The 72,089-nt window shown below is 38.8% G+C and overlaps 2 protein-coding genes across 3 annotated transcripts; one reads left to right on the top strand and one right to left on the bottom strand.

Moving 5' to 3' along the window:
• Positions 1–4,657: 4,657 nt before the first annotated feature.
• Positions 4,658–37,267, bottom strand: LOC135651761 (diphthine--ammonia ligase-like). The gene is made up of 12 exons (XM_065172171.1): positions 37,138–37,267; positions 36,985–37,056; positions 36,196–36,275; positions 22,813–23,038; positions 22,668–22,700; positions 21,319–21,401; positions 20,721–20,793; positions 16,265–16,595; positions 15,862–16,193; positions 13,121–13,446; positions 12,746–13,043; positions 4,658–5,394 (listed from the first exon to the last, which is right to left on the bottom strand). The coding sequence occupies exons 1-12, from the start codon at positions 37,213–37,215 to the stop codon at positions 5,182–5,184; spliced, it is 2,145 nt and encodes a 714-aa protein (XP_065028243.1). The 5' UTR covers positions 37,216–37,267; the 3' UTR covers positions 4,658–5,181.
• On the top strand, positions 26,917–29,331 carry LOC135651189 (uncharacterized). Of its 2 annotated transcripts, XR_010501799.1 has the most exons (4): positions 26,917–27,318; positions 27,398–27,604; positions 27,695–28,906; positions 28,999–29,330. XR_010501799.1 is itself a non-coding variant. In XM_065171081.1 (3 exons), the coding sequence occupies exons 1-3, from the start codon at positions 27,003–27,005 to the stop codon at positions 27,991–27,993; spliced, it is 822 nt and encodes a 273-aa protein (XP_065027153.1). In that variant the 5' UTR covers positions 26,917–27,002; the 3' UTR covers positions 27,994–29,331. The 2 variants fall into 2 exon arrangements, 1 of the variants encoding a protein (XP_065027153.1); XM_065171081.1 differs by having other exon boundaries at positions 27,695–29,331.
• Positions 37,268–72,089: the final 34,822 nt, after the last annotated feature.

Raw genomic sequence — 72,089 nt, forward strand, 5'->3', positions numbered from 1 at the left:
TGACCCTCATGCATGCCGGAGTAAGCCATCTCTCTTAGGTATTAAACCAAATATGAGAGTGAGCCTTGCTCTGATACCAATTGTTAGGATCGGAGCGGCACTAAGAGGGGGGGGTGAATTAGTGCAGCGGATTAAAACTTGTAAGTTCGAAAATGATTCCGTAAAAATGCAAGGAGATTTCGCTTTGATTGTAACTTGAGTAAAGTAAGAAACCGGAAACGATTGCAGAAAGGTAAGTACTCACAGATTCGATGAACACGCCAATTTAAAGTGGTTCGGTCAAATGACCTACATCCACTTACGAAGCCTTCTTCAATGAGGCTTCCATCTTCCACTAGCAAATCACTTGAAGGGGAAGGACTAATACCTCTCTTACAACCTTTGCAAGTGGTTCACACTCTTATAATTTTTCAACAAGAAGAAAGGAGGTGAACACTCAAGCAATTTGAAAATAAGACTTACTAAGACTTTGCTAAGGCTCTTATCTCAAACTAATGCTTTTCAAAAGTTGTATTCTCTGCTGAGAATTGAGGGGTATTTATAGGCCCCAAGAGGATTCAAATTTGGGCTCCAAACTTTGAATTCTCTTGGGTTTTTGAGACTGGCGGTGCCACCGCTTGTCGGTGGCGATGTCACCGCCTGTCAATGTCTGTCAGACGGTGTACTGGCGGTGCCACCGCCTGATCTCAGGTGCTGGGCAGTGCCACCGCCTGATCTCAGGTGCTGGGCAGTGCCACCGCCTAGTCTGGCGGTGCCACCACCTAACACTTCGGGCTCTGGGCGATGCCATTGCCCAGTCCGGCGGTTCCACCACCCGTCCCTAACCAAGATATAGGATTATCCCTTAATCCTAACCCTAATTACATGTGAACTACATACCCAAAAACATAATCCTAAGCAAGTTTTTAACCGGCAAACGTCGAGTTTTGTTTCGACGATCTTTCCTGCAATCTTCCAGCGGACTTCCGATACACCCTCGGGTTTCTTCCGGCGGACTCCCAGCAGGCTCCCGATCTTGTGATGAATTCAACGAGTAGCCGAGCCTTCTCGGTGATCTCTGCGAACCTCTGACGATCTCTTCAGTAGACTTCCGAAAGTTCCAATACGTCTTCGATCTTTCTTGGTTGGTTCCGACAGCATCACCGACGAATCTTCGGACTCTCAATCGTCCATCGAACCTGACTCCGGTATCCTTGCTTTATGTTTTTAAGCTATCGTAGTTAATCCTGCACACTTAACTTCAATAATATAGATTAGATCAATTAACCCATCAATTGATTTCATCATCAAAATCCAAGATTCAACACGAACAACATAATTAATGCTTAGTATTAATTGTCTAGATCAAAGTGTGTTTTTACATGTACAGGATTAACTACGATAGCAAGGCATGAAGCAAAATGAAGTCCCGTAGTCAAGGATGTGATTTCGTTGGGAGTTCGAGAGTTCGTCAGAAGTCCGGACGTTCGTCGAAAGTTCTGCCGAGAAGTCCCGGAGCTTGCCAGAGAAGCTCATCGGAACTCGCTAAGAAGATCATCATGAAGTCCAGGAGCTTGCCGAAAGTCCGTTGGAACATTGTCGGGAGATCATTGGAAGCTCGCCGGAAGAAACCAAGACTTAGGGACTTGTTTATCTTAAGTATGCCTTCGATTTCATAGTTAATATGTAATTTGGATTGGATTTAGGCCAACCCAATTATGGGCCAATTGGGCCCATGTAAGAACTATGTTAGGCCCAATGAAAAGGCCTAAACAGTGCCCCAAGAGATGATACCGTCATGGCACAATCTCCGAGACTGTGTCAGGCGATGGTACCACGAGTTTGGGTGGTGGTACCGCTCAGACACAGCCTCCGAGAGGCTGCAGATGGTGGTACCGCCAATCTGGGCAATGGTACCGCCAACACAGCCTCCTAGGTAGTGGTACCGCCCAGTGTAATGTCAGTATCAGACTGACACAAGCGATGGTGCCGCCCAGCACAAGCAGTGGTACCACCCGGACCAAGGAAACCCGGGATGAAATGTTTTTAGGCTCCAAGTTTGAATCAACTTGAAGCCTATAAATACCCCTCTCATCCCTGGTTAAATACACAAGCACAAAGAGTTTAAAAGTGAAGAAATACTATTACAATCAGTTGAGAAATCCCCTCCTCTAAGTCTAAGTTTAGAATTCTGTTTAAGAGAAGTGAGTGCTCGTAAGGGTTGTCTCCTAAACCCGGTAAAAGAAGAAGAGGGTGTAAGAAGGAGGTTGATCTTCGTCTATTAAAGTGGATGTCAGTGGCCTCAACGGAAGAGGAATCAGCGAAGTGGATATAGGTCACGACGACCGAACCACTCTAAAATATAGTTTACATTTTACTTTGAGCAATTTATCGTAAACCTTTTTAATAGCTTACTGCTTTCAATACATTTACAAATGTGTTTCAAGTTAAGTTTCCAAAATCGATTTTCAACGTACGAAAAAATTTTTATAACCGACGAAATTTTTACCGCTGCACTAATTCAACCCCCCTCTTAGTTTCAACCACGTTCCATAGCCCATAATAGCAACTCCCGTACAATACGTCGCCACCACAGTAGTGCTGCCAACTATAAGGCCAATGACCCATATGCGAGCAACAATAGCAACCCCTAGCAAGGCAACGATCACAACATGTCGTCGCCCCTCCACGTGGGACAACACCTTACCAATGCCCGAACACAATAACTCTGCTTTTTGTTTATTCCTCATGAGTGAGACATCTCCACCGTCCGCAAACAAACAAATAGTTTTGGAGAAAAAGTCTAAACAGATCATGCAAGCATCATATGATCGAAATAGAAATAATAATTTGATATAATCAAAATAGATCTAATGCATAAATAGATTAAAAATAGATCTAATATATAGATAGATCTAGTTTCAATAATAATATATGATAATTTAGATTTTGATGACATGATTCTGATACCAATTGTAAGAAATAAAACTATTATATAAAAATTTAGTGTCAGAATTGAAATGTATCGTAGGTTGAAGATAGAAGTTGCATACCTTTGGATATGATATTCAATAGGATACCTCAAATGTTGTAAAGTAACTTATCATGACAATTTGCATACCTCGTTAATCTACAAAAGAAAGGAGCTAGTCTCTCGTTTTCTTCTCTTTATATTTTCAGAACTAATTAATGGAATAGGAACCTATCAAAAGGTGAAGGAAGAAATCTCTATAATGATATGATCTATAAAAGGTTTTACTTATATATATATATATATATATATATATATATATACACACACAAAAGAAATTAGAGAAATGTGGAGAATTTTTATCATCTCCTAAGATATCCTAACATAAATAAATTTATAATCTATTGATAGATAATCTTAATTAAAATCTTAATATATCTTAACCTAGCAGAACGATGTGAAGATTGCTTCAGCAAGTACAAGCTCAAAATTAAGCAACATGCTTATACTAATGATGTGCTTAGTGCTGATCAAGGATTGAAACTCCTGAAAGTAGAGTTGTGCAGCAAGAAACATCACTGTCAGATTCAAGAATACAGCACCGAAGTCTCGAAGTTATTAGCAGTATGCAGTATCAATGTAGCTAACAGGTTTGGAAGGGTTATTGGGCTAATCACGCCCGTTAATCAATGAAGTCCTCTTATGATATTGTCATGCACCTTTTGCACTGAAAATTATCATATTGAGTACTACCTCAGCCTACAATTATTATAGAGTTGAGCCGTGGAAGGCGCATCGGTTTGTGATATCCTCGTGGATTTGATGCATGATCAACGATTGTCTCATTTTTGCTTCTGTTTCTTATTGCTCTCTGTAGCTGCTTAACAGACTGTTCATCTTTCTTTAACCGTCGGCAAAATGATGGCCGTGGTGAAAGTGTACTGTGATCAAACCCTGATGCTGCATTGAATACATTAACGACTTCCATCCACAGCGTTGGTAGGAAGGTGGAGACCCGAGCCACCCCATGGTCGGGACTCAAGTCACGAATTGGACCGTGATGACGACGTCCTGTGATTCGACTCAACTGAAATAACCGCGCCATAGTGTATCTTCATATTTTATTAAAAATATATATACTGATTTGCCAATGTGACACCTTGTTGCTAATGAACTGACGATTACGCTTTAAAAGACATTTTAATTGGATAAAAATGAATAAAAAAAGTTTATTATACCATATGAAACTTTCTGATTAGATATTAATGAATCAAAAAAAAATTTATTATACCATCAAATCTAGAACCTTATTCTTTCCAAAACTTGTATTATCTTTTCATACATATAAAATTTATATTATCTTTCCAAAATCACTCTTTTATATTTATTATAAAAAATTAACCAAAATAAAAATATCAAAAAATTTATTAAAATAAAATTTAAAAATTCCATCCAAGAAAGAATAAAAGGTTAAAGTAAATCTTATATCAAATCTATGAAAATAAAACCAAAAGAAATATCTTGAATAAGTCTAATGATCACTTACAACTTTTATCAAACAAAAATTAGACTTGAAATGAATTTGATTACATCTTGCCGATTGAAACAAAAAATGTTTGGCTGAACAAAACATTTGTCCGAATTACCCAACAGCAACTCGGCCCATTGACCCGTTACTCATTCTCCAGCTCAATCAATGCTTGGAAGTAGAGATAACAGGAGATTGGATTTATTGGGATGCCCATAATTTACCCACTCCACTTAAATCAAATATAGATATTAATTATGAGATGAATTCAAAAAGAAAAATAGGCAATGGAAGCATAATTCAAGGGTACAGATGATGTCAAGGCAAAAACCACAAAAGTTTCACATGAGAAGCAAAAGCTGCATTGCAAAACTAAGCCTGTGCTGCATTTTGAGAGCCTTGCAATTAGATGCTGATATCCCTCTGATATCTCTTTCCCCTATATGCAGTAACCATTGCTGGTAACATACTGCAGCTTTAAGCTTTAAATGAATTGCTTGTCATGCAGGCTGTTCTCTTATCCTCCAAAGCTGATTCTTTGTTGGAGCAGCAGTTCCAGTAGTCTGAGAAAATAAGTGACGTCGAGTCCCAAGTAGTCCAACTTTTCGATATTACATGCAAGTAATGCACATAACATGCAGCCTGACCCATGACATTCCACAGAAACAGCTTTGGATTTCACAGATTATGCAGTCGCACCAATTCAGAGCTTTGACGCAAACAGCTCACAGGTGATTATGTCCTCCATAGATGCAGATCTACCTGAGCTCAGCACTGGAATGAGACTAAAGATTGGCTCCTTCCCCATCTCAAAACTTTTGCTGTCCTCTGCAAATGCTGCAAAGACCTCATAAAATATGAGATTTAGGGTCTCCGCTGTCATGGAAAGATATGCTGTGTAGTAGAACTTCAAGTGCTGCACATTAAAGAATTCCATTTAGATTTATGAAATAATTCTAAAGGAAAAGAAAAGGGAGCCCAAGAAAAAGAACAATGAATCAAGAAAAAGTTTACACTAGACTAAATTAAAAGCGCACTGAGGTTCATAGTTTAGAACAGAGCCTGCTTCTATGCAATTGGGATGCTATATAAAGCAGAATTTGAACCAAAAAAAAGACAAGATGAGCACATTTTCATTATTATGTGTTTAGATAAATAGCCTTTAGTTATATTTAGGTACTAATGGCTAATCATATGCACACAACATAAATATTTCTGATGTAAAACACAATGACTGGTACAGTTTGTGGCATACCAATTTTTTCAAAAGGCGCTTGGACTCTCACCTAAGCGAGCTTGCCTCGTAAATTAACAATTTATGTTTCATCTCACTATGGCTGGTACAGTTTGTGGCATACCAAGTTTTTCAAAAGGCGCTTGGACTCTCACCTAAGCGAGCTTGCCTCGTAACATTTCCGGGTGAGGCATTTAAAAGAGGTGCCACTCTGGCATGTGCTTGAGCCTAGGCGCTAGGTGACTCAGGCATGCACCTGATTCAATCGAGTCTAGGTTCAATCAATTTCACATAGTTGGCTCAACTTAACCAACTAATCACAGCACAACACTACTCCCCTCGCCCTCCTTGCACCTGACCTAGTGTAAGGAATCAGAAACCCTACCGTGAGCTGCATTCGCCCTATTGTCACGGACAAACTTCTAAACAAGGTGTTTGATGTAATGCTTATGTATGTCCGTGTCTTTTGGCATATTCATGCCTTGTACAGCATGTAAAGGGGGCTGAAGGCTTAATAGTCCCATTTTAGTTGGGTTGGTGGCCTCTTTAGGCTTGTAAATAAAGGTTGTGTCATGTGGACACGTGTGAGAGATTTTCGGTCTGTAATGGATCATTTTACCCATTGTTGTGCCACTGTTCAGAGCTTGTAAAGTCTGTTTGTAATTTGCATTGTCTATGAAGTGTTTTTCGGAGATGTTTGCTTGTGGATCCCGATTGAGGCGTTCTCTCTAACCCGTGCTCTCTTCTGGTGGTCCTAAGGGACAATGGGAGGCTTCAGGGAGGCTGACCTTTGCGGACGAATACACAAGGGTGCCGCACGACTTAGGCAAAACCAGCTAAGTCCGTGACAGATGGTATCAGAGCGGGACAAACACTCATAGAAACACTTAGCATGCAAACGTGGGGGACCTAGCGGGACTGCGTTGAGGGCAGTCAGCACACGCGCGACCGTTTGGGGGAAAACGGGCATGGAGATGTAGGGAAAAGGAGTCACTCAGAGGAGCGGGCATCTGAGATTGGCATTCAGAGGAATGGCCAACCTTTCGCGCAAGAGGCACCACGAGAACAGGCAAGCTTGGAAGAATGTGGAGCGCACAAAGGTTGGGATGGCTGAGTTTGAGCTACGGCTCAACGTTGACAACCATGCTTGATGGTGCTCAAGACAAGCGAGGCGCTTGGTAATGGATGAGACCATCCAAGATGGAATGAGTTGTTCAACGACCAAAAGAGTTATGCAAAGCTCACAGAGGTGAGGGGAATTGCTAACTCGAAGAATTTGGTACTCATGCATGGGCTTGTATGTGGACGATGGAATGTTCGTGGCCATCCCAAGGCGACCGAAACTCGGTGCCATGGAGCATTGAAACTTTCTCTTCGGCATGTGAAGGATACGTCCGTAGGAGGCTGAAGTGTGCAATGAGTTTAGCATGTTGCTAGGCCTTGAGGGGTGCAGCGGAGGCTGTATTGACGGGGAGTCGCAATCTAGCAAGTGCGTTTGCAGGAGGCAGAACAATGCACAATTTGTTCAGGAGATCGGAGTAGTCCAAGGGGATAGTGGTCTCCCAAACGAAGAGAGATGTTGCTCCAACGGGATAGTTATCCAGGAGGGATAAGTTCCGGCTCTCCAGAGGGAGAATCATGTGAGACGGACCTCACATATTGAGGAGGAGTACCTCAACAAACAACAACTCCACGAAGCTCGATGGACTGAGCAAGCGGCGAGGAGTCGTCGCATGATCTCGCTTGAGAGAATGCATTGGTGGATGCATTGCGAGATCAAGTGGGGGAGCGACCCAAAGCAACTTAAATGAAGGCACACTTGGAGTCGATGTGGAGATCGGACTCAAGGGAGGGCTGACCCGTGGAATGGTGGGCGCGAGGGCCACCATCGACTCAATGCAAAAACGAGGAGCCGAGCAAATTGGGTGTAACTTGGCAAAGTACCCAAGCCGCATGAAGGGAGCCAGCATAGAAGTTGGAACATGGAGCAGAGGCACAGTGCTTTTCTTAGACAGAGGTCAAGGACATGAACTCTTGCAAAGGCAAGAGTAGGATCATGTTGTTCCATGGTTCCTTCTTTCTGACGGAGCGGACTCATCTTGCATGGTGCGAAAGACGAAGGGAGCTTCGCGGCACATGCACCTTAACTCGGAGGAGCATTTGATGGAGAAACTAATGCGACTCAATTTGCGAAGGCGAAGTTGGGTTCAAAAGGCCTTAGCACGGGACAAGAGGACACAGAGGCGGGTACTCTTGAAGAATATGCCACAGTGTTGCCATTCAAGTTGCCATGAAGGAAGCAGTGCGCAGCGGAGATTGTGCTGGTAGGGGCAGAGGCCCAGGATCCAGACAATGGTGCACAAATTACAGTGAAGTCGGTGGACTTCGGGAGCTACTAGGCGACGGACTGTCCTAGAGCGGTGCTTCATCTAGGTGTGACCTAAGAGTGGGTGGATGAAGGTCGATTGTCAAAGGAGCGAACAAAATCGAAGGTGGAGGAGACCCTGCGATGTATTGGTAGAGGCCACACATATGGAGTGTTCACAATTCAAGTTTATTCCACAAGAATCAGAATGCAATGGAGATGTCACCAGGAGGCGACATGGTGCAACGGATCGTGGTGGAACAGTTCGTGGCAATGCGATACACACGACTCAGTCCCGGGAGGGACTAGATCATATGGAGGTATGATCGGGAGCTACTGGGAGCTCCACTTCGGTGAATAACACGACGGCAAGAAGGGCTATGGATTCAAGGAGTGAAGGCCATGGTACCGCAGAGGCGAGTCTTCCGTGCGTGCATCGAATTTTGCATCGGATGAAAACCTTGGTCATCAGCATATGGGGGCTGGGTTCCACCAAGGGAAAAGTTCGAATGCAAGTACCAGTGAGTTCCATGGGAGGAACTTGATCATGCAGAGGTATGATCGAAGCAGCTGGAGAGTTGGACTGCTCCAGAGCTCATATTCGCTTAAGGGAGCCCGGCAAGTCAGAGGACAAGGCCGAGTAAGCGAACGTTGCTACCAAGGAAGCTAAGGAGAACAGAATCGGTGCAAACCCTACAACGTGATGGCAGAGGCCATGAATGGGAGTTGCAGTCTGTCTTTCCATCGACCAAACGGACTGCTTGGAGAACACAGAGGTGTTGAAGCAGGGGGTCGAAAGGGGCGAGGAAGCGACGACGAGTCCAGAGGGACTTAGCTACCCAAAAGCAAGCATCAGTTAGAATGGAGGTGGACTCAAAGGAGTGCCACGGAGACATATCTACTGATCGTGAAGAAAAGGGATGCAGATGCGAGGCGACGGATAGTAGGGCCATGGGCATGGCAGCGCCATGGTACCGCAGAGGCGGGACTTCCGTGAAAGTCATTGATCCCTTGCTCTCATGGAGGGAGAGCGCTTGGTCGTGAAAGGGGCCGAGGAGGTGGAGAATGCAGAGGCAATCTCCAAGTACCGAGACAAGGCTGAAGGGCAGAGGCCGAAGAACTTCGTAAGACCGGTGTCAATGTGCTTCTCATCAAGATAGCCGAAAGTGAAGGACTTCGGGTCATGCAAGAGTGCATAACCAAGGAACGAAGCAGGCAGTACGCGGTGCTGTACCTTTGCTACTCAGAGGAGTAGGCGGCAGGGTTGATGGAGAAGACGGTACAATCCCAGAGACGACCAAACCTATGAGAGAATTACTCCAAGTTGGGGTGAAAACTTCCTGCATTCCAGAAGTTCAATGGCATTGAGAAGATGAATCACAGTAACTAACTCAACGCAAGGAGTGCAAACACTTCAAGTGCTTCAGAAGTGTGAGCAAAGAGCAGGCGAAGGCTAGTAACCAGCTCGATGCATGGAGTACAACCTCGAGGAGGCGAGCGAAGTCAAGTAACCTTTGCCTTCTCAACTCTTAAGAGAATGGGCGAAACCGAGTACCCCAATTCTCTTATCTATCCAGCAGAGGAGCTTTGCACAAGTTCAAAGACCCTTCGAAGATAATGGAAGACAATAGTTGTCAAATCCTCACCAATGGTGATCAGTGCTACTGAGAGTAGATTGTCCGCTTCATTTCCCAACGAAATGCCAATCGAAAGCGGAAGTGATGCGAACCTACTTGGATGTGACAACTAAGTGAAAGAAGAGTCAATGAGCAAATTTTGTGGAGGAATGACCCAAAACTTTAGAAGTTTGCGAGATGATGCTCGTTAAAGCTCCAACAAGCATCCACCTAGTTCAAGCAGCATGAGGCATTTGAGAGACTGGCGCAGTAAGGATGGTCTTTTCCTTCATTTGGGGGATCCGCAGGAATCAACAAAGATCAACACAACTCAACCAACCCCACACTAGAGTCAGAGTCATTGGTGAGTTGAAGCAGCATGGCGGATCAAAGGTTCGACTACTCAAAAACAGCAGCGGAGAGTAGCAAAGAGCCAAGAGGCGCATTGTAGCTGGAGCAGAAGATTGAAGACTCAGCAAAGGCGAGGAGTTGCAGTGTCGACAAAGGCTTCAACGAGGACATCGAAGGAATAAGTGGGGGAGAATGTCACGGACAAACTTCTAAACAAGGTGTTTGATGTAATGCTTATGTATGTCCGTGTCTTTTGGCATATTCATGCCTTGTACAGCATGTAAAGGGGGCCGAAGGCTTAATAGTCCCATTTTAGTTGGGTTGGTGGCCTCTTTAGGCTTGTAAATAAAGGTTGTGTCATGTGGACACGTGTGAGAGATTTTCGGTCTGTAATGGACCATTTTACCCTTTGTTGTGCCACTGTTCAGAGCTTGTAAAGTCTGTTTGTAATTTGCATTGTCTATGAAGTATTTTTCGGAGATGTTTGCTTGTGGATCCCGATTAAGGCGTTCTCTCTAACCCGTGCTCTCTTCTGGTGGTCCTAAGGGACAATGGGAGGCTTCGGGGAGGCTGACCTTTGCGGACGGACACGCAAGGGTGCCGCACGACTTAGGCAAAACCAGCTAAGTCCGTGACACTATGGCAAGCCACCTTCGCCCTATGCTACCGGATCACAAGCTTCCTCTGCCCGACATCGTCGGATCGCAAGCTTCAACCCACATCACCGAACCGTGGGCTTCCTCCAATATACGCTGCTTGACCACGAGCCTCTTCCTCCCTATGTCATCGAACTGCAAGCCTCCTTTGCCCTATGCTGTTAGACCACGAGCCACCTCCACCCTATGCCACCATTTGTAGCTTCGTTTATCTGTCGTTTGTGTCGACCAGCTTCGTTTTGCTGTCGGTTGCCACTTTCCTTCGAATTAACCACCACCTTCCTCCATCAATTACTTCTCCATCTCCTCCTCTTTCTCAGTTTATAACTAACAACAGCTTTGTTATATGATCATATTTATCAATCATAATACATTTTTTAAAATTTTAATACTTGGGAGCGCCTCGTTTCGCTTGGGCGAACACGTAGGTGAGCACCTAGTACCTCAAGCGTGGCACCTTAGTGCCTTTGGTGGCTAGCACTTTTGAAAACACTATGGCAAATAAATCAGCACTAAAACAACACAGATCCACTGCACAGTAATTTAATAATATCTATGCAACTAGTCTTATGTTTTATGTGATCATATCATGGGGAGAAGGGAAACAGACACGTATAATGATGGTTTTCTCAGATTTACAACAGAAAATATTATATATTGCAGAAGTTTCAATCTCCTTCCTATATCATCAACAGAAAATTACACAAACATTTCCAAGTCATGAAGAAAATTCAGTTCATTGTATTATAAATTTTCTCAAACTGACTATATCCTCCCTGGTTCACTATGTTAAAAAAATCACATGTAACATAAGAAGGGAAGCATGATAATAAAAAAATAGGCCTAATGGCCTTCTAAGATTCTACGATTATTTACATTTAGTTCAATTAAATGATGGAAGCATGGTAAAGTGCTACCAATTGAAGCCAAGTCCAAAGAGTCAGTTTATGATGTTCTCTACATTTAGTTGCGAAGTCCTAGACAAAATTGGGTTCAATGAGAAACCAATTGTAACTTGTAGTTCAAAAGGCTAGATCAAAACCTAAACAAGGTTACATCTTGAAATGAGAGGACAAATGATAGTCTAAAATCAAAGAAAAAAGAAGAGGTCATAATTATTGTGCAGAACAATCATATGTGTAAACTTCTAATAAGAAAAATAAACACATCAACAAGTTTTCCCAATCAACTGGAAATTGTACCAATGAAAGAAGTTACCAATTTTAAAAAATAAAGTCCATATGAAACTACCAGGCGATGATAGAGTGGTCTGATGGGACTGAAAGTACTCCAAATGATAAAGGAGGGGAGAAGAAATAATTCTCAAGATCACCAAGTGAAAAATGAATATAGGTTTCAACAGCTAGTCAGAAAGCAATGTTCACTGTTATGAAAAACCCTTTCCATAGAGCAATAGAGTCCTAAAGAACTTATCCAATCAAACAAGAAGGTATAGTTATTTTGCGGTGATACCAGTGAAAAAAATAAAGCCTCATAGCATTTCGGAGGTGAGGCAACATTAATTTGAAACTGCCCCTTTTCCATACAGCAATAAAGCCCCATAGAACTTTTCCAATCAAACAAGAAGTTATATCATGGTTACCTATGTTATTGGTGCAAAGAAAGAAAAGGCCTCCTAGCATTTTGAGGTAAGGCTGCATTAGTCTGAAACTGCATATCCAGCGTTTAGAGAAATGTTCAGCAGATTTTATTCTGACATTATTTCTTCAAAAAGTGCACATGACCTAAGACGTCAAAAGCCGCTGGATCGAAAGGAATTCAACAGATTTTGGATTGCTACTCTAAAAATAGGAGTAAACCATAATTAGCAAAAATTCTTGTTCTTCAGCAGAACATTTGCTATCTAAATAATCAAAGTCATCAAATAGAACAAAATATTAATATCAGTCTTATCTAATTAAAAGATATTTTTACTTCAATTAATAACCTAAGTGAGACTACTGATGCTAATTACAGGCTCCAAACTGTAAAACCAAGTACCAGAAGCAAGTCCAAAGGCAATTTCATTTTAGTGAGAATCTTACCATCAAATCTCCCCAAAATAAATAGTTGTCCAAAAGGACCTTATTGACAAGAAAGACACAAAACTTTGCAATCACTCTTATGTGATCGCCAGAGATAAGTTCTGGTTCAGTATTAGGGCAGATCTTTGCTGCCACATCTTTTGTAATAGAAACTAAGGCCGCACAAATCTTTCCACTGATGGTGTAAGTCTGAAAATCCCAAACCATTTCTTTGCTATCTGATCCTAGCAAATTATTTCCAATTCCATAATCTCCGTTTTCTGGAATGTAGAGAACAGGTTTTACTTCAACAAGAGCTCTGCAAAACAGTTCAATGTCATAAACGATGAACACAACATGCAATAAAGAATATACAGTTATGACAAGTAATCACACCCTTTGGGAAGAGCAGGTGCAAGAATATATAAGAAAATTGGGCTGGCCACTCTTTTCACATCGATCGAATCAGAGTCGTCATCAAAGAAAGATTCCATTTTGTGCTGAATTTCAGTTCTCTCACAGAATGTGAGAGAGGCAGCACAATATACTGTCAAAAGAATTGCACAGGAAACAAGGGAGCTGTTGAAGCAATTAGCTATGGCCTCGCTGTTTAGTAGTGCTTGCTCTATTTCAATAGCCGGACCTCCTGAACAAAGTGTCATTGTTGGGGGATCCAGCCCCAACTGCCCAGCCATATGGAGAACTTCTCCATGCAAAGTTGCCTAAATAGTGAGGAATCAAATTCAATTACTCATGCCAGTAAATAACAAGATTATGAACTGTAAGCAGTGATTAGACCCAATATGGTAGCAACTTTATCTTAGAAAACATTAATATTACCTACTCAGGAAACTAAATGTGTTGTGACCCTATCTAGAAACCCTTAGAGATCATAGCTAACAATTTAAAATATCCAAGTGGTATCCTAATTACCAAAATATCCTATAAAACCTCAGAGCAACGTTAGGAGGCATTAACAGAAATCCTATCATGAGAAGAACAGAAGAGAAATGAAAAAGGCAAACAAATAGGAAAAGCAACAAATGATAGAAATCAGTCTTCTAGAGTACATACAAGTTTCTGTTTGCTACTTAATGTCAAGCGTCAATGACTGCAAACTCTAAAACGATATGACAATATAACAATATATACAAAATCTATAAGCATACTACCATTTAAACCTAACCAAAAACAAGAATCCAGAAAATAAACAACAAAAGTTTTCATTTTCTAGAGAAATACCCATTAAGATATGCATCAATAACAGTTATCAAATTCTTTTCATTATAGTATCAATTTCTTGTAATATGGTAAGGAAAAGATCACTATAATGCAGAACATTGCTTGCTAACGCACATGATGACAAGGCACAATAACAACTAGAAAACACTCAGAATAGCAAGATTTGAAATATCATATCGTACTGGCATTTCGACATTCGCTCGATACGGTACGATACAATATACCGTTCGGTATACCGCTCAGTATATATATATATATAATTCGGCGACGTCGCCTCGTTTATACATATGTATACATACGTATACATACATACGTATACATACGTATACATACATACGTATACATACGTATACATACATACGTATACATACATACGTATACATACATATATATATATATATATATATATATATATATATATATATATATATTCGGTGATGTCGCCTCTCTCTTCTCTCTAGGCAGAGCGACATCGCCTCGTTTATATATATATATATATATATATATATATAAATAAAAGATTTTTTTATATATAAATTATTTTTATAAAAGGCAACGTAACGTCACCTTTAAAATTTTTTTTTTTTTCCTTCTTCAGGCGACATCGCTAAGGTGACACGACGTCACCTTTTTCGGCGACGTCGCCTTTAAAAAAAATAAAAAATTATATATATATATATATATATATATCATCCGGTAACGAGCGGTCCATGTACTGGTCAGTTGACGGACCGGTACGTACCACCCGGTACGGACAGTATTATTCGAAACCGCATACCTTGCATAATAGATCATGGCAAGTTTTAGTAACAGCTATCTTCTTTAGTATGACTAATTCTTAAGATGCATGAATAGGGAGTCAGTCTAAACATAACTGTTAGCAGCAACCTTGAGTCATGAAAAATGGTTTTTCATATGCCAACTAGTGATGGTATTTTAACCAGTGGATCTTTATTTCATCATGTTGATAATAGTAGAAGTGCTATTGTAATGCCAGTGATCCAACCTCTGTGATCACATGATAATCACCAAAGTGTATACCAATTAGAGCACAAATATGAATGAAGTAAACATTCAAAGGTACAAGAAATAAAGATCTAAGGAGTCCCATGGAATTTGACAAAAGTCAAGCATAGGATCTCACATTTTTTACTTGTCAACAGCTGGGCTACTTGGATGTTCTCCAATCATCAGCAAATTTATAATGTTGAACAAAACTCTATTATAGGTTCTTAATTTATAATATCTTTTTCTTAAGGACATTATAGGACAAGGCTGTTATTATCGTAACTGGGACTAAATTTCGTGTAAAAAAAAAAACATATCAAATGATATCAAGTCACAAGAAGATTACCAACAATGTGTCTAAATAATTGAGTGTATATGTAAGCAACCAGCGAATGTTTACTGAGCTTGCTTCAGATTGTAAACAGCTTAATATAGAAGCAGGGTCTATGGACCAGTAAATATAATCAAATGAAGTCTGCAAGAATAACAATGAGGAGCTCAAGTACATGAGAAACTACTTTCAGTGTCTATCTTAAATCCTACCAGGAATATGCGTCTACCTAATCACGGCAAAGTGAAATAAGCTGATTGTTCATTTTCAATATATAACCTTTGAGATCTAAACACATCATGTTTCAGTATCAGATGAGATTTCGATGAACTGCATATCTACAAACATTTTAAGAGATTTCATCAACCAAGGACAATAAGAAACATAGATAAACTTACGGAACATCTTAATACAAAAATACATTTCATCGACACTAAAAAAATTCCCGCAAGATTATATGTTCTGCTCAGGATTGGCTGGTCAGTGCAATCACAAGGAACTTACAATCAGTTCTGAGCTTTGATGAACTGAACATTCAACTGAATGAGAACTCTACCTGGCTGTATGGACCAATGCAACTAGGTGCCCAGCATGAGATACTTTGTACATGTAGAACTCTTTTGCTGTGATCATTGGCTACTAAGACTTCAACGAAGGCATTACCCAGGCCAACCTGCACCAATGGCAGTTCAATTGTACTTCTAGATGGGACACCCAAGAAGCATTTCTTCTCTGTGATAAACTTCACATACACTTCATTAGCCAATGTAAAATCCTTCATATTGGAAATGTAGAGGTGAATGTATATAACGTTCAGCCAATCAAAGCCATCTTCGTTTAGTTTCAATTCAATTTTTCCAAGAACAGAAATGAGATCTTCCTGCAAGCCTGCCGATATAGTTGTGAGCAATGGAACTTCCATTGAGAGTATCAAAACAAAAAAGGTAAAGCACTCTAACCATCTAAAGTCTTAGAGACATTCTGAATCCAACAACCAATAGAAAACTTGTCCCTGCTGCCTCTTGAGATGCACAAGTTCAGGTTCTTAGTTGTACAATTACCAAGCTGAGAGCACGCAGAAAGAGACTGCACCATATGATCTGGTGTAGAATCTCCTTGTACTTCACATACATATCCCACGTTGCCTGAACCAATGTCACAACTGCCCGAAGACAGAGGCTCCATCTTATGTTGAAGATGGAAAGCCAAGGGATGAAGGAAACCAACAGGTGCAATGTTATCTGGTGAGTGCAGAATCACCTCAAACTTGTCAAGAAAAATCCTAGCATTCTGAAATTTATACATGTCAGACTAGTTCTAGTATATACACAATACATAAAGAAAGAATCTTAAGCCTACTTCTTTCCTAAAATTGCCAGTTAATGACAAATAGATTTGCTAACCCCTAAAATTGAACAAAAAACCTTAAGCCTACTTCTTTCCTAGTTAATGACAGATTTACAAGAGCACATAAGAGGTTTAATTTCACAAGTCCAAATTTCCAGCACTTGTTCAAAAAAACAAAGAAATTTATAACTGTAATACCCTAATTTTAATAAGGGGTAGATTGGTAATTTTATTACATAAGCAAACTTAGGGTTAGGGTTGATCCCTCTCCCCCTTTATTTTATAGCCGCCATCTCCCTCCTCCCGTGGGAAAGAGAGCAGCCCTTCAGGAAAGAGAGGAGTAGCTAGGGCGATGACCTACAAAAGTCCAAGGTAGGGATCTAAATCCTTTGTTTTTCCGTCTTATGATTATAAGATATAGAGATTCAAATCCTTGGTTTTCCTTCCTATCCTTTGTTTTTCCTATCTCATGATCATAAGATGCAGAGATATTTTTTGATATTCTATATTCTTATTTCTCTTCTATCAGCAGGCATTATTTTAATCACTTTTTAAAATAAAAGATTGTGATCATGATATTGATTGGGTTATATTTTAAATGAATAGAAGTGAAAATTTGTCAAAGATTTAATTGTTTTCATTGTTTCTTATGCCTATGATATTAGTTGAGGTTCAAGATTGTTTCACCAAATCATTTTTCACCTCTATTAACAGGATTAGATTATAGTATCTTGAGTATTAAAACAAAAAAACAAAAACAAAGGAGAGAAGCAAACCTATAGCAAGACAACCACAAAGAGGTCAGCCACTACAAGTTTGCAGAAGTCTCACCCATACTTCCAACCACAAAGTGCTCCTAAGCCTAAACATGTTTGCAGCCACTAAGCCCATATGTTTTGATATGCTCAAACATGCACGTCATTGAACACATGCATATAACTCCAACCCATAACTTCCTAAAGAGTATGGTAGACTGCATATGCAATTAAAGGTGGTTAGTGAGAGAAACTTCAACTTATGATATGTTGACCCATGAGAGAATGACAGGTATACATGATCTTGATTCAGGTTTTGGGCCTATTCACAACTTGTATGTCTCATTTCATCTCATATGGATCATAGAATCTTACTCCAACGATCGTTCAAAATATAAGGATTTGTCTTAGAAGCTTTATCACTAATACATATAATGAGAAGATGTAACATATGAGAATTGAATTCAACTGGTGCTTATTTTAATGTAATATGACTAATGTAGTGTGATACAGTGAGCTTAATGTCAGTAGCAAGTTAATTTATGACAGTGACATTAACTTATACAAACTGCCTGAACCTACTAGTAAATAACTTGGCAGAATATTATTGGTTTTAATTAAAATATACATGATAAATTAGGGAAAGAATATAGATCAGATTAAAGGAATTAGTCAATACGATTTTAGTAATGATGAATAAAAAAAATCTCTAGTTAATTATAAGAAGAAAGATAATTAAGCCTGGAACTCAAGATTATCAAAAATTTGTATGTATCATTTTAAAGTTTATCAAAAATTTGTTTGAACCTGGAAGATGATACTTGGTTGAGGTACATATCAAACAGAGGATACATTGCTAAGGAATTTACAATTTGTGTGAAAAAGAAATGATACTAAAAATAGAACATGGGTTAATGTGCAAGAAGGGACATTTGTGGGAAACAAGTTACAAACATATAAATTTAAAAAAAAGAAAGATGGATCAAATGACTTCAAAAAAAAGTATCTAATTATGAGCAGGAAATAGTAAGTAATAAAAAGAGTATTCACCCTCTTGGATAATTAAATCGTTATTATAAAAGAAGGTCTCCTAGAGCCCATTAATTGTGGATAACAGGAATATATATGTTTGATTCTCACAACCCACCTATCTTTTGTCGTCTCTTGCTAGCTCTATATTAGGATGCATCATGACTAATTTATTACATGTTAAACTCACAGAATTAAGGAGAATCTTGTATAGACTAACTAAGCAAAAGCACCATGAGTTGAAAAAAAAGGTTATAGGTTTAAAATGTGTGCATGTGTATGGGTAAGGATGTTGATTATGTAATAAAATGACATGTGATGAATATTACATGTTGGTTAGGTAAATCAAATTTACTAAACAATCCCAATATGATATGAATAAGTGTCACATTTGTAATGATATGCCTCAAAAATATATAACTAGATATTTTGTTAATTAAATTGAGAGATTGATTATGATTAGTAGGCAATACAAGATTTAATTGCATGAGTATTTATAGTGCATATAATTGAATGAAATAGGAAGTAGATAATTAAGTTAGAATAAGTTTGAATAAATTCCTGGTTAATGATTAACTTGAATAAGTAAAATAGAAACATGGATTGAAGTAACACATAACCCTTAAATCTTTTTAAGCACTAAGTTTAAGCATATATTTTGTTGCATGTAGAATTTTTATGTTTGAAATAATAGATTTATTTTGTAAAATAATGAGTATGCATATTTCATGTGTTATAGCATCTATTGTGGTTAATTATTAATTTAATGTCATGTAGGAATTTCATAAGTTATGATTTAGTGTCTCGAGACTTGATATTGCCATGCTATTTATTTTTTTACCAGGCATACATTTAATCGATCAATTGACTATGACGAATCGTGTTTAAAGTATAAATATTGTTTTATTGACATGTGCTATGGTGAATTCTTATATGACTTGTGTTATGAGATTCAGTATAGTCAAATAATTATTTTTTTAGTTTTATGTCATGTATCAAAAATCATTAACCATGATTTGGTTTTCCTTAAAGATGTATAATGGTGCAGTGTTGACATGAGACAAGTGATTGAGCAGTTGTATTTATTATATATATAATTTCAATTTCAATTTAGGTTCTTGATAGTTCTCTTACCACAGGCTTATACCCCATTGCAGATTCCAATAGTAGTAAACATTTTGATCAACAAAGGGATTGCATTTAAGTCCACCAAGACAGATAATGGGATAGTATGTTTTACCCAGTGATAGCCTTAGCAAGAGAACTAGAAAGAATACTTATGTTAAAATGAATTAAGTTTCATGAATATTATGTGAACAACGGTGACATACTATCATCATGTAAGAAATGTACCCTTGGGTGTAAACCCATGACCCAACAAGTAGGATGTCCACCAAGGATGTTGTCCACAAGGTGGAGCTGGTTCCCTCAGGTTTAGTACGTACTTGAATTCTATAATTATTTTTATTTTATTTGTGAATAAGGGATTATTATGTATATAGTATGACATGTGATATGAAAGGAAGAACAAAGAAAAAAAAAGAGAAAGCAATATGATGTGTGATATGGATTTGATCCTTCTTATGTGATGTGCATCAAACATGATGTGTTCTTTCTTAGAATACTATTATTTCATGATATGCAATTGAAGTAAATGTTTGAATAAGTGTGCCTTATGTATTATTGATATGATTGCTTTTTGTGGCATTTCTGAATCATTTATTGTGAGTATACTAATGCTATACAAGTATACTCCTGTTAATCTGTAAATCTTGTTTGTTGATGCTGTGCTCATGCATGACATAGACCCTTGTAATTGTTGACATTGATTTAGCATATTGCTACATGCTTCCTTTGAACTCTATCCTACTCTCTACTAGACATTTGTGCTCAAAAAACAAAAGAAACTATAAATTTGTTTGAAGGTAGCATGGTATCTGGAGCGAGAGATAGGGGATATTCATGGTAAAGATGGATTTGGTAATTATCATTATTGTAACAAATGTATTAATTTTTAAAAAAATTATACAGTCCTGTGAAAAAGGATTTTGTTCATGCACGGACTGATCTTCTCCAGAATCGAGTTAGGTCAGCTCAGGGCGTGACAATAACAAAGTCATTGATAAATTCCAAGATGATTCTAATGTGATCAAAGCTGGTTATTGGGAATGCATCTTTGTGTGCACATATTTGCATGTCAACATGACAGAGTTGAATTATGTACAGATAACAAGCTACATAAACAGATAATGTGCAGAAACATGATTTGGAATTGAGAACTCACTTTAAAGAGAGGGCAGTCAAGTGTTAGTGTTTCATATTCTCCTCCTTCGCCACAGACATTTATACCACATAATCTATCCAAAAGGAGAGATTCAATATTATTGTATAGAGATAAACCAATTTCTTCACTAGCAAGACAAATTTGACAAAATCAATTATTCTACACAAAACCGCATCACTAGTAAATAAAAGGACACATCTTTCTGGAGGTTGAACAGCATGATAAATGATAATAAAACATAGTCATGGATTAGTACTTTAAAGAGCAACTATAAAACAGAAGTAGATCAATCCAAATGCAAGTCTAGTTTCAGCACAACAATGTCCAAGTGTATGTTGAAAGAACTAAAAAACAATTTGTCATTGTTATTCGATATCTCAATCATCCTAATCATATCTAAATTGAATTTTAAATGGTTGATGAATGTTACTCTGCAACTTACTGCTTTAAATCTCGTAGCTTCTTGTAGTAATAGTTCATTTATGTGCTGAAATTTCATCCATTTTAGACCAAAATCAACTTAAATTAAGATTCTCCAAAGTTATTTCTCACTGCTCAATAAATCAACAGTCACTAATGATGATGGGCCCTGACATACTCTTTAATTTGGAGCAGATACGGTATCAGATCTGCAAGTTCTCGTCCTAAATGCTTTGCAGGATTCAACCCCATAGCTGCGACCTGTGTGACAAACAAATCAATGCATCAAAACAAACTATCATAGTTAAGTTTCTGCGCTAGGGACATAACTTGTTTGAGATGTTTCAAAGTGCAACCTAACATACAGAATAGATTCAGAAAATGTCTGATACAAAATAGGCAAAGAGAATGTCATTTTGAGACAGCAGGAAAAGATTTATGAATTATTAAAGTAAATATAATTAGACTTCTTCCTGTTAATGGACAGACATTTTCCTATCTCATCAAATTTGATTCCATTTTCTGTCAACATAAGACCGGTAGTATACTAATTTAACCGTACGATGACTATTGTTTACCTGATTCCATCTTTCTCAAGTGTTCGTGTTTGTTTTAGTGATCAGATTGTCTAAGAGATATTATAAAGATAACATGCTCAATGCAACAGAAACTAACAAATAGCTAGAATCACTCTATTAAAATAACCCATTTGGATCACCAAAGACTAATAATACATGTCACCTAGGGTGATGTAAATGAAGACTCATGTTAGTTCCTTTTTCTTACTTATCCTCAACATATGCAAGCTTAAATGTGAATAAAAATACTTGGTTTTCCAATTTAATAAATAAGGTTAAAAATGGGTCACAATCTTCTTCTACGTACTTACAAACAGGAAAAACAGAAGTTGAGCAAGTTTGACACTATCCGAATCATCCATTCCATATTTAAACAAGTCGAATAGAAATATACATAAAGACTAAGTATATGAATCCCAATGAATATTCAACTATTCAATGAGCCCAAATTACATAAAGAATTGAATCTCAATACACTTAAGCAAGAAGGAAGAAGTAAAAGAATTTTCTACTCATCTGATGCCAAGACCCTAGCTGCAACACCTCCCCTTTCTTTTATCATTATTTACCTCCCAGCTAGTTTACATTTTTTAACAGTGGGAGTTACCATTCCATAAATCTGGAAGAACTGATCTCCACACCTCATCTTTATCAACTTTTTTAGTGGACAAGGAGAAAATAACAATGCAGATCCTTTCTAGAGACTGAGGATTACATTTAGATCCATCATGATGAGGTAAGTATATTGACTTCTACTGCACAAGGATCAGATATCAAAGCAGGTCTTTTCTCAAGAAGTGAGGATTAGATTCAGATCTATCATGATGAGATAAAACATAGGGACCAGATCTTGAAATTTCAGCCACAGATCACAAGTCATTTAACATAGAACAGTTAACAGATTGCAAATCAGTTAATAGCATCGAATGCAAAATACAGCTTCCAGTACCTTAATAGTGATAGCTATAATGCCCCTTTCTATCTGATAAAAACCAGCAGGGGAGAAAACCAGTTAGCAACAGGTGAAATTTTGCATGTAAAAATTCATTGATATAAAGATTCATTCACAAATTAACGAGCAATGCAAAGATTACCATTTCCTCAAGGAGTAAAGTTTGATCTTGTTTCCACAAATAAGCCAGAGACACGAGGCCTAACCTTGAACAAACACTCTCCACTCGCAATCTCTGATAATCTGATGCAATTGCACCTGAAGAAACTGCTGTGATAGAGGGAATCTGCTTTTTAACTTCATTTAATAAAACAAACATATCTTCAACTTCATCTCCTGAAGTCATTTTGTAATTAAGATGTTGATGCCTACAGTTGAAACCGACATAAACCAATGGCAGTAAGTTGAGCTTAATAGCAGAGGATGCAAATTAAGAAGATATACACAAATAGAGCCCCAGACAGCAATTTTATGTGCAGATTTTAAAAAGAATAGTACTTTTGCTGTTTTCAGTACATTGAAATGTAAACTTTCTTGTTAGAGGTGTTAAAAGAGCATTTGAAGACAATGTCCTAACAAGGTTACATATTTGAAATTGTAAAAATAACTCATAGGAATCTCCATTTGAGTAAAATTCCAAATGACAGAAAACAGGGAGAAAATTTACAGAACATCAACCAGAAAGAAACATGGATGCAGAGTAAATGCAACAGCAGAGAAACATACTGCAGTCAGAAAAGATAAATGTTCTGAGTTCAGAACTTTTGTCCAGCATACTATTTGTGAAAGCAGAACCTCTGTTCCATAAGTTGCAGAACAGGCCTCTAAATGAATCATGCTTCTTTAAGCAACCGTGCATCATTATGAGGGTGGGAGTACATCCATGAAAATAGGAACAATCCTATAATGCTTCTTTTAGCAACTATGCATCATTATGAGGGCAGTACATCCATGAAAATAGGATCAATCCTATATTATAATCCAACAGTTTGATAATAAAACAGATTGATAATCATTTTGTCTTTAAGACAGAAATGGAGAAAAGATTAGTAAGAGAGATGTCTAAAGAGGAAATGAATAGCAAAGCTTTGATAAAGAATCATTATTGAAAAGGGGTTGTTGAATGTATATAATGCCTATGCTAAGGTCACTAATATGCCGAGTTATCAAGACCCAAATATGGTCACAACATAATCTGATAAGGTTGCTCTTCAGCCTGACAGATAAGAAGAACCACACCAGAATCAGCATAATCAGACCGAATTTTAATATAATTATGGGTCAATGACTAAACCATTGATCTGCTTCAATGATCTAAAAAGCACTATGCGCCAAAAGACGCTAAGGTCCCAAAATGCCTGAGGCACTAGGCGCTCGCCCGAGCGAAGCGAGACGCTCTGAAATATTAAAATATAAAAAATATATAATATAATTGATAAATATGATTATATAAATAAAAATATGACATTAAATTAAAATGATCTAATAATTTTAAATAAACAAATATTAGCAGTGTTAAAATCTAAATAGTATATTATCAATCTAGTAAATAGAGATTACTAAGTACAGTAGTTAACAGTCTATTGTTAACAATATATTATTTACTGTTAACAGTAGTTAAAGAGGAAAAAAGAACTGTTAACAATAGCAGAGGGGGATAAAAGCAAGGTTCGCCATACCGATGTGTACCGCCCGGTACGAGCGGTACGTACCGGTCCGAGAGGCGACCGGTACGCGGACCGCCCTCTACCGGGCGGTACACCAAAAAAAGTATATATCGGGCGGTAACGGTCGAAATTTCGACCGTTACCGCCCGGTACCATTCGGTAAAGGTCGATTTCGACCGTTACCGCCCGGTACCACTCGGTAACGGTCGAAATCGACCGGTACCACTCGGTAACGGTCGAAATCGACCGTTACCACACTGTAGCAGTGCTACAGTGCTCCAACGGTCAAATTGACCGTTGGAGCCCTTTCTCCTCCTATTTAAACTAATCTTCTCTCCCCTATTTCATTATACTCTCTTAAACTCTCTCTCAAACATTTCTTTTCTCTCATAAACTCTATAAAACAACGATTTGTGAATTCAATCGAGGTAAATTTGGGAAGATTAAGAGGAAGAACTTTCTAATCAAGAGGTATGTATTCGTTTTCTTTAATTAGAGAGTAATTAAGTTATTTAATGCTGCGATTAGTTATTTTAATGATGATTTAATCGAAATTTGTTTGATTTTATATCAATTTAATGTCTTTAATACCTATTAGGGTATTTGTCATGTTTATAGTGGTGAAAGAGAAGTAAATGATTAGTGTAGATAAATGATAAGTTTATCATAATTTGAATTTTGAATCATATTGGATTAAAATTACATATTTAATGTTTCTTTTATGTGTTTAACATATATATGATGGTAAAATAAGTTTAATTATGTTTTATTAAAGTTATTTAATACTGTAATTAGTTATTTTTACGATGATTTAATCAAAATTTATTCGATTTTATGTGAATCCAATATCTTTAATATCTATTAGAGTATTTGCCATGTTTATAATGTTGAAAGAGAAATAATTAGTGAAAAATTAACTATATTAATCACATAATTAGTGTATCTAATGATTTTAATACTTCTTTTATGCACGTAACATATTTATAATAATAAAATATGATTAGTTATGTTTTAATAAAATTACTTAATATTGTGATTAGTGATTTATGATCGATATTTAGTCAATTTAATATGTTTATACTTTATAGTTTATTTGATTTAAATTTGATAGGATCATGGCACCAAAGGAACAGTCACACGATGATGCATGGGTTCATGCCCGAAAGCTAGATGGAAACCGTCATCATTGGCAATGTATTTATTGTGACTACATTGGTAAAGGTGGAGGAATAACTCGAGTAAAAATACATTTGGCTGGTGGGTATCCTGACGTTGCAAAATGCAAGAAGGTTCCAACGGAGATCCGTAAATTATTTCAAAGCAAGATGAAACAAGCAAAGGAAGATGCATTAAAAAAGAAGGCAAGAGTTGAGGAAGAATATCATAGGGCTACACAGGAACCAGTTTATGATCAGTATGAGGGTTGCGGCGATGAAGTCGACCCGGATCTCACAGCTGGGATTCGTGCATCATTGGAGCATCAGCATACGGTCGATGAAGCAATGAGGCATCGACGACCTGACTCACAATTAGAGCATGGTAGTGGTAGTGGAATCCAGAGGTCAACCAGCATGAGGCAACCAACTGCTCCTTCTCAGTTAGGCCGAACTAGTAGCATGAGGTATGGTGGACTCCGTGGTTTTATGAGAGGTCTTGGCAAGAGGTCCGCACCAGATATTGTTGATATTGATCCGCAAGCCTATCCCCCACTAACAGCGAAACAAACACGGATTGACGATGCATATACAAAAGAAAAAAAACGGGATATTGGGAAGGCAATCTCAAAATGGTTCAACTTTCATAGGATTCCAGCCAACACAGCCCAAGGTCCATATTATCAGAGCATGATCTCCTCTATTCAAAAGTCTGGCACGGGGATCCAACTTCCAACACCGAAGGAGATTCACGGCGTGTACTTAGATGAGGAGGTGGCAGAACTAAAGGATTGGATCAAATCCTTCAAGAGGCAATGGGATGAATATGGGGTGACATTGATGTGTGACAGTTGGACAGGACCAACAAGAATGAGTATCATCAACTTTCTTGTTTATTGCAATAGAAGAGTGGTGTTTCATAAGTCCGTTAATGTTTCTGAAAAGATCCAAGATGCAAACTAAAGGATTGGATCAAATCCTTCAAGAGGCAATGGGATGAATATGGGGTGACATTGATGTGTGACAGTTGGACAGGACCAACAAGAATGAGTATCATCAACTTTCTTGTTTATTGCAATAGAAGAGTGGTGTTTCATAAGTCCGTTAATGTTTCTGAAAAGATCCAAGATGCAAACTACATTGAGAGCTTGATGGACACTATGGTAGAGGAGATTGGACCACAGTATATTGTCCAAATAATAACCGACAATGGAGCGAATTTCAAAAAAGCCGGTTTGCAATTTATGGAAAAAAGAAAAACTTTGTTTTGGACTCCATGTGCAGCTCATTGCATAGATCTAATGCTAAAGGATATTGGTGAGTTGGATACGGTTAAGAAATGTGTAGCTCGAGCACAATCAATTACAAAGTTTATATATAATCATCATTGGGTCCACGCATTAATGCAAAAGTATGTAAATGGTGAGATACTTCGACCTGGAATTACTCGGTTTGCTACAAATTTTATTGCATTAAAATCATTACAGCAAAAAAGACATGGCTTGAAGGCAATGGCTAGCTCACAAGAGTGGTCTGAATCCAGATATTCGAAATTGAGTGATGGAAAGAAGATAGAAAAGGCCATTCTTTCATCTAGATTTTGGGAGACTATAGCAGAAATCATAAAAGGTGTGGAACCACTTTATATTGTCCTCCGTAAGGTCGATATGGACAAGCGTCCACAAATGCCGTATCTTAAATATATGCTGATTTCAGCAAGAGAGGAGGTCAGGAAAGCATTCAAAGATGATTTTAAGGCCGACCAATACGTACGAATCATTGATCGTCGGACCGAAGTTCATATGGATCAAGATATCCATAATGCAGGTAAATTCATATTCAAAAATACTTAATTTATTATTATTTAGATAATAAATTATCATACTGACAAAATTATGTTTTGCAGCGTATTATCTAAACCCGGCAATTCAATATCGATATGCTCTCGGAACGCAAAATAATTTCCTAACGACACTACGAAATGTTATATATCGACTCTTGCCAAACACTACCGAGGCAGCCGATGCTCTTATGGAGGGTCGATTATTTCGAGAAACAGTTGGTTCATTCTCCGACGTTGTAGCTATATCATGCCGTTACACTATGGATCCTGGTGAGGAAAAGTTATGCATATTGATTATCAATTATATTTAATGTTAATTATTTGTTATGCTAATAAAATCTTATTTATATCTTTTTGCAGTCGAGTGGTGGTTACAATTTGGAGGCGATGCACCACATTTAAGGAAGGTTGCCGTTCGTGTACTTTCACAGACAACAACATCTAGTGGTTGCGAACGTAATTGGTCAACGTTTGCGTTGATTCATACGAAAGTCCGCAACAGACTCTCCTACAGACGGTTAGAGAAACTAGTATATGTCCATTATAATATGCGGCTAAAATTGCGATGTGCTGAGTTGGATAAGGAGCCAGAGGAACCAGATATTGATCCTATTGACCTCCAATTCTACAACGAAGATTCAGAGCCAATGTTAGATTGAGTTGAAGCAGCAGAGAACCAAGAGGATCCTCTACTTGATGAGGCGGGAGATCCTCAGCGTCCTTCACGTTTTATCACCGAGGCAATAGAAGAAGAAGAAGCACAACCCCAACGGGTAGAAAATCCCCCTCGATTACAACATGGTATGAGTCAAACTGCTCGAGGAACTACCGATACCCAACGGTCACACTCGTCCGCCCAACGTGCAAAGGCAAAGGGGAAGGCAATAGCATCAGTTGCATCGTTGGAAAGAATCGAGTCGGGCGACGAGACACCTTCACAATCACATTCTCTTTCTCGTTCGGTCCAGAGACATGACAGCAACACGGACAGCAGTGCCTCAACAGATGATGGCGGTGATACCGGGCAGTCGTTGGTCTCGTCTGCACAACTTGAGGGTGGTGAATGGACTGAGGAGCAATATTTTACACATGCCACTCAAGATTCAGATCATGGAACTCGACAAGGTACTGGTCAAGTTTATGCGCGGAAGGGAAAGGAGAAGGGGAAGGGGAAGGCAGTGGATGAATATGAACAAATGCGACAGAGCATACATGATATAGACACAGAAAGAGACTCATCGTATTCACAGCCATCGTATTATGAAGAATCATATGGGCAACAACAGTATGGTGATAGTTGGTCATCCTTCTCTGAGCAACAACATGATACAGAACAACACCAATATATGCCTCAAGAGCTGCCTCGGACAAATATGATTTATGACGATCAATCTACGATCAGTACCACATTGATGCATCAATGGCATACGGTGTATCAATACACTATGTCATGGGATCAATTTCATGATTGGGTCCAACAAACGTATCATATTGATATGTATCGGATCGAGGACCCCGATCCACCACCCGTGGAGGCTCGTCGTTCGTTTTGGTGGTAGAATTAACAATCAGGTATATCTAGATATATGATTATTTAATTCATTTGAATTTTAGAGTTTATATTGTAACAAAATAGTCTAACAATTCAACTGATTTTTCTATAGATATTTCAATCTATAACGAGCTGAAATACGAACCTCGAACAAGACTACCTCAAAGCCCGAAAAAGATATGTGATGCTATTTTTATCTAATTTACATTGATTTTGCTAAACTTATACTATTACTATATTTATTTGTAACTTAAAAACTCTATCCTAACTTTTTTTTTAATTTTCAGGTATTTTCGAAGGGATAAATCGGTGAAATTAAGTGTACCGAGCGGTACACCTCGGTATACCGCTCGGTACGCCGTACCGTACCGTACCGAGCCGGCGTCGAAACGCCGGTACGGTACGGTTCGGCGAACCTTGGATAAAAGTATCACCGACAGTAAAAAGTGGGGAAGGAGAAGGCAGCGGTGATGAAGGAAGTTGCGCACGACAACAACAGCAGCGGAGGATTCAGCTTAAGACAGTCGTAGTAGCTGCGGAAGCTATGAGTGATAGCGGGGAAAGCTACAAACAACAGCAGCAGCAGTGGCTGCGGCGGAAGCTGCGGACAACAGTAGCGACAGAAGCTCCAAAGGGCGTCCATCGGGGGTGAAGGAACCTAAGGCCCTCTCCCTCAACAATGGAAGGAACTACACACAGAGCGATAGTGGAAGGAAGCTACGGGCTCTTGTTAAAACGTCGGACTTGTCCGCTGGAGATAAAGGAAGGCTCGATCCGCTATGTCTACGGTAGAGGCAATGGTAAAAAGCATCAACGGCGGAGGTAGAAGCAACGCTAGGGTTGGCTCGAGGTCGCATGGGTATGCAAGGGTAGCTTTTACGGGTAAGAAATTGGTTAGTTGATTCAATCGAACCAACTAACCACTGTTGAACCGAACCAAACTTAAAAGTCTGATTTGGTTGCTTTATTTGAACCGAGTGCTCACCCGAGGCGCCCGACACCTAGGTTCAATGGAGCACCCAAGTGATACCTCACTGAAGCACACCGCCTAGTCCACCCACGAGGCGCTCGGGCTAGGCAATGGAGCACCCAAGTGATACATCACTGAAGCACGTCGCCTAGTCCACCCACGAGGCGCTCGGGCTAGGCGTTTATTTGAACCGAGTGCTCACCCGAGGCGCCCGACACCTAGGTTCAATGGAGCACCCAAGTGATACCTCACTGAAGCACGCCGCCTAGTCCACCCAAGAGGCGCTCGGGCCTCGCCTAGCCCGAGCGCCTAGGCGAGCGCTTGGGCGCCTATTTAAATCACTGATCTATTTGTAAAATATTCTGTTGGAGATTAGATCTGATACCATTCAAATAAAGGGCATAGTCATCACTGCAATGAATAAGCCCATCTCTATTCATATGCAACATTATCATCATAACATAACGATAACTGGAACATAGCTTTTCTGGTCTATTTAAGGGACTAAAATAAAGGATTAAGCAAAAAAAGGACCAAGACTACATATGAACCTTCAAATGTTGTAAGCCTCAGTTTTCTTTTTGGCCTCATTGTGGAGACATTTGGCATCTATCAGTTCTCCACTAACATCAAAAGGGCGATGAGTACGAAGCTAGCTACCTAAGAACAACATTGTAAGTCCTAAAGACATTGCAGTTGAGATACATCTATGTTCCAATCCGTTGATATGGTTGTCTTCATTCTTGAAGTTCTGTTAAACCAGTGTTCAATATCATTGAGAAGGAACAAGCTGTACCAACATTTGTTAATTCTATAATTAAGAGAAATCTTTTATCAATTTATTTTTTCTTTCTATAGTGTTGGATATGACACCTTTGAGTTATACCTAGGAGCCACCCATAAGGAAGAGAGAGAAGATTTTGATAATAAGCCACTTCCATCAAAGGTGGAATATTGATCTTAAAAACAAAGGGAACTGACTACAAAATTAGCCATCTTTCATTTCTCTCTCACTGAAAGGATAATGGATTAATAAAATGTCCACCATTTATCCAATAGAGTAAGTACAAGCCGACTTCCTCAGTTCAAAATTAACTACAAACATGTTGCAAGTTGCAATTCTGAATGTTTTAAGTTACAAGATTATCTTATTGTTTAATGCATAAAGAACAAGAAGGATAGAATCTATAACTACAAGAGAAGAAAAGTTAACATATAAGGTTACTAATAAATAGAAGTCATGTAACTGACTACAGAAAAACTGCAAGAGCCATAAGACCTTTCACATGGACAACAGAGATACATCCAAAAGAGCATAAGTAACAGAAAGTTACCAAAGAAAGGAAGGCATAAAGTAGGTTGAAACAGGAAGTTAAGTGCAAATTGAACAGTTATATAGCGGAACTTCCAAAAGTTAAGTGCACACCTTGTGGCTGAATCAAGGGAAGGAAATTACAAAAGAAACACCATTAACATAATAGAGGATAAAAAGAATATATATATATATACACCAAGGTTCGCCATACCGATGTGTACCGCCCGGTATGGGCGGTACGTACCGGTCCGAGAGGCGACCGGAACGCGGACCGCCCTCTACCGGGCGGTACACCAAAAAAAGTATATATCGGGCGGTAACGGTCGAAATTTCGACCGTTACCGCCCGGTACCATTCGGTAACGGTCGATTTCGACCGTTACCGCCCGATACCACTCGGTAACGGTCGAAATCGACCGTTACCACACTGTAGCAGTGCTACAGTGCTCCAACGGTCAAATTGACCGTTGGAGCCCTTTCTCCTCCTATTTAAACTAATCTTCTCTCCCCTATTTCATTATACTCTCTTAAACTCTCTCTCAAACATTTCTTTTCTCTCATAAACTCTATAAAACAACGATTTGTGAATTCAATCGAGGTAAATTTGGGAAGATTAAGAGGAAGAACTTTCTAATCAAGAGGTATGTATTCGTTTTCTTTAATTAGAGAGTAATTAAGTTATTTAATGCTGCGATTAGTTATTTTAATGATGATTTAATCGAAATTTGTTTGATTTTATATCAATTTAATGTCTTTAATACCTATTAGGGTATTTGTCATGTTTATAGTGGTGAAAGAGAAGTAAATGATTAGTGTAGATAAATGATAAGTTTATCATAATTTGAATTTTGAATCATATTGGATTAAAATTACATATTTAATGTTTCTTTTATGTGTTTAACATATATATGATGGTAAAATAAGTTTAATTATGTTTTATTAAAGTTATTTAATACTGTAATTAGTTATTTTTACGATGATTTAATCAAAATTTATTCGATTTTATGTGAATCCAATATCTTTAATATCTATTAGAGTATTTGCCATGTTTATAATGTTGAAAGAGAAATAATTAGTGAAAAATTAACTATATTAATCACATAATTAGTGTATCTAATGATTTTAATACTTCTTTTATGCACATAACATATTTATGATAATAAAATATGATTAGTTATGTTTTAATAAAATTACTTAATATTGTGATTAGTGATTTATGATCGATATTTGGTCAATTTAATATGTTTATACTTTATAGTTTATTTGATTTAAATTTGATAGGATCATGGCACCAAAGGAACAGTCACACGATGATGCATGGGTTCATGCCCGAAAGCTAGATGAAAACCGTCATCATTGGCAATGTATTTATTGTGACTACATTGGTAAAGGTGGAGGAATAACTCGAGTAAAAATGCATTTGGCTGGTGGGTATCCTGACGTTGCAAAATGCAAGAAGGTTCCAACGGAGATCCGTAAATTATTTCAAAGCAAGATGAAACAAGCAAAGGAAGATGCATTAAAAAAGAAGGCAAGAGTTGAGGAAGAATATCATAGGGCTACACAGGAACCAGTTTATGATCAGTATGAGGGTTGCGGCGATGAAGTCGACCCGGATCTCACAGCTGGGATTCGTGCATCATTGGAGCATCAGCATACGGTCGATGAAGCAATGAGGCATCGACGACCTGACTCACAATTAGAGCATGGTAGTGGTAGTGGAATCCAGAGGTCAACCAGCATGAGGCAACCAACTGCTCCTTCTCAGTTAGGCCGAACTAGTAGCATGAGGTATGGTGGACTCCGTGGTTTTATGAGAGGTCTTGGCAGGAGGTCCGCACCAGATATTGTTGATATTGATCCGCAAGCCTATCCCCCACAAACAGCGAAACAGACATGGATTGACGATGCATATACAAAAGAAAAAAAACGGGATATTGGGAAGGCAATCTCAAAATGGTTCAACTTTCATAGGATTCCAGCCAACACAGCCCAAGGTCCATATTATCAGAGCATGATATCCTCTATTCAAAAGTCTGGCAAGGGGATCCAACCTCCAACACCGAAGGAGATTCACGGCGTGTACTTAGATGAGGAGGTGGCAGAACTAAAGGATTTGATCAAATCCTTCAAGAGGCAATGGGATGAATATGGGGTGACATTGATGTGTGACAGTTGGACAGGACCAACAAGAATGAGTATCATCAACTTTCTTGTTTACTGCAATAGAAGAGTGGTGTTTCATAAGTCCGTTAATGTTTCTGAAAAGATCCAAGATGCAAACTACATTGAGAGCTTGATGGACACTATGGTAGAGGAGATTGGACCACAGTATGTTGTCCAAATAATAACCGACAATGGAGCGAATTTCAAAAAAGCCGGTTTGCAATTGATGGAAAAAAGAAAAACTTTGTTTTGGACTCCATGTGCAGCTCATTGCATAGATCTAATGCTAAAGGATATTGGTGAGTTGGATGCGGTCAAGAAATGTGTAGCTCGAGCACAATCAATTACAAAGTTTATATATAATCATCATTGGGTCCACGCATTAATGCAAAAGTATGTAAATGGTGAGATACTTCGACCTGGAATTACTCGGTTTGCTACAAATTTTATTGCATTAAAATCATTACAGCAAAAAAGACATGGCTTGAAGGCAATGGCTAGCTCACAAGAGTGGTCTGAATCCAGATATTCGAAATTGAGTGATGGAAAGAAGATAGAAAAGGCCATTCTTTCATCTAGATTTTGGGAGACTATAGCAGAAATCATAAAAGGTGTGGAACCACTTTATATTGTCCTCCGTAAGGTCGATATGGACAAGCGTCCACAAATGCCGTATCTTAAATATATGTTGATTTCAGCAAGAGAGGAGGTCAGGAAAGCATTCAAAGATGATTTTAAGGCCGACCAATACGTACGAATCATTGATCGTTGGACCGAAGTTCATATGGATCAAGATATCCATAATGCAGGTAAATTCATATTCAAAAATAGTTAATTTATTATTATTTAGATAATAAATTATCATACTAACAAAATTATGTTTTGCAGCGTATTATCTAAACCCGGCAATTCAATATCGATATGCTCTCGGAACGCAAAATAATTTCCTAACGACACTACGAAATGTTATATATCGACTCTTGCCAAACACTACCGAGGCAGCCGATGCTCTTATGGAGGGTCGATTATTTCGAGAAACAGTTGGTTCATTCTCCGACGTTGTAGCTATATCATGCCGTTACACTATGGATCCTGATGAGAAAAAGTTATGCATATTGATTATCAATTATATTTAATGTTAATTATTTGTTATGCTAATAAAATCTTATTTATATCTTTTTGCAGTCGAGTGGTGGTTACAATTTGGAGGCGATGCACCACATTTAAGGAAGGTTGCCGTTCGTGTACTTTCACAGACAACAACATCTAGTGGTTGCGAACGTAATTGGTCAACGTTTGCGTTGATTCATACGAAAGTCCGCAACAGACTCTCCTACAGACGGTTAGAGAAACTAGTATATGTCCATTATAATATGCGGCTAAAATTGCGATGTGCTGAGTTGGATAAGGAGCCAGAGGAACCAGATATTGATCCCATTGACCTCCAATTCTACAACGAAGATTCAGAGCCAATGTTAGATTGGGTTGAAGCAGCAGAGAACCAAGAGGATCCTCTACTTGATGAGGCGGGAGATCCTCAGCGTCCTTCACGTTTTATCACCGAGGCAATAGAAGAAGAAGAAGCACAATCCCAACAGGTAGAAAATCCCCCTCGATTACAACATGGTATGAGTCAAACTGCTCGAGGAACTACCGATACCCAACGGTCACACTCGTTCGCCCAACGTGCAAAGGCAAAGGGGAAGGCAATAGCATCAGTTGCATCGTTGGAAAGAATCGAGTCGGGCGACGAGACACCTTCACAATCACATTCTCTTTCTCGTTCGGTCCAGAGACATGACAGCAACACGGACAGCAGTGCCTCAACAGATGATGGCGGTGATACCGGGCAGTCGTTGGTCTCGTCTGCACAACTTGAGGGTGGTGAATGGACTGAGGAGCAATATTTTACACATGCCACTCAAGATTCAGATCATGGAACTCGACAAGGTACTGGTCAAGTTTATGCGCGGAAGGGAAAGGAGAAGGGGGAGGGGAAGGCAGTGGATGAATATGAACAAATGCGACAGAGCATACATGATATAGACACAGAAAGAGACTCATCGTATTCACAGCCATCGTATTATGAAGAATCATATGGGCAACAACAGTATGGTGATAGTTGGTCATCCTTCTCTGAGCAACAGCATGATACAGAACAACACCAATATATGCCTCAAGAGCTGCCTCGGACAAATATGATTTATGACGATCAATCTACGATCAGTACCACATTGATGCATCAATGGCATACGGTGTATCAATATACTATGTCATGGGATCAATTTCATGATTGGGTCCAACAAACGTATCATATTGATATGTATCGGATCGAGGACCCCGATCCACCACCCGTGGAGGCTCGTCGTTCGTTTTGGTGGTAGAATTAACAATCAGGTATATCTAGATATATGATTATTTAATTCATTTGAATTTTAGAGTTTATATTGTAACAAAATAGTCTAACAATTCAACTGATTTTTCTATAGATATTTCAATCTATAACGAGCTGAAATACGAACCTCGAACAAGACTACCTCAAAGCCCGAAAAAGATATGTGATGCTATTTTTATCTAATTTACATTGATTTTGCTAAACTTATACTATTACTATATTTATTTGTAACTTGAAAACTCTATCCTAACTTTTTTTTTAATTTTCAGGTATTTTCGGAGGGATAAATCGGTGAAATTAAGTATACCGAGCGGTACACCTCGGTATACCGCTCGGTACGCCGTACCGTACCGTACCGAGCCGGCGTCGAAACGTCGGTACGGTACGGTTCGGCGAACCTTGATATACACACACACACACACACACACACATATATAAAGAGAATAAGCCCAGATAGCACACACCTTGTGGATCCTCGTATCCTCCTTCGGAACAATGGTAATCCCATGCATTCTGCATAACCAACTACTATCTGATGTCCAACCTAATAGAATGGCAAATGTATCAAAAGAACTTTGAGATATAAGCTAATTTGAAACAACAGTGGACAGAAAATACAGTATATCCATCATACAAGATTACAGCCAGTGTCAACGGAACAGCATTTGTGGACAGAACCCTCTTAAATCTAACATCAACATGCCTAAGTGTTCCTCTGTTAGAAAAACAGAAAAAAAGTAAAAGCAAAAAAATAAAAAAAATTACGCCTAAGGTGGTCCACAAAAACTTGTTTCAAACCACCGCTTTCAACTACAATAGAGGTTGACCAAGTACCATGGACAAAGGATTCCAGACCTTTTCATGTGATATAACAACCTTTTATCATGACAGAAATCCAACCCTAGCAACAGAAATATTGAATAAAATGTTACTAGAATATCTTTGCATTAGGTCATACATTTCCAAAACTGACTTTTGAGTTTATTTGCTATAACATCAAACCATCAAGTTGCTTTAAATTCATTTCTCACGAAGAAAATATGAACTTCACATAACTCAAAGTTCACAGGTTAAAAATCCGAGCAACTAAATCAAACTCTACTATGACGAGATCCAATCAAGTAGCATCATTTACAAAACACGAAAAACTGAGGATGCATTCTGCGAGCGGCGCAGCACCAAAGCAAGAACCAATGAAAGGGGAAAGGAATAAATAAGAACCAAACATGAAGTACCACATAGCAGAGGCTTACAGTTTGATACATGTAGCTATCGAGCTCGTCCACCGAATCATCCAGGGGCATGAGATTGGCCAAGGCAACGATCTGCATATCAACGGAAGGCCCATCAAACTTGTGAAAGAACAACTCATCAGGAATTCGACCGAGGTGACCGAATAGACTGACCTCGTGCCCGTAATCGATGCATCGCATCATCGCATAGCAGCTGTCCTTGCCGCCGCTCACCAGTGCCACCACCTTCATTGCTCCTCCGCTGGATCGATTCCTTCTCGTCAGTCTCCGTTGTTGTGTTAGGGTTTTAACGGGAGGGTTCAGCGTCGTTCCAGCGAGTGAAAACGGATCAAATCTCTATTGGGTCGGATCTCGGTTCCTCCGGATCAGCAACTGTGTCCATACTCTATTAAGCCGATAACGGAGCTCCGATTCCAGTTTCCTTATCACGTAAGGTTTAAGACGGAGAAAATAGATGCAATTGGTAGTTGTAGACATTGTGTATAAATATCTGTACATGATTTGATATACATGCGATGGTAATTATCTTTTGATCATTCGGAGACAGAGTTGACACGTGCACACAGGTTTTTTATTGGAAATGATACGTAGAACGTAATGTCTAATATCATGTTAATTTCCGAACATGACAAATAGTCTACTAGAGATGCTATGTTAGCTGGGCAACTAAGTGAAAAATTCCTTCGTTAAATTTATAATTATACAATTGATAATATATAAAATAATCTCTTCAATAACTTTCTTTTCAACCGATTGAACTTGTACTTTTTTTTACTCCTCCCGAATTATCTCATTATAAATCTATCTTAAATATAAATATTATAATTCATTAACAATTAAATTTATAATCCAAACTAATATTTGATAATATTAAGAAATATTCGAGATAAAATTCACATCCATAAAAATTTTGTATAGTTTAAAATCATACATCACATCACTCAAACATTTATGAAAATTCAAACCAACTTAATAAAATACTAATCATATTTATAAATCCTCAAGCATAAGAATTTATACAATCAGAACTCCAATAATTTATTATAAGTTCATATCATCGTAAAACTAACTTAACATTCTAAAATTCTAAACGTGAGAGGTCTTTTAAAACTTTTACATGATACATCTGTTAGGATTGAGTCGACACTAAGAGGGGGTGAATTAGTACGTACGTGAAAAACAACGTCGATTTTAAAAAATTACATTTAATGAAAACTGTATCAAAAGGTGTTTAACTTTAGAAACGTTTGTAAAAATGTGCAGCTAAAGTAATGAGGAAGTAAAGTAGTTTCAAAGTAAGTAAATAGCAGCGAAGAAAGAAAGCACATCAATTTATAGTGGTTCGGTCGTTGTGACCTACGTTTATTTTCGATTCCTCTTCCGGCGAGGTCATCGGCGTTCACTTATGGTCTTTCTTTAATGGGCGAAGACCAACCACCCTCTTACAACACTATCTCCTTTTCACGGGTTTATGTGATAACCCTTACAAGCCTCACACCTCACTTGAATGATCACAAGACTTAGAAATATAGGAGGACACTTAACACTTTTACAACATTTTCACACCCCAACACTTCAAGATTTTTGTTCACACTTTGTTGCCCTTTTATGCAGAAAAGAGTGGGGAATTTATAGGCCCCAATGACTTCAAAATTGGAGTTAAAAAGTTTCTCATCTCGAATTTCTAGGGTACTAGTGGTACCACCGCCATTATTGGGTGGTACTACCACCTACAAACTGACACTAAGCAATACCATCATCTAGTCTGGTGATACTACCACTTGACAAAGCCTCGGAGACTGGGCTTTGACAATACCACCACTTGACAAAGCCTCGGAGACTGGGCTCTGATGGTACCACGGCCTAACAAGACGGTACCACCACTTGACAGCATTAACTGTCAACGATACCATCGCCTAGACCACTTAGGAGACCGAGTCTTAAGCAATGCCACCGCCTAACATGGCTTTGGGTCACTGAATGGGCTAAATAGCAAGCTCAATTCAATCCTAATTTGGGCCCAATTGGCCCTTATCTGAGTTAGTAGGGTTTCTCCCAAACCTAACTTAAATTAAGACTTATCTATGACAATTAAGGCATTACCTAAGTAATCTTTGTCTGTTGTGTCAATTGTTCTTCCGACGAAACCTCGATGAACTTCCGTGAAATCTCGGTAAGCTTTTGGAGAACTCCCGATAAATTCTTAGCAAACTCCCGACAAACTCTCAGCGAACTCTCAGCGAGCTCCCGATAAACTCTTGGCAAGCTTCCGGCACATCATCCGAATTTTCGATGTATCGTCCGATCTTTGACTCCGGCCCAACATCTGCTTTATGCCTTATTTATTATCATAGTTAATCCTGCAACAATCTCTCAACATATGGATTAGATCAATAATTTATCAATTGATTTTATCATCAAAATCTGAGATTCAACAATCTCTCCCTCTTTGATGATGACAACCAATTGATGACGGAGTTAACCTTTAACTCCCCCTATCTATATGTCATATTGAGATAAGGTAAACTTGAATTCAAAAGGAATCACAATCTTTGAATTTAAGTTAAACACTTTCAATCATAGTGATCAAATGCAATGTATCATATCAAAATTTCATATGTTGTGCATCATTATAGTTTCAAATTGAGACATGCACAATTTAAAACATTACATTTCATCCTCACTTCATGCATGATATAAAAAATAAATCAATATCACTATGGGCATAACATACATGATACTAAAGCATTCATGATACCAAAATTAATATCATTTTGGGCATAACATACATGATGCTAAGATATTAAAATTGTAAGCATTTATCACTTCATGCATGATACCAAAATTAAATCAATATTTTGGTCATGATACCATTCATTCATCATTTCTCCTTCTTTGTCATCAACAAAAGGGAGAATCATTCAATAATTTATGCAAGTATTTTAAACTATTTAAGTTTTCCACTAATTTATGCAAGCTAGCAAATTTATGAAATGAGAAGTTAAGCAAACACTTTGCAAGATAATTCCTTTTGCTTTTTAAAATGGGCAAGCTAGCATTATTGCTTTAGATGTACATACTAAAAAATTTATGAATCAAATCTCTTTTCTTGTAAATAGAAGGAAGAAGGATTCATAAGAATTGATTATTGCATAAAAGATCAAGTCATTAATCTAAAAATCTATGAATCATGGCTCCTCCTTTGCAAATAGAAAGAGGAAGGACTCATGATCATCACATGAAAAATAAGGAATCAATTTAAAAGGAAAATTCAACCGAGAAAGTCAAAAAATATACAAAGGAATTTATGTATTCAGAAGATTTAACATGCCTAATTCTCTTCTAATAAAATCAAATTATTCCTCAATCAATGGTTTTATAAAAATATCAGCTAATTGATATTTTGTATCAATAAATTCTAGAGATATGTCATGGTTATTAATATGATCTTTTATAAAATGATGCCTAATATCGATATATTTAGTTCTAGAGTATTAAATAGGATTTTTTGTTAAACATATTGCACTAGTATTATCACATTTTATAGGTATATTTTTCAAGTAAATTTCATAATCTTCTAAAGTATTTTTCATCTAGATAACTTGTGCACAACATGCACTTGCTGCTATATACTCATCTTCGGTTGTAGATAATGCAATTGAGTTTTGTTTCTTAGAAGACTAAGAGATAAGTGCATGACCTAAGAGTTGATATATAATCAATGTGCTTTTTTTTTATCTATTTGACAACCAGCAAAATTAGCATCAATATAAGCAAGTAACTCAAAGTTTTTAGAATTTGGATATCACAGTCCTAGATTATGAGTTCCTTTTAAATATCTAAAAATCATTTTAATAGCTTTTAATTGAGATTGCTTAGGATTAGATTGAAATCTAGCACATAGTCTAATACTAAACATGATATCGAGTCTAATTGCTGTAAGGTATAATAAACTACATATCATACCCTTATAAGTCTTTTGATCAAAATATTCTCCATTAATGTTCATATCTAATTTTACAGAAGTGCTCATTGGTGTATTAATAGCCTTAGCATTGTCCATATTAAACCGTTTTAATAGATCTAATGTATACTTAGTTTGATTAACAAAAGTTCTATAACTAAGTTGTTTGATTTGTAAATCTAGGAAAAAAGTTAATTTACCTATTAAGCTTATTTCAAACTATTGACTCATATTTTTAGCAAATGATTCACATAAAGTTTCACTTGAAAAATTGAAAATGATATCATCAATATAAATTTGGATAATGAAAAAATTATTTCAAAATATTTAATAAACAATGTAGTATCGACCTTATCTTTCATAAAATTATTTTGAATAAGAAAAGAACTAAGCCTCTCATACCTAGCCCTAAGGGCTTATTTTAATCCATAGAGTGCCTTAGTCAACTTAAACATATGATTCGGAAAGTTAGCATTCTCAAATCCGGGAGATTGTTCTACATAAACTTCTATGGAAATAAAGCCATTAAGAAAATTACTTTTAGCATCCATTTGAAATAACTTAAAATTATTACAACTAGCATAGGCAAGAAGAATCCTTATGGCTTCAAGTCTAGCCACAAGAGCGAAGGTTTCTTCATAATTGATACATTCTTCTTGGTTGAATTTTTCATAATCGACACCTTCTTCTTGGTTGAAACCTTTGGCCACTAATCTAGTCTTGTTTCTAATCATGATACCAAGTTCATCTTACTTGTTTCTAAAGTCTCATTTAGTACCAATTACCAAATAGTCACTAGGTCTAGGAACAAGCTTCCACACCTTATTTCTCTCAAATTAATTTAATTTCTCATGCATTGCAATAACCGATGAATAATCTTTCAAGGCCTTATCAATGCATTTAGGTTCAATTTGAAATAAAAAAAACTACATTCGCACAAAAATTTTTAAGAGAAGAATGAGTTTGAACTCCTTTTAATGTGTCTCTAATGATTAACTCTTTAAGATGAGCATTTATATACTTCCAATCCTTAGGTAAGGATTCTTTGGAAGAAGATGCATCTAAATTGCTAGTAGGAGGAGAGGTTTCATTCAAATTTAAAGCATCAAAATCAAAATCATCATCAAAATTATTTTTCTTAAATTCGGAAACCTCATTGAAAACAACATGAATAGTTTCTTCTATGACCAAAGTTCTTTTATTAAACACATGAAATGCTTTAGAAGTAGAAGAATATTCAAGAAAAATATATTCATCAGATTTTGCATCAAATTTTTCTAAGACATCTTTTTCGTTTAAAATAAAACATTTACAACAAAAAACTTTAAAAGATGAAATATTAGGTTTTTTATTATTCCACAATTCATAAGGAGTTTTAGAAAGTAATGGTCTTACTAGAACCCTATCCATGACATAGCATGTCATGTTAATAGCTTTAGACTAAAAATATTTGGGTAGACGATGTTCGTTTAAAATGGTTCTTGTCATTTCTTATAAACTCATATTTTTTCTTTCAACTACTTCATTTTGTTGTGGGTTTCTTGTAGTAGAGAAATTATGGTTATACCCTTTTGATTCAAAAAATTTTTAGAAATCATGATTTTGAAACTCACTATCGTGATCACTATGTATAGATACAATCATAAAGCCTTTTTTATTTTGAACAAGTTTACAAAATTTTGAAAAATACTTAAAATAATTACTTTTGTATGCCAAAAAGTATATCCAAGTGTATGTACTATAATAATCAACAATTACAAAGGTGTATTTGCTACCTCCTAGGCTTATTGTATTAATTAATCCAAATAAATCCATATGGATCAATTGCAACGGTCTAGAGGTGCTTATTTGATTCTTTGACTTGAAACTATCTTTTATTTGCTTTCCTAGTTGACATGTATCATATACTTTGTCTTTGATAAACTTGATGCTAGGGAGTCCTCTAACAAGTTCTTTAGATAAAATTTAGGAGATTAGTTTCATGCTAGCATGACCTAACCTCCTATGCCAAAGCGAAGCATCATTGCTTAAAGCCGAAAAGCACATTTCATTACAAAGATCGTCAATGTCAATAGTATACACGTTATTATGTTTTAAGGCAATCATAGATGTATTTTTGTATGGTCTTTCAATAATGCAAGGATTATATTCAAATCTTATGATATATCCTCTATCACATAATTGACTAATGCTTAGAAGATTATGTTTTAAACCATCTACTAATAACACATCTTCAATCAAGAGGTTTGATTTGCTACCTATGGTTCCTTTGCCAGTGATTTTACTTTTGTTATTGTCTTCGAAGGTGATAAACCATTTGTCTTGGCTAGTGAGCTTAGAGAATTGAGTTGGATCTCCGGTCATGTAGAGCATCCACTATCAAGGTACCATCTCTTGCTCCTAGCTTGTGATTGTAAACATATATACAAGAAAAGAAGTTTTCTTTTGGGTACCTACCAAGATGGTTGGCTTTATTGAATCTCAAATTTTGATGATAAAATCAATTGATGTGTTTATGATCTAATCTAGATTTTGAGTGATGCAAGACTAGCTTCGATCAAGGAGGAATTATATTTTGGGCCGAAGTTGAACATGTTAGGGGATTGGATGTTGATGTCACGACTCGAGTCTGATGAGCTGGCCAATAACTCCAGATCGAATTCTAGCATTATGCATGTGAGGTTTAACTCAGTGGTGTCTCCACGTCGTAATGAGTTTTTGACTCCATCCACGGGTAGCATTGTGCATGTGAGGTTTAACTCAGTGGTGTCTCCACATCGTGATGAGTTTTCGACTTCATCCACGGGTAGCATTATGCATGTGAGGTTTAACTCAGTGGTGTCTACTCGAGCCCTCTCACCCTGCTCAAATGCTAGGTCGGCTCTGATACCAAATGTCAATAACTCCATTTCGGTCCTTCAACCACGGACCAAAATGCTTAAGTGAGAGTTATCATAGTATACTCATCAGGCCCATATAAGCCAATCATACTCATAACTCACTTCCGATGTGGGACTAATGGGATGTTATAGTCAGGCCAGAGGATCGGTTGATGTGTCGGTAGAAGGCTTCGTGTTGTGAATTCGGGCATAGGGCCAAGAAGATCGGACATTGCGCCAAGGAGATCAGATGTTATGAGAAGACAACATGTCGATTGGGCAATACGTTGAAGGAGAGGACGATAAGCCAAAGGATCGGACGAAGCGTCGAAAGAACCAATGACATGCCGAACAACATATGATTCATAATTTGTAATAATTTGTCTAAATCAAGTTAGTTTAGGTCATAATTGGGTTAGTTTAGAATGTAATTAAGCTAACTCAATTAGGGGCCAACTAAGCCTAAAGTGGGGCTATTTTGGGCCAAGAGAAAGGCTCATTCATTGACCCAAAAGTTGGGTCAGGCGGTGGCATCACCGGTCCAAGCAGTGTCACCATTAGTGACTCAATCTATGAGATAATCTCCAAGACTATGTTAGGCGGTGGTACAGTCAGTCTGGGCGATGGTACCACCTAGACATAGTCTCCCAGATTGTGTCAGGCAATGGTACCACCATATTGGGCGGTAGTACTGTAATATCCCTCACTTTTAAAAATTATTAATAAAGATTTATTTATAAATTGGAGGACCTATATGTAAATATAGAAATTTCAAGGACTAAACTGTTAAGTTATAAAAAAAAAGGAGAAAAAATCAAAATTTTCGGTTTTATCCCACTGCCTCCCACGTTCTCTGCTCGAACAGAGAGGAGCGGTGGGGGTGTGGGGAGAAGAGGAGAGGAAGAAGAGGGAGAAGAGAAGAAAAGAAGAAGAAGAAGAAAAAGAAGAAGAAGAAGAAGAAGAGAGGGTAGAGGGAGAGGAAAGAGAGATAGCTGCAGCAGCACCTCTGTTTCGTGTAGGAGGAAACAGAGGAGTTCATGTGTGGGGCGTCGGGGAGAAGAAGGGAAGAAGAGGAGAAGAAGAGAAGCAGAAGAAGAGAAGCAGAAGAAGAAAAAGAAGAAGAGGGAAAAGAAGACAAGAGGAAGAAGAGGGATAAGAGAAGAATAAAAGAAGAAGAAAAAGAGAGGGAAGTGGGAGAGGAGCGAGAGGTGGCAGTAGCTAGGGCTGCAGCACCTCTGTTTCCTGCAGGCGGAAACAAGGAGACGAGGTGTGGGGCGTTGGGGAGGAGAAGAAGAAGAAGAGGAAAAAGAAGAAGAGAAAAAGAAAAAAAAAGAAGGATGGCTGCGGCATGGGCTGCAGTGAGAAGGTGTGGGGTGTCGGGTAGGTGAAGGGAAGAAGAAGGAGAAGAAGGAGAAGAAGAAGAAGAGGAACAGAAGAAGTAGAAGCGGGTGAAGAGGCGGCACCTCTGTTTCCTGCAAGAGGAAACAGAGGAGAGGAGGTGCTGTTCGTCGGGGAGAAGAAGGGGAGGAAGGAGAAGAAGAGAAGAAGAAGAAAAGAAGGAGAAGGAAGAGGAGAAGGGAAAAAAGTAGCTGCGGCTCCGGCTATGGCAGCTGCAGCTGTGGCAGGGAAAGAGGAAGAGGAAGGAAGAAGGGAAGGAGAGGAAGAAGAGAAGGGGAAGAAGAGGCTGCGGTCGTGGCTGAGGCTGCGACTGCAGCAGTGCAGCTAGGAAAGAAGAGAAGGAAAGGAAGAAGAAGAGAAAGGAAAAGGGTAGAAGAGAGGAAGAGGAGAAGGGGAGGCAGCTGCGGCAGTGGCAGCTGCAGTTGGAAGAGAAGGAGAGGAAACAGAGCAGGGGAGGAAGAAGAGGATGCGGCTGTGGTGGCTGCGGCCATGGCTGCTACTGTGGCTACGGCTGCGACGTTGGCTGCAATAGCTGCGGTAGTGGTGGTGGTTATAGTAGCTACTTTTGGGAAAGAGAAAGAAAGGAAAGCGAAAAAAAAAGGGGGTTGTGGTCGTGATTGCGGCTGCGGTGGTGGCAGTTGCGTCTGCGGCAGTTGTGTTTGGGAAAGAAAAAAAGTAGGAAAGAGAGAAGGGAGGAAGGAAGTAGTATAGTGGAAGGGGTTGTGGTTGTGATAGCAGCTGCGGTCGTGGCTACGACTGTGGTAGTGGCAGCGGCGATGGCTGCGATAGCTGCGTTTGAAAAAGAAAACGAAGGAATGAGAGTAAGAGAGAGCAGGTGACTATGCCTCTATGTTCTGCATGAGCTGCAGTTGTAGAGAAAAAAGAGAAGACATGTAGAAAATGAAACAAGGAGAGGACACGGAGGAAAAGTAGAAGGATTTGGGCTGACACCTTCTTTGGATCTTTGGATCAAAATCTTTGAAAGGCAAGTGTTCCGATCCTTCCTATTGCAAGCTTTCTAATCTTTCCTATTTCAAGTGTCCTGATCTTTCCTTACTATAATTTTATCTCTATATTTGCTTTGAATATGAGGAACTTTGAATTGTTCTAGCCTTACATTTGATATATCTCCTATTTAGACGTAACGATTCGAATCTGTGCAACTTCTGAGATTCTGACCTTTTGATACCGAATTGCCTATAAGTCTTTGTTGGAAACTCCGATTTGTTCAAAATTGATTTTATTGGAAACTAGACTCATAGATCTTTCTTTTGATATATGGATTGAAAGATTTGGAGTCCAAACACCTGCCCAGTTATCTGTTGAATCTGACCTTATGAATTCTGCCAAACAGAGATTTTATTCTCCGACCCTTGTCTACCAAATTATTTGTAACTCTCTATTGGATAATTCAATTCATATGAAGCTTATTTTATCTGAAAGTAGATTTAAATATCTTTCCAATGATATATTTCTGAGTAAATTGGAGCATGATTGATAGTTTGAATCATTTGTTCAATGTGCCTCTTGAATTCTGCCAAAAATCGAGCTTTGGTCGATTTCGCATATTCTGATTTCATTTCTTTGGAAATTGATATCCTTTAGCTTTCTTATTCAATTGAGCTTTACATTACTACTTTAAATTCTTGTATGCTCTTGTCCTTAAAATTATTTGCATTCTTGAAAACTATTGTGTAACGTTTATGCTATATCGTATTGACTCATATATGTTGAATCTCGTATTTTGATGATGAAACTACTTGATATATGTTTATGATTTAATCTGCGTTTTGAGTAACGTAGGATGCTTCGATCTAGATGAGACAATTAAAGCAGAAAAATCATGTTGTGCTGGAGGAACATGTCAGAAGATTGGACGTCGGGCCGGTGGATCGGTCGACGTATCGACAGAAGGCTTCGGGTCGTGGACTCGGGCATCGGGCCAAGAAGAGCGCAGGAGCATCACCGAGGGTTCATCGGATGATCGACGGAAGTTCGCCGGAAACTCGCCGGAAGAAGCAAGTGACGCACCGAAGCAAGCTGCAGAATATGTCTTAGGAAATAATCGTAGTTAGCACTTTGATTAAGTTAGAAATGGGAGGTGATCCCATTAGCTTAATCCTGGGGCAATTAGGCCCCTGAAGAACTCAAATTGGGTCGAATGGTTCAACCCATTCGAACCCAGGTTGCTGTGGGAGGTGCAACCGCCCAGGCAGGGAGGTAGCACCGCCCAGGCTATGTCTCCCAACGAGACTGGGTGGTGCAACCGCCCCAGCCAAGAGGTGCAACCGCCCCAGCCAAGAGGTGCAACCGCCCAGGGCTCAGTCTCCGAGAGAGACTGGGCGGTGCAACCTCCTCTGTCAGGAGGTAGCACCGCCAGAGCTCAAGTTTCGAGCTCTGCCAGGCGGTGCAACCTCTCCAGTCAAGCGGTGCAACCGCCTGAGCTCGGTCTTCGAGCTCTGGCAGAGCGGTGCAACCGCCCCTGATAGAGAGGTGCAACCGCCTGGGCTCAGTCCTCGAGCTCTGCCAGGCGGTGCAACCTCCCCAGTCAGGAGGTGTAACCGCCTGATCCCGAAATTCCAGGATTTGATCGTTTTGAGCTCCAAATTTGAACTGGGTTGGGGCCTATAAATAGCCCACCCATTCAACACTGAAAAGATACAGACCTACACCGAATTCTTGATCTTTTCTGTGATTCTAAGAGCTCAAATTTGTGTAAAGTCCAAAAGTTCTCCTCTTTCTGTTCTTCAAGTCTTGAGTTGTAAAGAGAGGAGAGAAAGGTTCTGTAAGGGTTGTCTCCTGAGCCCATCAAAAGGAGTGAAACTGTAAAAGGGCAGTTGGCCTTCGCCTATTGAAGGAAGGCCTCTAGTTGACGTCCGGTGACCTCGTCGGTGGAGGAAGCCAAAAGTGGAGTAGGTCAAGACTGACCGAACCACTCTAAATCTCTAGTTTGCTTTTATTTTGAGCACTTTATTATTACTGCAAACCTCCTACATAGCTACTGCTCTCTGCGCTTTTACGAACAAGTTTCTAAGTTCTGATCTTTTCGAATATGCATTCAGACGTAAATCGGTGTTTTTGTACGATCTTTATATTGCAGTTTACATTTACGTTTTGATTCTATTTATAACTGCAAAATGTCTTCTGCGCTTTTACGAACGAGTTTCTTTGCAGTTTACGTTTACGTTTTGATTCCATTTATAACTGCAAACTGCCTTCTGTGCTTTTACGAACGAGTGTATAAGTTCAGATCTTTCCGAATCTGAGCTTAGACATAAACTGCGCTTAGACGCAAACTGTGTTTAGACGCAAACTGCGCTTAGACGCAAACTGCACTTAGACGCAAACTGCGCTTAGACGCAATCTGAGCTTAGATGCAAACTCTGCTTAGACGCAATCTGCATTTAGACGCAAACTTTATTTACACGCAAACTACGTAAACTGCGCTTAGACGCAAACTGTGTTTAGACGTAAACTGCACTTAATCATAAGTAATCTTAGAATCGGCTTTTGCATCAAAATAGTTTTTATCGAACGAACGCAGCTTTCGTTTTTAATCGCTGAAAGATTTCCGCTGCACTAATTCACCCCCCCCCCCTCTTAGTGCTCTCGATCCTAACAATTGGTATCAGAGCGGGGTATTTCTCATTTCGGATTTAGACCCGAGAGAAATGGCTCTTCAAGAGGGCTTTTCGGTCTTTCGTCCACCGTTCTTTAACGGATTGGACTACACTTATTGGAAAACTCGAATGAGAGTTTTCTTGATTTCTCTAAATCTGGATTTATGGAATATCGTTGAAAACGGTTTTCAACTTCCCTCTAAACCGATGAACGAATGGTCGGATTTAGAGAAGAAGTATTTTTCTTTAAACGCAAAGGCTATGAATGCCTTATTTTGCGCTTTGGACAAAAATGAGTTTAATCGGGTTTCTTTGTGCGAAACAGCTTTCGATATTTGGCGCACTCTTGAAATCACGCACGAGGGAACTAGTAGAGTCAAAGACTCGAAAGTTAATATTTTACTGCATGATTTCGAGCTTTTTCATATGAAACCAAGCGAAACCATTGTTGATATGTACACCCGTTTTACGGATGTCGTCAATGGTTTAAATTCACTTGGTAAAAGCTTTTCGGATTTTGAACTCGTTAACAAAGTTTTGCGCTCACTTTCTAAAACTTGGGATTCAAAAGTAACTGCTATTCAAGAATCGAAAAACTTGAACCAATTTCCACTTGAAGAACTAATTGGTTCATTGATCACATATGAAATGACGTGCAATGCACGTGAAGAACTTGAGAACCACCTTCCAAAGAACAGGAAGGATTTGGGACATAGAACATTTGAAGACCACTCGAGCATAAGCTCAAGTGATGGTGAACTTAAATAACAAATGAAACAAAAATTAAAAAGTAAAAAGAACGGAACTACTTGCTTTGAACGCAAGAAGAAGAACAAAAATTGGGATGAATCGAGCTCGTCCGAAGACGAGGAGAAAATCAACAAAGGCAAGGTGGCAAACTACGCCTTTACGCCTTTCGACGTTGAGGTAATCAAAATGCCTTTAATTTACTTTGAAATTACATGATGCTTAAAGCATTTTTTTATTTAATTTTCTTGAAAATTACATGTTTAATAATTTTATAATGAAAATACAAACAATTAGGAATCATGCTTATCATTCTAGTAATTTTGAAAATAATCATGAAAATTGCATGTTTATGATAAACAAAATGATTGTGATTAAAAATACCTTATGAAATCATGCTATATGTGGTTGAGAAGTAATAATGTGTATCATGTTGATTTCCATTGTTATTTCTCGATTTTGAGTATATGAAATCATGCTTAATTTGAAGTTATGATTAATGAGTATATATTTTTTATGTATGATGATTCTTGACTATCGATTTTCATGATAATAACAGTGGCTTTAAAAAATTGATGCATGTTTTCATAAATGAAAAGGCATGCTAACATGAAATCGACCACTTAAAATGAAACACTTAAAAAGGGGGAAAATATATTATCAATGAAATCATGAATCTATTTATGTTATAAATTTTGTGAGCCATAAAAATGATTTTGATGATTTAAATTTGAAATGAGTTTTATCAAAATCATGATCTTGATTTATCAAATTGAATGAAATAATATGAATGATGATTTGGAATCATGCATATAATAATGAGTTTATATGTTTTGAAAATGTGCATGTTTTAATTTGAAAATATAATGATGCACAAATGAGATTGATACTAACCTTTGTCATGATTTAAAAATTGATGTAAAGGGTTTTTCCCTTCTTTTTGACAATGACAAAAGGGGAGATAGCTAGCTTGCACAATTCAAGAAGAAAGCAAAAATTGCACTTCTCAAAAGAGAAGAAATTGCTATCTTGAACATCACCAAGAAGTGCTATCTTGCAAATCTCAAGACACACAAATGCAATCATGCAAAATTTGTAATTTTGCACATCATTAAAATTTATGATGCTTTGGTGATTATGCATGTTCTAAAATGTTATAAAATTCACTAGCTTGCATGATGTAGAACTTAGCTATATTGAACATCACCAAGGAATGCTATCTTGCCTATCTCAAGAAGCAAAAATTTAACTTGCACATCTAGCAAAACTTATATTTCAAGAAGCAAGAGTTGCTTTCTTGAACATCTCAAAATTACTAGCTTGCGGCCCTTAAAATGTAGAAATTTTTTGCTAGCTTGAATATGGTAAACTTGCTATCATACTACCATGATGATGAGCATACCTTATCTTCATGATTATATTTGAAAAACTATGGCAAAAATCTGTCCGAATGATTAAACCTCTTAAAATTATTTTTCGGACTTTTTTGATTGAATGATCAAATCACCTGATTGCCATAATGATTTTACATAATTACTTGCCATGATTATATGTTGGAAATTATGTGCTTAAATATAAAATTTTTATGATAATAAGCATGTTTTACCTTCATGATTGTAATTGAATATCTCTAGTAAAACCCTGTCCGAATGTATGAAAGTGTCAAATTTCATTTTCGGATTTTCTTGATCCTAACAATTGGATTTTCTTGATACATTATCCTCTTCCGAACTTAACAAGCATATGCCATATCTAGTTTAATTCACATCATTGATTTTTGACATATGGAATCATCTAGCAAATGCACTTATCATGTGAAAAATATTTTTCGAAAAAAAAAAATATTTGATGATTCCCTCTTATAAAAGGAAGATATTTTTACATACAAGGATTTAACTCACTTACATATCTTAATCCTTGCAAAAATGAAGTGTGCTTTAATATCTTATTGATTTGAACTTCACATATGGCTTTCCTCCTTCATGTAAAAAGATAACAAATAAAAAGGAAGAAGCAATAAAAGCTATCTCCATGTCATGTTATCCTCGAGATGTTTGCATAACTGGTATCCTATCACTCACTGTTGGAAAATGACATGAACCAACTTATGCATCGCACTTATATTTAAAATTTGCTTATATCGTTCTCCTTGTTGTTGATGACAAAGGGGGAGAAATATATGAATTGATATGTTTGCTATCACTAATGATGATATGGTTGCTATCACTGATGCTATGATTAGGCCATACTTGCATCACCAAGAAATATATGATTGCTATCACTGCTATATGCCCTGTAACAAGATATCAAACAAAAATCTGCATCATGTGTTAAGATGTCAAGAACTTGTATCGTAATTTTACGCTTTGATATCATGACATATGATGAAATGCTACAATTGATAAACACTTGAAATAGTTGTGTTACGATATCAAAAGCTAGCACTGCAAAGGAAGCAAAAATTTGCTAGCTTGCAACTTGCATATTTCAAGAAGCAAGAGTTGCCTTCTTGAACATCTCTAAACTGCTAGCTTGCAAGTTCTAAAATGTTGTAACATTGCTAGCTTGCATGTGCTATCTTGTATGCCATAAAACTTGCATATCTAAAACTTGATAGCTTGAATGTTCTAAGCATAATGTAACATTTGCTAAATTTTCTGGCTTCAAAACTGCATGATGATAAAACTTGATATTATGTTTTTCATGCAATAAGTTAAACTTACATCACAAACATTTGATTGCGGTACTTCTCCTTTTTGTTGATGACAAAGGGGGAGAAGTATTTGATGACATGACAAGTTATGCATAAGTTTATGCATAAGTTCATGATGACGTGTTGCAAGTATTCATGATGAATATTGCAATGACTTGAATTCAGTTTGAATTCAAGATTCTATCAATATGGCATATTGATAGGGGGAGTTTGTTTAAACTCCGGGAGTTAAGTTTAACTCCGTCATCAAGTGGTTATCATCATCAAAAAGGGGGAGATTGTTGAATCTCGTATTTTGATGATGAAACTACTTGATATATGTTTATGATTTAACCTATGTTTTGAGTGACGCAGGATGCTTCGATCTGGATGAGACAATTAAAGCAGGAAAATCATGTTGTGCCGGAGGAACATGTCAGAAGATTGGACGTTGGGCCGGTGGATCGGTCGACGTATCGACAGAAGGCTTCGGGTCATGGACTCGGGCATCGGGCTAAGAAGAGCGAGTATTGTGCCAAGGATATCGGAGTTGCGGAGCCAACTGGCCGATTGGGCAATAGGCCGCAGGAAAGGACGATGCGCCGAAGAATTGGACGAAGCGTCGAGGGACCAATGACATGCCGGACAACTTGGTTAATTGCTTAGGATTAATTGTCTCGATCGAAGTTTTGTTTTACATGTGCAGGATTAACTACAATGAAAGTAAGACATGCAGCAGGAGTTGCGCCGGAATCATGACAATGATCACGTTGGGAGTTCGAGAGCTCGACGGAAGTTCGGACAGTCGTCGGAGGTTCTGCGGGAACAAGTCCGAAAAATCCAGAAGCTTGCCAAAGGAGCTCGTCGGAACTTGCCAAGTGGATCGTCGTAGTCCAGGAGTTTGCCGGAAGTCCGCAGGAGCATCACCGAGGGTTCATCGGATGATCGACGGAAGTTCGTCGGAAACTCGCTGGAAGAAGCAAGTGACGCACCGAAGCAAGCTGCAGAATATGTCTTAGGAAATAATCGTAGTTAGCACTTTGATTAAGTTAGAAATGGGAGGTAATCCCATTAGCTTAATCCTGGGGCAATTGGGCCCCTGAAGAACTCAAATTGGGTCGAATGGTTCAACCCATTCGAACCTAGGTTGCTGTGGGAGGTGCAACCGCCCAGGCAGGGAGGTAGCACCGCCCAGGCTATGTCTCCCAGCGAGACTGGGCGGTGCAACCGCCCCAACCAAGAGGTGCAACCGCCCAGGGCTCAGTCTCCGAGCGAGACTGGGCGGTGCAACCTCCTCTGTCAGGAGGTAGCACCGCCAGAGCTCAAGTTTCGAGCTCTGCCAGGCGGTGCAACCTCTCCAGTCAGGCGGTGCAACCGCCAGAGCTCGGTCTTCGAGCTCTGGCAGAGCGGTGCAACCGCCCCTGATAGAGAGGTGCAACCGCCTGGGCTCAGTCCTCGAGCTCTGCCAGGCGGTGCAACCTCCCCAGTCAGGAGGTGCAACCGCCTGATCCCAGAATTCCGGGATTTGATCATTTTGAGCTCCAAATTTGAACTGGGTTGGGGCCTATAAATAGCCCACCCATTCAGCACTGAAAAGATACAGACCTACACCGAATTCTTGATCTTTTCTGTGATTCTAAGAGCTCAAATTTGTGTAAAGTCCAAAAGTTCTCCTCTTTCTGTTCTTCAAGTCTTGAGTTGTAAAGAGAGGAGAGAAAGGTTCTGTAAGGGTTGTCTCCTGAGCCCGTCAAAAGGAGTGAAACTGTAAAAGGGCAGTTAGCCTTCGCCTATTGAAGGAAGGCCTCTAGTTGACGTCGGTGACCTCGTCGTTGGAGGAAGCCAAAAGTGGAGTAGGTCAAGACTGACCGAACCACTCTAAATCTCTGGTTTGCTTTTATTTTGAGCACTTTATCATTACTGTAAACCTCCTACATAGCTACTGCTCTCTGCGCTTTTACGAACAAGTTTCTAAGTTCTGATCTTTCCGAATATGCATTCAGACGTAAATCGGTGTTTTCGTACGATCTTTACATTGCAGTTTACATTTACGTTTTGATTCTATTTATAACTGCAAACTGTCTTCTGCGCTTTTACGAACGAGTTTCTTTGCAGTTTACGTTTACGTTTTGATTCTATTTATAACTGCAAACTGCCTTCTGCGCTTTTACGAACGAGTGTCTAAGTTCAGATCTTTCCGAATCTGAGCTTAGACGTAAACTGCGCTTAGACGCAAACTGTGTTTAGACGCAAACTGCGCTTAGACGCAAACTGCACTTAGACGCAAACTGCGCTTAGACGCAATCTGAGCTTAGACGCAAACTGCGCTTAGATGCAAACTGCGCTTAGATGCAATCTGCATTTAGACGCAAACTGCATTTAGACGCAAACTGCGTAAACTGCGGTTAGACGCAAACTGTGTTTAGACGTAAACTGCACTTAATCATAAGTAATCTTAGAATCGGCTTTTGCATCAAAATAGTTTTTATCGAACGAACGCAGCTTTCATTTTTAATTGCTGAAAGATTTCCGCTGCACTAATTCACCCCCCCCCCCCCCTCTTAGTGCTCTCGATCCTAACAATATAGGCACATGTATATCCCATTGTTCTGCATTTGCTTTCGATATGTGCCTATTCCAGTTTCATTTATTTGGATATTGAATTCATCTAACCTTTTTATTTAAATTGAGTTATATGTGATTGCTTGGAATCCTTGAATGCTCTTGCTTTCATTTCCTTTCAAATTTGAATACAATTGTGAAAGATTATTGTTTACTTCGTATTGACTCATAAAGGCACATGTACGTTTTGTTGTTCCGCGTGTGCTTCCAATATGTGCTATTTATTATTCATACTGTCCCTTTGTACTCTGGTGTTTGTGGGATATTGTGAACCTTTGCCAGAACTGGTGAAGGGAGTTATGCATAGAGCCTATGATGCTCTATCGACCTTTATGACTTCACTCAGACGTGGGTGGATGGAGCTCCCAGACGTGGGAGACCTCGCAGACGTTGGAGACTTATGTTTGGTGGTCATTCAGAAATGGATGTACCATATTATGTTATGGTCCCACTTCACCTTCTGTATGTTTGATATGGTATCCAGAGCTTTGGTTATGTGTTTCTATACATGCTTTGGATAAGAATGAAATGAATGCAACGTCAATTCGACGTTTGAGCTTCTGTTTCGTATTCGTTCTTTGAAATGCTCCGAAATGGTCCAAACGCCATTGATATGTTCCGAAATGTTTCATTTATCATTGATATGCTCCGAAACATTTCATACGCCTTTGATATGCACCGAAATGTTTCATTTGTTTTTGTTATGGTTCGAAATGTTCCATATGTTGTTGATATGCTCCGGAACATTTCATACGCTATTGATATGCTCCAATTACTCTATGCTCCATCTGTTATGAACCAAATAGGTTTTGAATGACATGACACATGATTTTGTATCTAATGAGATGGTATCCTTGAGAATTCTTTTATTCCGCCTTGCATTATGATATCTTACTTGTTTGAAATTGTTCCTTTTGTTCTGAATATGCTTTGTCACTTGCTGAGCTGTTTTTAGCTCACTCCGTTGTTATATAAATCTTTTAGGTCAAGCTGTCACTCTTTGAGATGTTTTGAATTGGGCTGAGGTAGTGGAGAGCTATTCAGAATTATGGGCAAGTCTTATTGGTTATTATGTTATTGTTGTATAAGCATATTTTGTATATAATGAAATTTTGTTGATGAACCGAAATGGATATACCTTGTAAAAGTGTTAGAAGATCTCTCTTATTTGGAATTTTAGAATGTTAAGTTTGGTTTACGATGATATGAACTTGTGGTAAATGGTTGGAGTTCTGATTGTATAAATTACTTAGCTTGTGGATTTATAAATGTTGTTCATGTTTGGTAAGTTGGCTTGGGTTACCATAAATGTGAATTATTGAGTGATGTGATATATGATTATAAAATGCATAGGTTTCATAGATGTGAATTTGATATAATGTTTTTCAATTTCCTCAAATGTTAGTTTGGATCTTGGATTGGTTTGTGGTGAAAATTTTAATATTATCGATATTTTTGAGGGGTGTGACAGAGGTGGTATCAGAGCATAATTTGAGGATCACTGAAACATTTGATATGTTGATGTGCAAAATATATTTAGGTCTAGTGAACTATATTGATTGGTGGAAAATTCTTCGATGCATTTTAGAAATTTAGGATGATGAGGACATTTGGTCCTCCTATTTCATTTGTTTCTGATTAATTAAGGGGGATGAAAGGGTTGATCGAGGATACTAAATCAGAGTAGCGCAATGAAAGCATGGTGAACCTAATTTCATTAGTGGTAGAAAAATGGATGATACAAACGGAGAAGATATTTGATATACAAAATTGTTCTGATGATCAAAAGATTTCTTTTGCCACCTTATATTAGAAGTTGAGGCTGATCATTAATGGCAACAATGAAAAGAATTTTTAGAGATCAGTGGCAAGAATGATAAGGATAAGTTTACCAATAAAAACATGATTGAAAATGAATCAAAAAGTAATAATAAGAGGGTCAAGACATTTGGATTTGAAATGAGAAGTCACCACAAAAGATTCAATCATGTGTGAATTACAAGTTAAATTATGAAACAAATTTATGTTTTCGGGTGATTGGAGTCTATTTTGTTTGTAGAAAGTTGGATCATAAAATAAAAGACTGCCCTTTGAATAAGAAGAAAGAGTCACTGTCTCTTAAATCATCGGCCCATGTCAGAGTGTATGCTATCACTGAATATGATTCTAAAACTTCTGAATTAGTAGTCGAAGGTATTATGCATGTTTTTGAAAGAATGCAAATATTTGTTTAACCATGGATCCTATCTACGATTTGATTCGTAATATTTTGCTTATCACTTGGGCACTCAACCTAGACCACTTTTTGCATATTAGATCAGCCCATCTTTTATTTTGAAAGTATTGGACATGATTTATCTCCTTGCCTAATGTATCCCAGGATGACTTGCCCGAATTACCTCCAAAACGTGACTTTGCTTTTGATTTGGTCTTTGGGACAATCCCAATATCTAAGTTTCTCTACAGAATGACATCATTTGAGTAAGTGGAATTAGAAAAGCAACTACAAGGACTATTAAATAAGGATTTTATTTGGCTTCATATTTCATCATGGGGTGCTCCGGTGTTAGTTAAAAAGATGGATGAAACATTGAGGCTTTGTATTGATTATAGACAGTTTAATCAGGTGACCATCAAAAATGAGTATTTTCTAAAGTGACGATTTGTTTGATTAACTACAGGGTGCACAGGTATTTTCAAAGATTGATTAAAGGTCGGTTTACCATCTATTGAGGATCAAGGAGGTGAATATTTCGGTCACTCTTGGATAATTGTGTAATTGTATTGTATTGATGAAACTATTTGAGAGCAGGAGGAGGAAATAAAGAAATCATGATCCTCATCTTTTCATCGATTGAGCTATGATCAATTTAGAGGACTAAATTTTCTTATAAGGGGGGGAGAGTGTAATATCCCTCAATTTTGAAAATTATTAATAAAGATTTATTTATAAATCGGAGGACCTATATGTAAATATAGAAATTTCAAGGACTAAACTGTTAAGTTACAAAAAAAAAAGGAGAGAAAACCGAAATTTTCGGTTTTATCCCACCGCCTCCCACGCTCTCTGTTCTCGAACAGAGAGCAACGGTGAGGGCGTGGGGAGAAGAGGAGAGGAAGAAGAGGGAGAAGAGAAGAAAAGAAGAAGAAGAAGAAGAAGAGAGGGTAGAGGGAGAGGAAAGAGAGATAGCTGCAGCAGCTAGGGCTGTAGCACCTCTGTTTCGTGTAGGAGAAAACAGAGGAGTTCATGTGTGGGGCATCGGGGAGGAGAAGGGAAGAAGAGGAGAAGAAGAGAAGCAGAGGAAGAGAAGCAGAAGAAGAAGAGGGAAAAGAAGAGAGGAGGAAGAAGAGGGAGAAGAGAAGAATAGAAGAAGAAGAAAAAGAGAGGGAAGTGGGAGAGGAGCGAGAGGTGGCAGTAGCTAGGGCTGCAGCACCTCTGTTTCCTGCAGGTGGAAATAGAGGAGACGAGGTGTGGGGCATTGGGGAGGAGAAGAAGAAGAAGAGGAAAAAGAAGAAGAGAAAAAGAAAAAAAAAGAAGGATGGCTGCGGCATGGGCTGCAGTGAGAAGGTGTGGGGTGTCGGGTAGGTGAACGGAAGAAGAGGAGAAGAAGGAGAAGAAGAAGAAGAAGAGAAAGAGAAGAAGTAGAAGCGGGTGAAGAGGCTGCACCTCTGTTTCCTACAAGAGGAAACAGAGGAGAGGAGGTGCTGTTCATCGGGGAGAAGAAGGGGAGGAAGGAGAAGAAGAGAAGAAGAAGAAAGGAAGGAGAAGGAATAGGAGAAGGGAAAGAAGTAGCTGCGGCTCTGGCTGTGGCAGCTACAGCTATGGCAGGGAAAGAGGAAGAGGAAGGAAGAAGGGAAGGAGAGGAAGAAGAGAAGGGGAAGAAGAGGCTGCGGCTGCGGCCGTGGCTAAGGCTGCGACTGCAGCAGTGCAGCTGGGAAAGAAGAGAAGGAAAGGAAGAAGAAGAGAAAGGAACAGGGTAGAAGAGAGGAAGAGGAGAAGGGGAGGCAGCTGCGACAGTGGCAGCTACAGCTGGAAGAGAAGGAGAGGAAACATAGTAGGAGAGGAAGAAGAGGATGCAACTGTGGTGGCTATGGCCGTGGCTGCTACTGCGGCTGCAACGTTGGCTGCGGTAGCTGCGGCAGTGATGGTGGCTGCAACAGCTGCTTTTGGGAAAGAGAAAGAAAGGAAAGCGAAAAAAAAGGGGGCTGTGGTCGTGATTGCGGCTGCGGTGGTGGCGGCTGCGTCTGCGGCAGTTGTGTTTGGAAAAAAAAAAAAAGTAGGAATGAGAGAAGGGATGAAGGAAGTAGTATAGTGGAAGGGGCTGCAGTTGTGACAACAACTGCGGTCGTGGCTATGACTGTGGTAGTGGAAGCGGCGATGGTTGCATTTGAAAAAGAAAACGAAGGAATGAGAGTAAGAGAGAGCAGGTGACTATGCCTCTATGTTCTGCATGAGCTGTAGTTGTGGAGAAAAAAGAGAAGACATGTAGAAAACGAAACAAGGAGAGGACATGGAGGAAAAGTAGAAGGATTTGGGCTGACACCTTCTTTGGATCTTCGGATCAAAATCTTTGAAAGGCAAGAGTTCAGATCCTTCCTATTGCAAGCTTTCTAATCTTTCCTATTTCAAGTGTCCTGATCTTTCCTTACTACAATTTTATCTCTATATTTGCTTTGAATATGAGGAACTTTGAATTGTTGTAGCCTTGCATTTGATATATCTCCTGTTTAGACGTAACGATTCGAATTTGTGTAACTTTTGAGATTCTGACCTTTTGATACCGAGTTGTCTATAAGTCTTTGTTTGAAACTCTGATTTATTCACAACTGATTTCATTGGAAACTAGACTCGTAGATCTTTCTTTTGATATATGGATTGTAAGATTTGGAGTCCAAACACCTACTCAGTTATCTGTTGAATCTGACCTTATGAATTCTGCCAAACAGAGATTTTGTTCTCCGATCCTTGTCTACCAAATTATTTGTAACTCTCTATTGGATAGTTCAATTCATATGATGCTTGTTTTATCTGAAAGTAGATTGAAATATCTTTCCAATGATATATTTCTGAGTAAATTGGAGCACGATTGATAGTTTGAATTATTTGTTCAATGTGCCTCTTGAATTCTGCCAGAAATCGAGCTTTGGTCGATTTCGCATATTCTGGTTTCATTTCTTTGGAAATTGATATCCTTTAGCCCTCTTATTCAATTGAGCTTTACATTACTACTTTGAATTCTTGTATGCTCTTGTCCTTAAAATTATTTGCATTCTTGAAAACTATTGAGTAACATTTATGCTATATCGTATTGACTCTTATAGGCACATGTATATCCCATTGTTCTGCATTTTCTTTCGATGTGTGCCTATTCCAGTTTCATTTATTTGGATATTGAATTCATCTAACCATTTTATTTGAATTGAGTGATATGTGATTGCTTGGAATCCTTGAATGCTCTTGCTTTCATTTCCTTTCAAATCTGAATACAATTGTGAAAGATTATTGTTTACTTCGTATTGACTCGTAAAGGCACATGTACGTTTTGTTGTTCTGCGTGTGCTTCCGATATGTGCTATTTATTGTTCATACTGTCCCTATATACTTTGATGTTTGTGGGATATTGTGAACCTTTGCTAGAAATGGTGAAGGGAGTTATGCATAGAGCCTGTGATGCTCTACCGGCCCTTATGACTTCACTCAGACATGGGTGGATGGAGCTCCCAGACGTGGGAGACTTATGTTTGGTGGTCATTCAGAAATGGATGTACCATATTATGTTATGGTCCCACTTCACCTTCTGTATATTTGGTTATGTGTTTCTATACATGCTTTGGATAAGAATGAAATAAATGCAACGTCAATTCGATGTTTGAGCTTCTGTTTCGTATTCGTTCTTTGAAATGCTCCGAAATGGTCCAAACGCCATTGATATGTTCCGAAATGTTTCATTTATCATTGATATGCTCCGAAACATTTCATACGCCTTTGATATGCATCGAAATGTTTCATTTGCTATTATTATGCTTCGAAATATTCCATATGTAGTTGATATGCTTTGGAACATTTCATACGCTATTGATATGCTCCAATTACTCTATGCTCCATCTGTTATGAACCAAATAAGTTTTGAATGACATGACACATATGATTTTGTATCTAATGAGATGGTATCCTTGAGAATTCTTTTATTCTGCCTTGCATTATGATATCTTACTTGTTTGAAACCGTTCCTTTTGTTCTGAATATGCTTTGTCACTTGTTGAGCTGTTTTTAGCTCACTCCGTTGTTATACAAATCTTTCAGGTCAAGTTGTCACTCTTTGAGATGTTTTGAATTGGGTTGAGGCAGTGGAGAGCTATTCAAAATTATGGGCAAGTCTTGTTGGTTATTATGTTATTATTGTATAAGCATATTTTGTATGTAATGAAATATTGTCGATGAACCTAAATGGATATACCTTGTAAAAGTGTTAGAAGATCTCTCTTATTTGGAATTTTGGAATGTTAAGTCTTGTTTACGATGATATGAACTTGTGGTAAATGGTTGGAGTTCTGATTGTATAAATTACTTAGCTTGTGGATTTATAAATGTTGTTCATGTTTGTTAAGTTGGCTTGGGTTGCCATAAATGTGAATTATTGAGTGATGTGATATATGATTATAAAATACACAGGTTTCATAGATGTGAATTTGATATAATGTTTTTCAGTGTCCTCAAATGTTTGTTTGGATCCTGGATTGGTTTGTGATGAAAATTTTAATATTATCGATATTTTTGAGGGGCGTGACAAGTACCGCCCAATATTAGTGCTACAAGCGGTGGTAGAACCAGTACCCCGAAAACTAGGGCTAAGATACTTTTAGGCTCTAAGTTTGAATCAATTTAGGGCCTATAAATTCTCCTCTCATCCCTGCTCAGATTACACAAGAACTGAGAACAAAAATAAGGGAAAATTCTATTATAATCTCGTGAGAGTTCTCCTCTTATAGTCTAAGTGTGATTTCTGTTTAGAGATAAGTGAGTGGGGGTGTAAAGGTTCTCTCCTGAGCCTATCAAAAGGAGAATAGAGTTGTAAGGGTAGTTGGTCTTCACCCATTGAAGGAAGACTATTAGTGGATGCTGGTGGCCTCAACGGAAGAGGAATCGGGAATGGATATAGGTCATGACGACCGAATCACTATAAAACTTGATTTGCATTTCTATTTTGCTTTTCATTCCCTTACTGCAAACTACTTTACTTCCTCTTTACTTTAGCTGCATACTCTTACGAACATTTTCAAAGTTAAGCATTTCCGATATTGATTTTTATCGAAACAAAGATTTTTCGAACTGATGTCATTTTTATCATAAACACTAATTCACCCCCTTCTTAACAATTGGTATCAAAGTCACATTTTTTTCTTATTTGGTTTAACAACTAAGAGAAATGACTCTTTTTAGCTTTTAAGAGGGTCACTCTATCAATCGTCCTTCTATGTTCAATGGGATGGACTACACTTATTGGAAAACTTAGATAAGAGTTTTTTTGCTTTCATTAAACCTCTATTTATGGAATATCGTTGAAAATGGATTTCAAAAGTCTTCTCTTCCAATGAACGATTAGAATGATTTGGAGAAGAAGACTTTCTCTTTGAATGCCGAAGCTATGAATGCTTTATTTTGTGCTTTGGATAAAAATGAATTCAATCGAGTTTCTATTTACGAAACAGCTTATGAGATTTGGCACATACTTGAAATCACGCATGAAGGCACTAGTATAGTAAAAGATTCAAAAATTAACCTTTTGATGCATGATTTTGAATTATTTCGAATAAACCCAAGTGAAACTATCGTTGACATGTACACCCGTTTTACAGATGTCATCAATAGTTTGAAAGCACTTGGTAAATGTCTTTCTAACTTTGAACTTGTTAACAAAATACTAAGATCCCTTCCAAAAAGTTGGGATCCGAAAGTGACAGCAATACAAGAGGCAAAGGATTTAAACATATTTTTACTTAAAGAACTTATCGGGTCTTTAATGAAATATGAAATGAGTTGTATGGCACAAGACGAACATAACAACAACCTTCCAAAGAACATGAAGGATTTGATACTTCGAACAATAGAATACCACTTGAGTGATAACTCAAGTGATGATGATGACTTTGAACTTCTCACTATAAAATTTAAAAAGTTCATGAAACAACAATTAAAAATAAAAACAAACTTAAATTGGATAAAATAACTGTTGAATCTCGGATTTTGATGATGAAGTCAATTGTCATTTGTTGTCTAATCTATGTGTTGAGATAAGTGTGCAGGATTAACTACGATGAAAGATAGACAAGCAGCAGGAGTTGCGCCGGAGTCAAATTCATGATCACGTTGGGAGTTCGAGAGTTCGACGGAAGTACGGACGGTCTTCGGAGGTTCTGCGGGAACAGATCCGAGAAGTCCAGAAGCTTGCCAAGCGAAGCTCGTCGGAACTCGCCAAGTGGATCGTCGCAAAGTCCAGGAGTTTGCCGGAAGTCCGCAGAAGCATCACCGAGGGTTCATCGGATGATCGACGGAAGTTCGCCGGAAACTTGTCGGAAGAAGCGATTGACGCACCGAAGCAAAGCTGCAGAAATTGTCTTAGATTTAATCGTAGTTAGCACGGTGATTAAGTTAGAAATGGGAGGTGATCCCATTAGCTTAATCCTGGGGCAATTGGGCCCCTGAAGAACTCAAGTTGGGTCGAATGGTTCAACCCATTCGAACCCAAGAAGCTGTGGGAGGTGCAACCGCCCAGGCAGGGAGGTGCCACCGCCCAGGCTAAGTCTCCCAGCGAGACTGGGAGGTGCAACCGCTCCAGCCAGGCGGTGCAACCGCCCAGGGCTCAGTCTCCAAGCGAGACTGGGCGGTGCAACCTCCTCTGTCAAGCGGTAGCACCGCCTGAGCTCAAGTTTCGAGCTCTGCCTGGTGATGCAATCACCGAGCTCAGTCTTCGAGCTCTGGAAGAGATGTACGACCTCTCTGGCTAGGAGATGCACAGCCTAAGCTCAGTCTTCGAGCTCTGGCAGAGAGGTGCAACCACCTCTGGCAGAGAGGTGCAACCACCTCTGGCAGAAAGGGGCGATCACCTCTGGCAGAGAAGAGAAACTTCTCTGGTCAGGAGATGCACCGCCTGAGCTCGGTCTTCGAGCTCTGGCAGGAAGGTGCAACCACCCCTGACAGAGAAGGTGGAACCGTCCGAGCTCAGTCTTCGAGCTCTGCCAGGCGGTGCCACCTCTCCAGTCGAGAGGTGCAACCGCCTGAGCTCAGACTTCGAGCTCTGCCAGGCGGTGCCACCTCTCCAGTCAAGAGGTGCAACCGCCTGATCCCGGAATTCCGGGATTTGATCGTTTTGAGCTCGAAATTTGAATTGGGTTGGGGCCTATAAATACCCCACCCATTCAGCACTGAAAAGACACAGACCTACATCGAAATCTTGATCTTTTCTGTGATTCTAAGAGCTCAAAAGTGTTGTAAAGCCTTTAAGTCTCCTCCTTCTGTTCTTCAAGTTTTCAGTTGTAAAGTGAGGAGAGAAAGGTCTGTAAAGGTTGTCTCCTGAGCCTGTTAAAAGGAGAGAAACTGTAAAAGGGCAGTTTGGCCTTCGCCCATTGAAGGAAGGCCCCTAGTTGACGTCGGCAACCTCGTCGGTGGAGGAAGCCAAAAGTAGAGTAGGTCAAGGCTGACCGAACCACTCTAAATCTCTGGTTTGCGTTTATTTTTGAGCACTTTATCATTACTGCAAACCTCCTCCATTACTACTGCTCTCTGCGCTTTCACGAACAAGTTCTAAGTGCTGTTCTTCCGAATCTGCATTCAGACGTAAATTCGTATTTTCGTACATTACAGTTTACGTTTACGTTTGATTCTGCAGAACTGTCTTCCGTGCTTTTACGAAAGAGTTTCTTTGCAGTTTACACTTACATTTTGATCCTATTGATAACTGCAAACTGTCCTCTACAATTTTACGAACGAGTTTCAACATTTAGACGTAAAACTGCATTTAGACGTAAATCGGCTTTCCTCTCACAATCATCAGTTCTCAGTTCACGTTTACGTCTTGATTTCAACTGCATACTGCCTTCTGCGAGTATACAAACGAGTTTCAAAGTTTAGACGTAAATCTGCGTTTAGACGTAAATCTGCGTTTAGACGTAAAACTGCGTTTAGACGTAAATCTGAGTTTAGACGTAAACTGCGCTTAGACGCAAAACTGCGCTTAGACGCAAACTGTGTTTAGACGCAAACTGCGTTTAGACGCAAACTGCGCTTAGACGCAAACTGCGCTTAGACGCAAACTGTGTTTAGACGCAAACTGCACTTAGACGCAATCTGCGCTTAGACGCAAACTGCACTTAGATACAAACTGAGAATTAGCTTTTGCATCATAATAGCTTTTATTGAACGAACGCAGCTTTTGGTTTTTAATCGCTGTAAGATTTCCGCTGCACTAATTCACCCCCCCCCTCTTAGTGCTCTCGATCCTAACAATTGGTATCAGAGCACGGTTAACTCTCAAAAGGATTAAAACCCAAGAGAGATGGCTTACGCCGGAAACCAAGAGGGCCATTCTATTACACGTCCACCCATGTTTAATGGGACGGACTACACCTACTGGAAAACCCGAATGAGGATCTTTCTTATTTCTATGGATTTTGAATTATGGAATCTTGTCGAGAATGGTTTTTCAAAGTCTTCTCTTCCAATGATCGATTGGAATGATTTGGAGAAGAAGGCTTTCGCTCTAAATGCAAAGGCTATGAATGCCTTATTTTGTGCACTCGATAAAAACGAGTTTAACCGTGTTTCAACTTGTGAAACTGCATTTGATATTTGGCACATACTCGAAGTGACCCATGAGGGCACAAGTAGAGTAAAAGAGTCAAAAATCAATTTGCTGTTACACTCTTTCGAACTCTTTCGGATGAAACCGAGTGAAACCATTGGCGACATGTTTACCCGTTTCACGGATGTCGTCAACGGTCTAAAAGGACTCGGAAAGAGCTTTTCGGATTTTGAGCTTGTTAATAAGATACTAAGATCCCTTCCTAAGAGTTGGGATCCTAAAGTCACCGCTATTCAAGAGGCAAAAGATCTGCGAAATTTCCCTCTTGAAGAACTAATCGGGTCACTAATGACCTATGAAATGACTTGTAAAGCTCATGAAGAGCAAGAAGACATCCTTCCAAAGAACAGGAAGGATATGGCACTCAAAACGTCAGAATGCCACTTGAGAGAAAACTCAAGTGATGAGGACTGTGATGATGACTTGGCACTTCTAACAAGAAAGTTTAAAAAGTTCTTTAAAAGAAACAAGTTTAAGAATGATGCAAAAAATAAACTTGAACCCAAAAAGGACCAAGTGATCTGCTATGAATGCAAAAAGCCGGGACACTACAAAAGTGATTGTCCCCAAGTCAAGAAAAGAACAACAAAGAAGAAGGCGCTCCAAGCAACATAGGATGATTCGAGCGCATCTGAGGAAGAGGAGTCCAACACCGAGCAAGTTGCTCATTACGCCTTAATGGCCATCGAAGACGAGGTAACAAATTCAATGGATGCTGATTTATCTTTCGATGAATTATTAAATGCTTTCAATGACTTATTTGACGAATGCAAGAGTATAAGTAGAAAATATAAATTGCTGAAAAAGATGCATGATAGTCTTACTTGTGAGTTTGATAAGTTAAAAGTCGAATATCATGATAGTTTAAATTCATGTATCAAATGTCATAATTTAGAAACTATGCAAAAAGAAAACCTGCTACTCAAGGACACCTTGAAGAAATTCGAGGTTGGTAGCAAGTCATTAAACATGATCCTTGCAAACAAGGGTCACATTCCAAAAAGGAGCGGGATTGGATTTGTGAGAAATCCTCACCAAAATCCAACCACCTTCATAAAAGGCTCCATCTTACATGTTCAACACCAAACCAAGTGCAACTTTTGTTGCAAATCTGGACACAAGACACATTGTTGTCCATTCAAGAAATTAAGTCCAAACAAATTAATTTGGGTTCCTAAAGGAACCATGATAAACTCTATGCAATATGATAGAAAATGTAGATCTATTTATGAGGCACCCAAAAGCAAATGGGTTCCTAAAGATCATCCCTTCCTATAAAAACATTAAAAGTCTAGGCCGGAGCAAGAAATGATATTCTGCTCCTTGACTCTCAATGGTCATAAACCAAGAATCAAAAAGGAACTCGCAACGCTTAAGTAACAAGTGGAAGTTGTGAAATCACAAATTCGATACAACCTTATTAGAAACGTATGATATCCAAATTCATATACCCCCCTGATCTTCAAAACCCGTTCATCTACGAATTAATTCTTGTAGAAACTAAATATGTCATGATCTTAAAAGGGATACCAAACAAACATACGTATGCACGTTAAAAGATCTATCTTGATCGTACAAGAGCTTCTTCCTTAAATAAAAAACTCATACGAAATCATGTAACAAACATTAATTGCTCTGAAACTCTCCTCAAGGCAAAAGCTCCCTAATCAAATCATATTAGGTGCTCACTGGCTGCAGGCGGTGGCACCTCTCCAGCTGGTGGTGGCACCTCCAGCTATCACGGGTTGCCAGAGGTTGCACCGCTCCAGCCAGAGGTGCAACCGCCAGCAGCTCTGCCCTTTAAACCCACACTAGGGCCGGCTGTGAAACCGACCCCAGCTCACTTCCCTTCCCTTCTCTACTCCCCCAAACCTCCTCCATCTCCACTTCACCCCGTTGAGCTTCCCAAATACCTCCCATTTCGGAGCAAAACATCAAGAATCCTTCTCTCTTTTGAAGAATCAACCAAGGTATTCTCTAAGAACCTCTTAAATTCTGTTTTGCTCTCCATTCACTCTTGCTCATCTTTATCCCTCTAAACTGTTGTAGTTATGGGATCTAGAAGATCCTCAAGGGACAAGGGAAAGAGGAGATTAGTAGAAGAGTTTGATTTCACCCTCTTTGATTCGAAAAACCATGCTGAAAAATTTCCCTCTTTCGAACTTAGAAGCATCCATAAGGGAAAATACGTAGACATACATGAACTTAGAAACTTAGAAACTATCCAATGGTTTGCAAACCTAGATCTACTTCCAATCTTGCAGATTAATGAACCCATCTATCCTAGATTAGTTCGATTGTTTTACAATAACATAAAAATAGATGAGGAAGAAAGGATGTCCACCTATCTTTTAGGACAACACATCTCAATCACTAATAGATTCATTTGTGATATGATAGGCATTCCCATGAAAAGCATAGGACTTTACTTTAGAGGATCATGGGTTGATGAAACTATTGGAACATCCTATGTTGAAGCCTTAGGAACAATCTTGGACAATCCCGACATAACATTAGTTCCTAAAAGTTGTGAACATCTACTACCTATGAACACTAAATTACTTCATCATATCATGACTAGTATAATCCTTCCTAAACAATACCATCATGATGAAGTGAGTCAATTAGAATTAGGAACTATGTACTTAATCATGAAGGGACATGACATCTGCCTTGGCTATCTTATCCAACAAAGCATGTTAGAATTATCTAAGAAAGATATGATGCTCCCATATGGTGGTATAATCACTAGAATAATAAAAGCTTACGACATTCTAATATCACAAGAAGAAGAAGTAATGAAAGTAGATCGATACAGCATAATAAACAAAAATCTACTTCACCGACTAAGATGTTACTATAGAAACGGTAACTGGGCTAGACTCCCTAGAAGGACAGATCACCCTCAATCTGAACCAAAACCGGAAACACCAGTATTTAGGGGTACTCAATCTCCTCCAATCCTTCCCCTTGAGGAAACACATCCAGTTGAGCAAACTCATACATCCGTCGAAGAAATTGGGATTCGAATGGACCGATTCGAACAGAGACAAGAACGGATTGAACAACGACAAGATCAAATTCTATCAGAGCTACAGCAGATTCATAGTCAATTCGACTCCTTGTTTAGGCACTTTAATTTTCCACCTCATGAATGAACTTGTATGAACATTTGTTGTTGTAAACTTCTTATGTTACTTCTGACATGCTGGTAAACATTTGACATGTGCTTTGTGGTAAAGGTTATCTCGAACTTTAATCATATCATTTTTTTTGATATGTGATAAGAATATTGTGTTCTGAAACTAAAAGTTTTGAAAACCTTATGCATTGATTAGGAATGTTGATGTGTCCGAATAAATAAACTTGTTAAAATTATTTTTCGGACTATATTGAATGATCAGATCACATGAATGCCATTTTCTATAATTATATGTGAAAATCTGTAACAAAATCTTGTCCAAATGCATCTTAGTTGTTCGAATGCTATAAAACAGATTTATTCGTACACTTTCATGAAAAATAAGTTTTTGAATTAAATCTGATAAAGTGATTCCTGAATATGTATGTCATTCTGTAATATCTTTACGGGTAAAATGAATTATAACAAAAGGGGGAAGAAGTTTTCAAAGCAATCTATGTAAAATCCCTCTATAAGCTTTCGTCTAAATTGGTCTTCCTTGTATAACAATGCTTTTTGTTGATGACAAAGGGGGAGAAATATATGAATTGATAAACACTATGATTAGAAATACCTTGAGTGATGCTATAAATAATGTTTGCACAATGCCATCCTTGCATCACCAAGAGATATATGAAACATGTGCTATAGTTTGCATTATGTCTTGAGTTGATATCCTATTTTGTGAAGTAAATGCAAACTTGCTAGAATGATAATATGTGTGCATCATGTAATAGTCCTTCGAGCTTTAAATGATAATGTTCAATTACATGATGAATAGTCACAAACACTATCATACAAACTTGATGATGAATGTCAAGCTTTGACATCATCCTTGAAGAGATACATCATGATAGGTATCATGATGGGAGTATTGATAAGTTTAACTGATCTAACTTATCAATACGTCACTTGAATTCTTAGGTCTTGAATTCAAGGTTGACTTATCTCAACTATGGCATATAGACAGGGGGAGTTAAGGATAACTCCATTATCAATTGATTGTCATCATCAAAAAGGGGGAGATTGTTAAATCTCGGATTTTGATGATGAAGTCAATTGTCATTTGTTGTCTAATCTATGTGTTGAGATAAGTGTGCAGGATTAACTATGATGAAAGATAGACAAGCAGCAGGAGTTGCGCCGGAGTCAAATTCATGATCACGTTGGGAGTTCGAGAGTTCGACAGAAGTACGGACGGTCGTCGGAGGTTCTGCGGGAACAGATCCGAGAAGTCCAGAAGCTTGCCAAGCGAAGCTCGTCGGAACTCGCCAAGTGGATCGTCGCAAAGTCCAGGAGTTTGCCGGAAGTCCGCAGAAGCATCACCGAGGGTTCATCGGATGATCGACGGAAGTTCGCCGGAAACTTGCCGGAAGAAGCGATTGACGCACCGAAGCAAAGCTACAGAAATTGTCTTAGATTTAATCGTAGTTAGCACGGTGATTAAGTTAGAAATGGGAGGTGATCCCATTAGCTTAATCCTGGGGCAATTGGGCCCCTGAAGAACTCAAGTTGGGTCAAATGGTTCAACCCATTCGAACCCAAGAAGCTGTGGGAGGTGCAACCGCCCAGGCAGGGAGGTGCCACCGCCCAGGCTAAGTCTCCCAGCGAGACTGGGAGGTGCAACCGCTCCAGCCAGGCGGTGCAACCGCCCAGGGCTCAGTCTCCAAGCGAGACTGGGCGGTGCAACCTCCTCTGTCAAGCGGTAGCACCGCCTGAGCTCAAGTTTCGAGCTCTGCCTGGTGATGCAATCACCGAGCTCAGTCTTCGAGCTCTGGAAGAGATGTACGACCTCTCTGGCCAGGAGATGCACAGCCTAAGCTCAGTCTTCAAGCTCTGGCAGAGAGGTGCAACCACCTCTGGCAGAGAGGTGCAACCACCTCTGGCAGAAAGGGGCGATCACCTCTGGCAGAGAAGAGAAACTTCTCTGGTCAGGAGATGCACCGCCTGAGCTCGGTCTTCGAGCTCTGGCAGGAAGGTGCAACCACCCCTGACAGAGAAGGTGGAACCGTCCGAGCTCAGTCTTCGAGCTCTGCCAGGCGGTGCCACCTCTCCAGTCGAGAGGTGCAACCGCCTGAGCTCAGACTTCGAGCTCTGCCAGGCGGTGCCACCTCTCCAGTCAAGAGGTGCAACCGCCTGATCCCGGAATTCCGGGATTTGATCGTTTTGAGCTCGAAATTTGAATTGGGTTGGGGCCTATAAATACCCCACCCATTCAGCACTGAAAAGACACAGACCTACATCGAAATCTTGATCTTTTCTGTGATTCTAAGAGCTCAAAAGTGTTGTAAAGCCTTTAAGTCTCCTCCTTCTGTTCTTCAAGTTTTCAGTTGTAAAGTGAGGAGAGAAAGGTCTGTAAAGGTTGTCTCCTGAGCCTGTTAAAAGGAGAGAAACTGTAAAAGGGCAGTTTGGCCTTCGCCCATTGAAGGAAGGCCCCTAGTTGACGTCGGCAACCTCGTCGGTGGAGGAAGCCAAAAGTGGAGTAGGTCAAGGCTGACCGAACCACTCTAAATCTCTGGTTTGCGTTTATTTTTGAGCACTTTATCATTACTGCAAACCTCCTCCATTACTACTGCTCTCTGCGCTTTCACGAACAAGTTCTAAGTGCTGTTCTTCCGAATCTGCATTCAGACGTAAATTCGTATTTTCGTACATTACAGTTTACGTTTACGTTTGATTCTGCAGAACTGTCTTCCGTGCTTTTACGAAAGAGTTTCTTTGCAGTTTACACTTACATTTTGATCCTATTGATAACTGCAAACTGTCCTCTACAATTTTACGAACGAGTTTCAACATTTAGACGTAAAACTGCATTTAGACGTAAATCGGCTTTCCTCTCACAATCATCAGTTCTCAGTTCACGTTTACGTCTTGATTTCAACTGCATACTGCCTTCTGCGAGTATACAAACGAGTTTCAAAGTTTAGACGTAAATCTGCGTTTAGACGTAAATCTGCGTTTAGACGTAAAACTGCGTTTAGACGTAAATCTGAGTTTAGACGTAAACTGCGCTTAGACGCAAAACTGCGCTTAGACGCAAACTGTGTTTAGACGCAAACTGCGCTTAGACGCAAACTGCGCTTAGCCGCAAACTGTGTTTAGACGCAAACTGCGCTTAGACGCAATCTGCGCTTAGACGCAAACTG

Source organism: Musa acuminata, chromosome BXJ3-10, assembly GCF_036884655.1.
Source record: "Musa acuminata AAA Group cultivar baxijiao chromosome BXJ3-10, Cavendish_Baxijiao_AAA, whole genome shotgun sequence".
Lineage (NCBI taxonomy): Eukaryota > Viridiplantae > Streptophyta > Magnoliopsida > Zingiberales > Musaceae > Musa > Musa acuminata.

Excerpts from the sequence above, each read along its gene's own strand:
- LOC135651189 (XM_065171081.1), top strand. The coding sequence starts at position 27,003 with ATGGCTAGCTCACAAGAGTGGTCTGAATCCAGATATTCGAAATTGAGT. Across the intron at positions 27,319-27,397 it reads TCAAGATATCCATAATGCAG|CGTATTATCTAAACCCGGCA; the intron begins GTAAATTCATAT and ends TATGTTTTGCAG. Across the intron at positions 27,605-27,694 it reads CCGTTACACTATGGATCCTG|TCGAGTGGTGGTTACAATTT; the intron begins GTGAGGAAAAGT and ends ATCTTTTTGCAG.
- LOC135651761 (XM_065172171.1), bottom strand. The coding sequence starts at position 37,215 with ATGAAGGTGGTGGCACTGGTGAGCGGCGGCAAGGACAGCTGCTATGCG. Across the intron at positions 36,276-36,984 it reads ATAGCTACATGTATCAAACT|GTTGGACATCAGATAGTAGT; the intron begins GTAAGCCTCTGC and ends CCATTCTATTAG. Across the intron at positions 16,596-20,720 it reads TTGACTGCCCTCTCTTTAAA|AATGCTAGGATTTTTCTTGA; the intron begins GTGAGTTCTCAA and ends TATAAATTTCAG.